The sequence below is a fragment of the Archocentrus centrarchus genome, chromosome 3 (genome assembly GCF_007364275.1).
Source record: "Archocentrus centrarchus isolate MPI-CPG fArcCen1 chromosome 3, fArcCen1, whole genome shotgun sequence".
NCBI classification, from domain to species: Eukaryota; Metazoa; Chordata; class Actinopteri; order Cichliformes; family Cichlidae; genus Archocentrus; species Archocentrus centrarchus.
In genome coordinates, this window is record NC_044348.1 from 16,116,580 (window position 1) to 16,188,668 (window position 72,089).

The 72,089-nt window shown below is 38.8% G+C and overlaps 2 protein-coding genes across 2 annotated transcripts; both read right to left on the minus strand.

The window, feature by feature from the left end:
• Positions 1-14,384: 14,384 nt before the first annotated feature.
• On the minus strand, positions 14,385-15,996 carry rassf10b (Ras association domain family member 10b). Its single transcript, XM_030726297.1, has one exon. It carries the CDS (start codon positions 15,879-15,881, stop codon positions 14,553-14,555), a length of 1,329 nt encoding a protein of 442 aa, XP_030582157.1. The 5' UTR covers positions 15,882-15,996; the 3' UTR covers positions 14,385-14,552.
• A 3,195-nt stretch (positions 15,997-19,191) lies between these two features.
• Positions 19,192-57,990, minus strand: tead1b (TEA domain family member 1b). The gene is given in 14 exon segments (XM_030721471.1): positions 19,192-21,430; positions 24,928-25,080; positions 25,186-25,326; positions 27,770-27,943; positions 29,275-29,399; positions 29,891-29,952; positions 30,040-30,086; positions 30,370-30,396; positions 30,399-30,502; positions 33,952-33,958; positions 34,386-34,454; positions 34,545-34,607; positions 37,856-37,920; positions 57,756-57,990. Coding segments are annotated over 14 exon segments (1,308 nt in total). The 5' UTR covers positions 57,913-57,990; the 3' UTR covers positions 19,192-21,316.
• Between the last annotated feature and the right edge of the window lie 14,099 nt (positions 57,991-72,089).

Below are 72,089 nucleotides of genomic sequence, written 5' to 3' on the forward strand. Positions count from 1 at the left end.
CGGATCAATCAGTGTTGCTTCCTGAGTGGACAGTTTGATTTCACAGAAGTTTGATTTACTTAGAGTTATATTGTGTTGTTTAAGTGTTCCCTTTATTTTTTTTAGCAGTGTATTGAAGGACTTGCATCTTTTCTTTATCACAAATGATAGTTTTTTTTGGAAACTGATTAAATTTGACAGGCTTTTGCAAATATTTTGCCATGTTACTGACAAACCGCTGACAAAAGAGTTGAGAAAATCCTCTGCAGATCCTCCCCCCGCTTGTTGCTCAAAGTGAAACCTGTCTAATAAAGTAATGTAGGCTAAAAGATCTCAAATAGCAGCTCATCATGCCACTAGCTAAAAAAACAGCTGAGAAACAAAGTCATTGACTTCTATCAGTCTGGAAAGGGTTATAAAACCATTTCTATGGTTTTGGGACTCCAGTGAGCCACATAGAGCTGATTTTTACAAAGTGAGAAAACAACAATGTTGAGCCTTCGCAGGAGCGGCCAGCCTACCAAAATGACTCCAAGCGTGCATCAACAACTCATCCAGGAGGTCACAAAAGAACCCAGAACAACATATAAAGAACTGCAGGTGTTTGTCATTTAAGTGACAAATGTTTCGCACAGAGTACGAAACTTTGCACTTTCTTTCAGATGATTTTCTATCCAAACCTGCTAAACTGTTCACACATTTTCTGAATTGCCTAAACTACTCTTTGTCTGTGCCTTGATGTTTAAATGAACATTAGTCACCCTCCACGTGGCTTTACTTTCAAAACACTCTTGATGAATTGTGAAATCTTTTGCACCATATACAAATTTGATATTTTGGTCCCATATAATAGACAGCATGGATACATGTCTGAAACATGAACCATACAGTCAGAAAGAAACTATAAAGGCAAAGTGAATCTAAAAGTTTTTGTTATTTAAGCTCTTTTTCTGCCTTTATAGACTAGCTTTCCCATGACTGGTCCTGGATTTCTGGTTTCCATGACAACACTCCCTTTTCGCCTCAAAATAGGCCCCACCTTTTATCGTATTAGGGAGGTTTGCACTTGAGTGTTGAGAGGGCTCTCCTGCCTGCACATATTGATCCAGCAGAAATTCCTCATTGGAGTGGATGTTTTATTTTTTTCTGAATGAGTAGTGGTCTCCAAGCATTTCTTTAGTTTTCATAGATGAAACTTCATTTCCAAGTCATATTAATCCCTAAAATATATATATATAAAAAATAGTTTCAGGAAAAGAGGAAAGCTAATAAAATTTGCTGCTCTTCTGTTCCCACAGCTGTGTTTAGACTGCTGACTGAGACCAGAGTGCTAGCAGAGTCATTATTTCAGAGTCTGGATATGTCTTCTTTGATGATGCTTCTTTGATCAGCACCATCTCTGCAGTTTTTTGCTGATTGACCAAAAGGAGAAAGCCAAGATGTAGCTCTGTACAGTAGCTGTGATAATGTCTGTGGATTTCACTTCTCTTCCGCTGGAGAATGTCCAACACCATAAAACTCACCAGAGAAAGACTTGTGTTTGGAGCAGAGATAGAGAAGATACTTTGAGGTTTCCTCCATGGCAAGGCTCCCTTTCTTTCCTTATCCACATGTACTTTAAGTCACTGTCTGAATTTTTTTGCTCTAACCTTTTGTCCCCCCCAAAAAACAACAGGTGGAAAAATTGATGATCTACAAATCAATGGGTGTCATATTCATCTTCTGCACGTAATCTGTGGAACAAGCAACACTTGAAAATGAAGTTGAAAAGCCACAATTACAATTTCAAAAATAATCAAATATGTTTGAATTTTTGGTACAAAATTCAAACATATTTGAATGAATCTCAGTGCTGAAAAGAAGAAAGAGCACTTGAATAGAAAACCATTTGCCATGATGGATGATCTAGAAGCTTGACTTTGAGGCCAGCTGAAGGGGAACAGGGAGAAAAAGTGAGACCAGAAGAGAGAGGGGTAATGATTTATAACACAGTTTTTGTGCAGCTGAATAAGTGGCTTTTCTGTTATTAATATCAATAGCAATCAGAGAAGTTTCCTTTGGTCAGTTTTTAAACTTTTGGGGATTAAAAACAAATCAATTTAGCTTGTATCTAGCTTTCACATGGCATCATGATTGTTGGAAACTATGAAAAGTTCTTTCCAGACTGCCCTAATACAAGCTGTAGTTCCCACTCAGTTCATCCAAGAGCAGCTGGGCTCCATGATTGTGAGGAGAGAATGTGTTGATTATATCTAGTAATAATGGACAAGAGGCTCCCAACCTCTCAGACATGAAACATACATGTCTGAGAGGTCGGGTTAATCCTCCCCTCTAGTGATGGGGTGAGTTCTGTTGTGGGCTGTTTCTAATGCTAATCAACATGCCAGTTATTCAAACCATGGGCCTAACCATCTGTGGCCATCTGAGCACAACCAATGGCAGCATGATTGCTGCCTCATCTGCCTGCTATTTTACTGAGGCAGTGTGCAAAACTTCAAAAGAAGCTCAAGAAAAATTTCCAATCAATAACCATGCATTTCAGGGGAATACGTACTCTATGTGTGTGTGTGTGTGTGTGTGTGTGTGTGTGTGTGTGTGTGTGTGTGTGTGTGTGTGTGTGTGTGTGTGTGTGTGTGTGTGTGTGCGAGTTGCTGATGTCATGAAATTCAGTCCATGAAAGTTTGTCATTTTTAGGGCCCGAGCACGAACTGTGCGAAGGCCCTATTGTAATTGCTTCGTTTATTATTATTTTTTTTTTTTTTTTTTTTTTTTTTTTTTTTTTTTTTTTTTTTATTATTATTATTCAGGCAAATGAATTGGCTTTTTGGGGGCTTTATCATATTCAAAAACTCATGAAACTTTGCACATGCGTCACACCTGCTGAAAATTTAAGTATTTTAATGGGCTCGGGCAAGGGCGCGCCCAAATGGCTCGCTAGCGCCCCCTAAACTGGAGCCCCACCGCTGTGTTTCACGTACATGAATGAAACTTCATACACATGTATATCATGTCCAGGCGCACAAAAAATCCTCTTGGAGCCATGCCCTAAACCCAACAGGAAGTCCGCCATTTTGAATTAATTATGCAAATTTGGCGATTTGCAGCCCTCACACTTTTTCTAATAACTCAGAGGTTTTAGACGTTATCATCTTCATATTTGGTTTGTCTAACCTACACCCCCAGGGGAATCTAAATCTCGAAAATGGTGAGTTTTTGCCAAGGGGGAGGGGTCCTTATGCCCCTTTGAACTTTGATCATTCGCCATGAAATTTTGATTGCCTCTCATTCATACCTACATGATCCAATGTGCATCAAACTTCTCCAGTAGGATGAGGGTGCCCCCCTGAACACATACATATGACAATATTTAATATCAGTCGCAGCGCCACCTAGTGGGAACAGGAAATGTCATATTTTACACTTGGAGGTCCAGCTCCAAGGTGGTTTAGCAGAACCATCTCAAATTTCACCTGGAAAGCCTTAAGAAGTTCGACTTACTGTGTTTTCAAAACTGTGACTTTTTGACAAAAGGGCGTGACCCTTATGGGACGGCAAAGTTCGATGATTCGCCATGAACACAAAAATGGCTGTAACTCCAAGCCAACTTGCCCAATCTGGCTCAAACTTCTGTGGTGTGATAAGCATGCTGCCCTGAACACACTCATATGCATAAAGTCCATAAACGGTAGAGCGCCGCCTAGTGGCAGCTCCGAATATCTTAAAATAGCATGTTTTTTGAGTAGCCCCGGAGCTACGTTTTATCTACATGTATGAAAATGTACAGGCTCATGTAACATCCTAAGACGTACAAAAAAGTCTCTTGGACCCATACCCCAAACCCTACAGGAAGTCGGCCATCTTCAATTGAAGGTGTCAATTTTTGCGATTTCCACGCCTGCTATTTGAACGAACTTGTCCTAGGGCATTTGACCCAGTGAGACCAAATTTGCTCCACATCATCTAGAGAAGGAGCCCATCAAATATTGTGGAAATCTTTACAAAATATTAAATGGCCTTATCACACCAGGCCATTGAAGTTGGCCTTCGTTTTTCTCCCTCACCACCAAAATTGTTTGTGCACTTGTTCGCACATGCTTTGTCTGATCAGGCTGAAAATTTAATCACTCATGTACACACCCAGGCTGAATCCATAACTACAGATTCAAGACTGTAGGCGCAATAGCGCCCCCTACAGAAGCAAATGAAAATTTGTATGACCGTCCACAGAATTAGTTTTGCTCTGAAATACATGAAATATCTTTCACCATTCCTTACAAAATCCTCATCTATTTGATAAGCCTCCTGCCCTGAACACATTGATATGCATAAAGTCCATAAACGTTAGAGCGCCCCCTACTGGCAGCTTTAAATATCATAATATACCATGTTTTTTAGCTAGCCCCTGAGTTACATTTTATCTACAGCTCTGAAATTTTGCACACTCATGTAACATCCTAAGACATACAAAAAAGTCTCTTGGAGCCATACTCCAAACCCTACAGGAAGTCCAGCATCTTCAATTGAAAGTGTCAATTTTTGCCATTTTCAGGCCTGCTATTTGAATGAACTCCTCCTAGGGCATTTCACCCAGTGAGACCAAATTGGCTCCACATCATCTAGACAAACAGCCCATCAAAAAAGTCAATCAGACCCATGCCCTATTTTGCATGCTGGAGCCGTGACCACACCCCCAAATATTCCATTGCGTCTATGCCGAGAGCAAAAGATACCTTTTCCTATAAAAGAATTCAACTTTCTAGAGACCCATCACGATCACAAAACCTCCGAGTGCGGCACGGGTCGAGGAGCGCCACAGGTCGACGCGCGCGGAGTGCGAGGGCCCGATATCACCGCTTGCGGTTTTAATTTACATTTGCTTTTCTTGTAAAACTTGTTTTCCACATGTGGTAACCTGAACAAGTTTGAAAAGTTACATAGATAATTGGCAATAAGACATTACGAAAACCTCTGGCCAAGATGAGCAGCAGTTCAATTATAATTTGTTACAAAGACTAATCTAGCCTTGTGATGGAGTAGCAGCACATCAAGGGTGTAACCCACCTCTCACACTATGGGCTTCACTCCGTTTCACTGCTAAAAGCATTTGCTCATCTGCCTTCACACGCGTATGAACTTGAGTGATATCCCATTCTTAATCTGTAGAGTTTAATATCATGTTGGCCCATCCTTTGCAGCTATATCAGCTTCAACTCTTCTGGGAAGGCTTTCCACACAGTTTAATTTAGTGTTTATGGGGATTTTTTGACCATTCTTCCTGCTTGGTCCCTAATGAAGTCCATCAGTTAATCCCAGCACTTGTCCCTTTCATATATTTCATCAAACTGGATCTTAGTTCCTGCATTGCATTTAACCTGTGCTTAATCTAGTGCAGGGGTAGGCCATTATTTTTCCCAAGGGGCCACAATTAGGGCCTAATTGTAACATATACTCTTACCAGAAGCTGTTTGTAAAGAGATAAAATTAACTTACCACCTTCTTGCTGTTTTGATCCTATTCCAGTCTCCACTGTACAGTGCAGGGCATGTGTGTTATACTGCAACACAATCCCATCTTTTTGTTAGCGAAACCAAACTTTCCCATTAGGTGATAAGGTGGAGGGATACTTCAGTAATTGTTCTGGAGAGAAGATCTTGTGATAATTAGCCTAGAGGCTAATCCATTCACTTATATAAAGAGGAAGAGGATTTATCTAGACGTCTTCAAGTTTTCCTGTAACCGATACACTGAGCACACCCATGAAATCCTGTGTTGTACTTGATAAAAGAAGAGGCAACTATGCTATCATTCCTTGCTGTAAAATACATAAAGCAAGTCTCTTTCTTCTGTATAGGTGTGGCACTGTTTGCTGCCAACAACTTGAAGCTCCTGGCAATCTGTAAGATGTCCTATTGTGTTTACTATGATTAAATGTGAATACAGTCCCCAACAAGAGAAGTTAGACAAAGATGCTCAAAGTGAGAATGTGGAACATTAAACATTATTTAAACTGGGACAGATCTACCTTACTATGTTTGGGTGGGCAGATAAAACTTCTGGGTGGGCAACTTGGGACAAAGACTGAAGGTTAGAGCCCTGCATCCATTTAGAAAAAATACACTTGAGAGAAAATCTCAGACAGATTTAACAGAAGTAAAGACAGTTTTCAAAGACAAAAGCACAACAGTAATGATCGTTACATTGCATTCATGATTACATTGAATCTGTTACCTAAACAGATGGGGAGAACGATCACAGCAGATCACATCACAAGGTGTCTAACCAGCAGAAAAGCATCTCTATCTTGCAGAGAATATTAGAAACTTAGAGAAGATTATTGGGTTTTTTGTATGTGCCTTATCCTTGTAGTTTTTACCGGTGGATGAGAAGGTTGTTTCACTGCGCCGTCAGGCCAGGGAGCAGGTCCTGACTGTTGATTGCATTTATGAGCCAAATGATGGGTCAGAGTACTCAGCTGTCTTGGAGTCGCTGGGTGGGGTGCTCGAGGGTGCTCCATCTGGTGACTCTGTTGTCCTGTTGGGAGACTTCAACGCTCACGAGGGCAATAACAGTGACACCTGGAGGGGTGTGATTGGGAGAAACGGCCTGACTGATATGAACCCGAATGGTGTTCTGTTATTGGACTTCTGTGCAAACCACAGGTTGCTCACAACATGTTAAAACATAAGGATGTCCATAAGTCCACGTGGTACCAGGACACCCTAGGTCGCAGGTCAATGATCAATTTTGTAATCGTATCATCAGATCTGTGGCTGTATGTTCTGGACACTCAGGTGATGAAAGAAACTGAGCTGTCAATTAATCACCACTTGGTGGTGAGTTGGATCAGGTGGTGGGTGAGGATGCTGGACAGACCTTGAGTACCTAAACATATAGTGAGGGTGCACTGAGAACCCCTGGCAGAGGCTCCAGTCTACGAGATCTTCAACCCTCCACTTCTGACAGATAGACATATAGTCGAGCAGTCAGAATGATACATCTTCTACACATCTTCTGTAGAGGAAACACAGTCTGGGTACAAGAGGGACAACTCGCCCATCACTGGGTCACTGAGGTAGTTAAACAACTCCTTGGAGGCAGACCAGGTGAGGTGGTTTGGACATCTGACTAGGATGCCTCCTGGGTATCTCGTACCAGGAGGAGGCCCCAGGCCCACAGATGGGAATGCATCTGTGTTCCCACAGATAAGCTGGAGATGGTGGATGGAGAGAGGAAGGTCTGGGTTTCTCTGCCTAGGCTGCTGCCCCCATGACCTGGCCCCATATAAATGGACTAGTTCTTATATAGCACTTTTCTACTCTGTTTGAGCACTCAAAGTGCTTATAGAACACGTTTACATTTACCCCATTCGCACCTATTCATACAAGCACTTTCATGATTAACTAAGCTAAGTGCTTTTATTATCTAACATTCACACACATTCACACTCCAATGCTTGCGTCGGAGAGTAACTTGGGATTAAGTATCTTGCCCAAGGATACATTGGCACGCAGCCTGGAGTAGCCAGGAATCGAACTGCCGACCTTCCAAACAGGAGGTGACCTGCTCTACCTCCTGAGCTACAGGCACCATTGATTGATTGATTGATTGATTGATTGATTGATTGATTGATTGATTGATTGATTGATTGATTGATGGATGGATGGATGGATGGATGGATGGATGGATGGATGGATGGGTTGGTGGGTCGGTCGGTCGGTCTGTCTCTGGGTCTCTGGGTCTCTGGACTGTCATACAGGATAGCAGTCATCCCTCCAATACCAGCAATATAAACCACATCACATGTAAATCTTGGATGTAATGACCAGTTAGCTCAGTAGGACTGAATGTGGTAGCAACAATTATGTGGTTACAGGGTGCATCTTCTTGAGTATCTTATTGTTCCCTCTTGCTAGAAATCATATCAGGTAAATAAGCCCAGAATTTCTAGAACAGAAACAGACAGGTTGATAGATGATAAATGTCGCATCTCTCATTCTAATTACTTAACCAAACAGCAGCCAGTTGATCATCACAATGTTAATTGGATCTTCACTTATTGCAGTTATAGGAAGCATTATAGGTTTGCAGGATACTTTAGAGATATAAGCTACCCTAGCTTAACCCTAACCTTATGCTGTGGAGAACATAAATAGGGCCTTTTTTGATGAGTGTAAGGTATGTTTATCCCCGCCCAGCCATACTCTTCCAATGAACCAAGCATAACACACAGACACACCTTTTCTGAAAGAGTTGCTATTATAATTAAAAATTTGTTCTTATTGAGTTCCATAGGTAAAGATTAAATAAATAAATACTTGTTTTTTTTTTCTATTATTCTCGACACTTTTTGCAACATTATCTGTTCTTATGGATTTGGAAGACAGTGGACTTCTTGGAAAAACAGACATCAGAGGTTTGAGTTAAATTCATGATTAGAAATCATACAAATGATGACTTTCCATAAACAAGTAACATATTATAAAGGTCATTGTAGACTAATATCCACTAGAACAAAATCTGAACATTTTGATACTATGTAGTATTACACTAAAATTTTCACTGACAGTGCAACTTCTGCTAGAGGATCCACTTTTCCAGGATAGCATCTCAACTAGAACTAAGCAAATACTGGCGCCAACCTTTATTTGAAGAGCATTAGAAGAGATCTTCTAACCAGGCAAAGTTCTGGCCTGCAGAGAGATGAAAAGATATCTGTGAATTACAAAATGTGAATTACAGTATACCAAAAATTGTTGATTCTTTTTAAATGACTTTTCAGTCTTCAGATGTAATTAGATCTTCATGATTCCAGTTATATATTTGAGTTTGGTAGGCAAAGAATATTATGAGATTGTCCTGCAGTACTTGTCCCTGCATTAGCTATGGTTTAGGTTATTGGAGGGTAATGAACCTGTTAGTGACAGATCTGGGCTACATCTGCTTCTACAGGAGGTGACAGGCTTTGAGTGGCTTGGAAAGAGACTGTACAGTTTCCCGCAGACAAGGTCCCAGGGTCACTGACCAGCCTTACAGGATTAACACACCTGCCAGCAGCACAATGAGGTCTAATGAGCACAAACCGACGGCCCCAGTCTGTTAGCAGCAGGCCAAGTGCCCCCTGAATGGCTCACATCTCATCACTAGTATTGAAGTCCTGGCTCTCAAGTCAATACCTTCATTAGTGACTTCATGGCAGTTCACTCTCTGAGGTCGTACAGGCTGCCAGGAACACAAAGGGACACATTCCAGGGATTAGGGAACACTGGCAGGTTTGTGCCATTAAGAGGAGTTCGTTTTTTCCTTGGATGCAAGGAATTTGGTTCTACGAAGGAGGAACTAATATATTTAAATGTAATTAATTTGACAAGGTGCTTCCTCTTCCACTCAGCAGCTTGGTGTAGTATTGTTGGCCTATCAAAGCATATATCCATAAAAAATTATGTTCTCAGACAGCAAACCTCAATAATGTTTCAAGGGAACTGTATGTTCGCCCATGTTACATTTGTAACTTTCACAAATAAATTTGTATCATTAATTTGGATGGATGGATGGATGGATGGATTTTGCATTAACATGAAAAAAGGTCACTGTTTACTAACATATCAATTATTTTAAAAGTCTCAGTTAACAGAACACATTATGAGTTTTTGGCATTTATTTGAACTCATAAAGATGACAGCATCCCATATGTTTTTATACTGTTCTAATATGACTTATTTAAGAATAAATAAATAGACATTTGCAATAAATGCCCAAATCTGGGTCTCAACTGGTATATCAGCACTTCTGTCAACACACCACATCCTCACGTGAGTGGGAAATTTGTCATTTCCTCATTTAGAGCGATCTGACACATGATGAGTGTCTCACGGCTTTTTATAGACTTAATTAAAGTGACATAATGGTTTAGTGGCTTTGCAGAGACCTCTGTTCCCTGCTGCCAACCCCAGGAAACTCTCTTCTCCAGCCATAAAGAGCCTGTGATTCCTGTTGTTTAAGGGGAAAGAGTCAAACTGCAGCCATGCCTCAGTGACTTCAACCTCTCATAATGTGACCTGTGAATCCTGTGATGACCCCAGAACAAAGACTGTGACATTTTTACTTTAATTAAGCCTGACAGGTTTGGTTAGAAGTCACAGAATTGGGAGTTACACAGTGTTTATTTATATGTCAAGAAACACACACGTGGAAAATGCATAACATGATACCATGGACTTTGCAGGACAAAAAGACTGCACAAAGCTCCATCTGCATACCAAAGAGGAAAATAGACAAACTTATGGGCAGCACTTCTGAGAGACCTCCTGGCTAGTTAATTGGGCCACCTCTGCAAAAATAGAAGAGGAGGACACTTAAGATTCCTGAATTTCCTTTCAAGCAGCTCCAGAGCTTTGGAGACACTCGGCATAATCAAAACTTCACATTCCGGCAACTCGATTCAGTCATGTGGGAAACATTCCAGACAGACTGGCATAAAAGACTAGGAATACCTCTGAGAATACCAGATATACTGTTACACCCTCACCTGTGAAAAAAGGTGCTTTTTGTTTTGTTTTTGTTTTTTTTCCCCCTGACAGGTTAATATATGTTGCTTAGTATAACAAAGTGGTGACAGAAAACAGCCACGCGAGTGATTCAAGCACACAAGAGGTGCTGCTGCGTGTTAAGAGGCAGGAAAGCATTCAGATAGCATGTAATACAGTACTTCAGTACTTGCCCTTGTTTAACAATGATGTTGGCCTAAATTTAAAGAACAAATACATTTAAGTATGTGTGTGTTTGTGTGTGTGTTATTTGTTTCTGCAAGGATCAATTTTGGATTAAAATATAGCCCATGACTAAGGGTGTAATTGCCTTAGAATTAAATGGAATTTCTATGTAAATGTGTATGTAAATAACAATGTAATTATATTTATCTACAAATATGTAGTAGTAGATACACTACAATAAGGGAGCAATAATTCATGTTTTTACAAGAAGAAATAATTATCCATCCATTTTCTTCCACTTATCCTTTTCAGGGTTGCGGGTGTATCCAACATATCTACTGCTGTGTATTTTACACTCTTAGTTGCAGACTGTATTATAAAATGTTTCCAATGTTTCAGATATATCTTGTAATATAATATTTGGCATATTAAGTATGTGAACACTAAAGGGGAGTTGTTATGCTTGTTTCCGACCGTGTATTTTTATTCTTGCACTCTACTAGAGTAGCTTTTCATGATTCACAGTTCAAAATTATTGCTATTTATCTTACATTTGGCTTTGGTGCAGCTCTTCACGTTATTTTTATTTGTAAAACACACCATTTTAGCAGCATTCCCTTTAAGCCATGTTTATTCTGACTGGCTGCTGCTTGCAAACAGAAAGTGTCAAGAGTAAACTATAAAACATGAGATTATTTGTTTGCTTTTGTAAAATAAAAAAAAAAATTAGAGACTTGAAACACATGTGGATTACACTGTAGGGATTAAAGGAACCTGTCAGTAATCTAAAATGACAAACTGAGTCTGTGCAGATAAGCAGAGGAAAATATCATTGTAATATTAGACTTATATCACTGTGTAACTCAGTGAAGTAGGAACAGAGGCCTGAGCCCATATTATCCTCTAGGATAGTGACATGTAAGAGTTTTTTGTAATGTTTTCTTTGTCACTGTATATGCTGAGAAAACACACTGTCCACCGTATGCTCTGCACCTATTAAATGGATATGCAAGTCTGGTGATGCAGGAAGTAATGTATACTTTGTGTCTTATGTATCACTGTGGATTTTGTTATACAGCAGCACATGGGTGGGTTTATCAAGAGTGAAACTCAATATTAGTGTTTTCTATTCTGTTGTGCTGGACAGAAACTTTTCTGAAGTAATTAAGTAATGAAGGAGGAGTTAGCGGCAGAAGGATTGTTGTCTGCAGAGGATAGTGTGATGCTGATGCTCAGCACTGCCCCCTCACATTGTATCACAAATTACAGGAGATCAGAGGTTGCTTAGGAGCTAATCTTTAGCTTTAGAGCCACTGTGACAGAATAAATATAACAGATGGTGAAACTGGTGATGTTATTTTAATGATTTTGAGTGGATCAATCTTAACTAATACTTGAGTCTCTACAGTCATCAAGTCTGGCACCTTAAAAAGACATCTTAAAAAACTAAAACACATTTAAAATTAATTTTTCCATACGCAATATTGTGTTTGTTTTCCAACTTGGCGCTGAAATGACCAGTTTTATGCCAATGATACCATGTTGCTGTCACTGTTCCAGGTCTACTGCAGCTTATACCTTTGATATTTTCATGCTTCAGCACTTGCAAGAGCCATGGCAAAGAACTGTTATATTTTCAGCTACTTCATTTGTCCCATCTTCATAAATATCACTTGAATCCTTCAATCAAATTTCTTCAAATTTGGCAAAAAGGTTCCAAGATAATTTCATTTGAATTTGTTGGAAAGACGAGGTCAACTGTGACCTCACAGAACACATTTTTAGCCCATAACTCAAGAATCCATATGTTAATTATTACAAGGTTTTTACAAATATCTAATAGGATAAAATATTGGGCTGATACTTACACTCACAGGCACACCTGTTCAACTGGATGTTAAGGCAAATATTTAAACAGCCAATCACATGGCAGCACCTCATGCATTTAGGCATGTAGACATGGTCAAGATAACCTGGTGAACTTCAAACCAAGCATCAGAATAGGGAAGAAAACTGCTCGTCTGAGTATTGCTGGGATTTTCCAACACAGCCATCTCTGAGGTTTACAGAGAATGATCTGAAGAAGAGAAAATATCAAGTTTTCTTGTTGAAAATGTCAAAGGCAGGAGGAGAATGGCCAGACTGCTTTGAGCTGACGGGAAGGCAGTAACTCAAATAACCACTTGTTTAAACCAAGGTATGCAGAAGAGCATCTCTGAACGCACAATGTGTCAAACACTGAAGCAGATGTTCTACAGCAGCAGAAGACCACACGGCTATCACTCCTGTCAACTAAGAACAGGAAACTGAAGCTACAATTTGCATGTGTTCAACAAAACTGGACAACAGATGTCTGGGAAAATATTTCCCAGCTTGTTGGATCTATGCCATGAAGAATCAAGGCAGGTCTGAAGGAAGAAGGGATTAATAAAACTAATGAATGATGGCCCATGACTGTATGTCCAAAAGGTCAAAGGTCTGGACAGAAATGAATGTTGGTGTGGCTTAAAAAGTGTTTCTTTCACACTGCAAGAGTAGAAGACCTGTTTGACATAGGCCAGCATTTTGAATATGAGCACAACTTGTGAAAAACTCATGTTGAATATGTTGTTACTTTTTTTTTTTTTTTTATTATTACACCAGAACAGAACTTGTGTCTCACTTTGTAAAGCAAAGAATCGCTACACAATCAAAGACCTCTCCTTAAAGCTGGAGTCTTTCTTACTAAAGAAACTGTGAACAATCTGTTCACAATTTCTCACAATCTTGCCCGATTATCAAATAAAGAGCAAATATAGTTTGACAGCTCCTTGGACGTCTGGAGAAAGATGGAGGGAAGAGTTATTGAGATAAAAGTGACAAGAGCTGCTCTCAACTTCCTGAAATGACATTCTGTAAATGGTATCACTGTGAAGCATCAAATGTAATGTACTCTCACAGTAAAAAGGTTGTGATCTGATTAAAACTGCTACATAACTACTGAATCTTTCAATCAGAGTTCCCACTTAAATGTTTTTACAAAAATAAAATGGCAAGCATCTTCAGGGATTCATAAAAGACATTATTTTAATTTAGGGAAATAAAACCTAGAACAACTTTTTTTAAGTAGCTGGAAGATAAACTGTGGGGGCAGTTGTGTGATGCTGTTCCATAACTTTGAGGTTCAGCTGTTATGATGTTCAGATGCAAAAGCAGCCACTGTAGATGTAAGACACATCTGGGAGACAAAACACTCACGCTGTTCATGTCTGTGTGTGAAATGTCACCGACGGTCTGAGAGGAAAAGGTCGGCTCTGCTCAGTGAGTTGTCAGGATGTAGATCAGACCTCCCGCTTGAACTTTGTGCCTCTGTTTTGACTACAGATATTATTACAACTGACTGATTCACTGAAAGGGCTTTTTCTTTCTCTTGGAGTCTGTGTCACACTGAAAGCCGAGATGATGTTTTTAATACATCTGCAGAAGAACTTTGTGTTTTCGGGGCTGCAGAAATCTGCTGCTACCACACACACTTTAATTCATCTCACATCACTGCTGTTTTAAGTGGCAGAAAATGGGCTTCCATAGACTTCAAACACTTAAGGGTTATAGTTTTTTATTTCTTTTTTTTTTTAACAGAAATGAAAAGATTTGCTGTTTGCTTGGTGATCTAAACACTTTTTATGACAACAAAAAATAACTTTAGCTCTTAAACAAGATTAAGAAAGTGTCCCAAAAAATAAGAATATGGATGTATGGAATGTGGAAAAAATCCAGCCAGCCATGTGGAAATGTCATACCTAATTGTTTATGACAGATTACTTATGATCCCTGAGACTGCAGGAATCAGGGACACACAGATAAGCCACATTCCCAAGTAAAATCTTAAACTAGAGATTCCCACACAGGGAGGCTGTCTGAATCCTGACTGTGCAAAGAACTTAAGCCAGTGTCTGAATCGTCGTCGTTCACAATCTGAGTTTTTGACAAACCCCTGGCTTGCACCACCCACCCACTTTCCCCCTCCAAAGTGCTCATCATCCCCGTCTTAACGTCTGCCCCATGGTTAGATCTCTTCTTATTGCCTGTCCCTTCCTCTATGTCCAAAGTGTTCACTTTCTCCAGCAAATCCCTTATCTCCCTCTCCCTCTCCCCGCAAATCTGCTCGGTCAGCTCTAAATCGCTCCTAATAGCTTCTAAATCCGTGTTGAGGCGCAGACCGATGTATAAACTGGCATTTAGCTGCGTTTTGATCCTCTCTTCTTCCAAAAGCTGCTCGTTTTCTGATGTTTCTACCTCGGTGTTGGGAAGGAATGGCGAGCCATCTCCGGGCTCTAAATCGCTGCGTTGCAGCTCGTCTTTCCTCCGCTCCATCCAGCGTTGGTTCAGCTCATCCTGGATCTCCGCTGTGATGATGTCTATAAGGGCTTCCTGCTCCCACAGCTCATCCTGTAGTCTAACCACCTCCTCACAGTACCGGACATACTTTTCAAGCTTGGCCGAAGTGTCAGTGGAAGACAGGCTTTCCATTTCATGGCTGGAAGCCGCAGTGGCATCCACCAAGTACGTGTTCTGCACGTAATTGGCCCCGTGCCTTTTAATTCTGTCAAAATGCACCTTTGCCTCGTACTTTTCGATCTCTGCGTCCAGCTCTGTAATCCTCTGAATCTGCTGCCGGATTGTATGATCCTGAGAAACCACAGAGTGAACCAAAGTTTCCATCTTCTCTGCACAGGACGCGTCCCTGTGCGTTGCCTTCGCTCTCTTCTTATTGATCTTCTCCAACTTTCTGAAAGCTTTCCTAACTATCCGACGTTGTTTCTCAGGTGAGACCCAGCGCACGGCAGACCGTGCGGTTCCCTTCATATTACAGGGACTCTGTTTGCTGAGCACCACGCGCGCCTCTGCGCTCCGGGCTCCGTGGTTCTCCAAAGACGCCTCGCTTCTCACCAGCACAAACTTAACGTTCCTCTGCTCCTCTCCCCAAGCAAGCCAAAGCCGTAAAATCCTAGTTTTGTTTGGCAAAATCCTCTCGCATCCTCTCCATTTCTCCACGATGCAATAGGACTGTGCTGCGCAAAGGCCTTGCTGGGAGTTTTGGTCTTCAAGAAGCACTTTGACAACATCTGCGCAAGTCGTGCGCTTTGACAAGCCGAGGACGAGCTTTTCCTCCCGGCAGACCCACACTGATATCTTACTCTCCTCCGACTCCATTTCACATTTCTGCTAAACTGTATCTCTTATAAACAAAAGTAGATTTAAGGATTTAAATCCGCTTGTCTGAAGGAAAGCTCTTCAGTGTCCATACTCACTTCCAGTGCGTGCGCGCTGCGTCTTAGTTGCACTGGGGACTGGAGGTGGCTCCGTGTCTCCTCTTGCAGACGTTCCTGGGGCCCAGTTAGGAAAACATTTCGCGCGCAGTTATCCCGAGTCCTGACTGCGACTGCTGTGATCACATGACCACCAGGAAGTCATCCAAAACAACTTCATGTGCGCTTTTTTTGTTGAGATGACCTCCACCTGGAGCCATGGTGATTTTAGTAATAACGACCAGCTTTTAATCCTTTGATTTCCTGTGGCAACTTGGAAGTTCATTGTGTTATAATGGTTATTGTATCCACACCGCATATTAACAATTCAAACTGTCAAATAGGACTATATATATAGGCAATATTAAAGAAGCGAGTAGCTTATATTGCCTCATTATTGCCAAGTTCGTAGAAGAAGATAGATTGTATATTTTTATTGTTAATTACTTGATATTTCAGCTCTGGTTCAATATTAAGGATATGTTGCTGTTAACCTTTTATGTAGTTCCAGTTAAACAGTTAAAATAAAAATGCAAAATATAGAGGAGCTGAAAAAAATAACGTTTTCTAACTGCCTTTAACAGATTGAGGGTTGTAAGAAGTAGGTCCAATCAAACTACGACCTTGTGCACAGTGCACCTGTGTTGTGTGGCATCTGACAGATCGATAGTTTACTTGCAGGTTTTCTGAAGTCTTTTTCAAGCATTAAATTTCATTCTTTAAATGGTGAATTCCCACTTCTTCTGTGCTCAGTATTTCCAGTATCTTACTTCTGATTATAGTCATTCTTCATCTGACACAGCTGCACATCATAATTCTGTGAACTGCAAAATATCGCAGGTCAAAGTAATGAATAACTGTTATACAAACTGAGACAAAAAGATAAAAGTCAGCTAAACAGACACACAAATGCCCCTTCCTGTATAGTTCAGAGATGAGTGGACTGTCATCTGCTTCTGATGGATCACACTTTGCATTCAGTGATCTGAATGTTCAGGGTCACTTTGCTCTTGTTGATATGATTGAGGGGGGCACAAATATTGGCGACTTGAGGTGCTTTGCTTGAATTCATAGTGTTGACCCTCTTGGCTTTTACTAGATTATGTTTATTCTTCTCATTCATTGCTTTCAAGTGTTAGCCTTGCTCAATCTTGAACTCAGGTACTTTGCAAAGCAAGAGAATAAATGAGTATTCAGCTACGCCGCCAGGAGATTTCTGACAGATGTATTTGCCTCGGTCTCTGCTGGGTTGTCAGTACTGAAGATTAAAGAAGCTTTACTGTCAATGTAGAAAAAAAAAAATATGACACTTCAATCAGCAGCAGTGCAATATAAACAGTAAAATATACAATAGCATGGAAAAATATATCAATTGTGTACCCTAACAGCATATGTCTGGTCTTGATGGATTAGGATTTTTGACTGGTAGTCAGTGAAGCTTCAACTCTCCACATTACACTGCAAAGTCATGTGCACATTTATCAGCATGCAGTTCCCCAAATTAGTTCCAGCCTACATACAGGGACAGACAAGCATTCAGATAACTGCAAAATACTAACATCCTAAATATTCTGGCTTTATTAGCACAGAAAGTGTAAAGCATCTACATGCTGCTAAGAATATTCATTTTCTTGACTCATGGGCACCAAGCAGAGTACTCACAACTTAACTCACTTTTAAAAAAAATATGTATTTTAGTAACATTATATAGGCCAGTTTACTCAAGCAGTGTCTTTCTAACTGTGAGGTCCCCACAATAGAGGTAGGCCCAGATGACCGGGGGGAAATATGGAGTGGAAATTGCATGAATAAAAAAATGAAACACACTTTACTGATGCTACTGTGCTGACCATTATTTCACTGACATCCAGCTTGGATCTTTTGTTAATTGTTATTGACTTAAAGAATTTGTGGGGAATGAGGCTAAACTGTTACTAGCTTCTGACACAGGCATGGAGGAAATAGCTTGAGAACCTCTGATTTAAAGGCTGAACTGAAAACACAAAAATTTCAATGAATTTCCTTTCATCAAACAGTGTCTCCCTCTGGTGGTGATGTCTGCTACTACAGTGATGCACATTAAATCATGTTCCATCACATGTGAAACAGGGACAGTTTAAAAGAGACAGCAAGTGACAGGCTCCATCTACTGCTGACGTGAGGCTTTTGCAGTCAAGCGGTTTAAAACAGAAGCTGCCGCAGGCTCATCCACACAGCACTGATCAAGCGACAAAGATAAAAGGAAGCAACATTTTTCAGATTTATTTAACTTCAATATTGTGTACATACAAAGTATCTAGAAAGCTACAAAATATCTATTGTCAAGAAGGCATCATAATGTTACGGAGCAAAGACAAGACCATATGCAGAACACAAACAGAGCAGAGCTTCTTTTCTCTCCTTTGCTCCAACACTTTACTGTGATGGATGTGAAGAGACCGCACATCTGTACCAAGAAAAGCTAAGATATAATTTTATACAAAGCACCTTTTTACAAAGGGAGGGGGAAAAAAAATCTGCACACAAAACTCAAATGCATGAATGACACAGTTCATAAATTTATATGATGAGCTATGATAAGAATCACTTTAAAGCCACCGTCTGAAACGGTCAAAACAGAAAAGGTACCAGTACCTACTCTTAGCGAAAGCTGATATGCTTGTAAGCCACGATTCCTTGACTTAGTTTCTGTATGCGTGTGTCCACTTCCTGTTCAAATGGTCCACCAGACATTCATGCCATCAAAAGGCGTCAGTCCTGCTGTTTTAGTGTTAAAATGTAAAAATGTACCAGCAGTGCAGCAGTAACATCATTACCATCTTACTGGGCTTGCAATATACAGAGTGCCATCACAAAACCAAGTACAACTGTATACAAGTACAATAAGAAAACAGGAACATCTAACTATGTAATCAATAAATGTGAACAGATACACAGGGTAAACATAAGAAAAACAAGTCCACAGTGTCCACAGGACTGTGGCAAAAATACTGAATGATTTAACTTTATCTGCATCCACAAGAGACATTGTCTGCAATTATTTAGAGCTTTCTTGATTAAACTACATTAGATGAATATAATTTCTGTAAGAAATAGTAAATGTTTGAGTAAGTATGGTCCTTACAATGAAAGTATACAGATTTAAACACATAAAACGATCTTAAGTTTCATCTTAGAGTTTGTACTGTAGAATTAATATTAAATAAACATTCACCTTTTTTTTTTTTTGTTCTAATGGATAAAAGCTCGTGTCGGTCCCTGCCTTGTAGACATCACAGCTGTGACATTGAGAAAGTCTTGTGTAGCCATGGGAAAGAAGAAACCATGATGATTCCAAAAAAAACCCCAAAACAAACGAAAACACTTGAACCTGCAAGTGTGCACGAAGCAGACAGCTTCAGTGTTTTTCAGTTGACATCCTGCATGCAGTCAGCGGCCGTTCAATCTCAGACAAAGTCTTTAACCTCAAGCGAAGAAACAGTTGGAGAAATCAATTTACAATGCAATAAAAATGAATATCATTTATTTTTTTCGTCTTAGTAACCATGTTCCCCTGCTGTCATTACAGTCCTTTGAAAGGCAATGCGGTGATTTGTTTCACTTATGTCTCATTTTGTTTTGTTTTTTTTGGTCTATCAACGTTAATTTTTTAATTTCTGTTTGATCGTTTTGTTGAAGCTGGAAAATCTGAACCAAAGGCACTTCCTTGCTACCATGCAGGGCACAACAATAATTGACTGTATCTCTGTATTTTTGGTCTTCTGCGACAGGAAAGGCAGTCAGTCTTTTTATAGTACACTCTTAGAAAAGAGAAAAAAAAAAGCTGATATTTTAGGAACATATACAGTTAGAGGAAAAATAAACTGTTTCTGAGCTTAGATTTGCAAATGTACTGCAACATGAGTGTACTGCCTCTTTAAAAACAACAAAAACTGTATTTCTAGGAGTGTACCAATTTTGTGTATGATTGCTCAGATGTAAAGATGCACCAAATAATAGATCTGTAAGTTATTTCTGCCCATTTCATCCACAAAACTAATTTTAGAGTTAGAAAACAGGGTAGATATAGGGTAATGTTAGAGTATACTCTAAGGCACTGTACACTTATGCTTTGGCAGGTTGAATTGTGATTTTTTTTTTCTTTTTTTAAACAATGCAAACACAATGTAGAGATCACAGTTTTAGTGGCATCTTTTGGAGTTCACATACAGCTTGTACGTACGTGTTTAAGGCTCGGCAATTAGTGTAGGCCACAGAAACATGTGAACATAGTGTGACCACAAAGGCAGCAACACTCTGGCTTAGAGTTATCACACGGCGATCCCAGAGGGGGAAGAAGTCTTTCAGGAGGGGAGTGGGGCAAGGCCACAGCATGCTGGATGAGGCGTGCTGTCTACAAGTGATTTGTAGTGTCAAGATAAGTTAAATTGTTGTTTTAAAACCACAGAATTAACAGAACAAAAGCAAACATCACTAAGGCAAGCACAGGAAAGGGGGAAAAAGTGCTTTTGGACCAGATAAGAGTCCGATTAGAGTAATTTTAGCAGTACTTTCACCTAAAAAAAAAAATTCTCCTGCCCATTGTCAGACAAAACGATTTGTTTGCAGCACTGAAATGCTTAGCACGCGGTAAGACTTCCTACATTTACAGAGCGGATGCAGGCAAAAATATTTGTAGTGTTTTCACAGTGCATTCATTGTGTAGTTGGTGTCTAAGACTTGGAGTGCTTCAACAGGGATAAATATTACTGAAAGCTCAGTTGTTGGTTTGCTTTTCTTTTTTTTTAAAGAAATAGTAATTTCGCATCATTCACAACCACTTGCTTTCAGCTACTGTACATATAGTGTTGTTCTGTTTCTTTGGAAAGTTTATTGGCTGTGTGTGCATGTCTGTATATCTACAGTATGTATGCTCACAGATTATGAAGTACAGACATACAAAACACCCTCAAACATATTACACAGACCACACCAGGCTGCTGATAGAAAAAAGGCCCGCGTCCTTTTTTTTTTTTTCCTTAGTCCACATAACAAAGCAGAAGAATACGACACACATTTTCATTTACCAAATGTATCCAGTAAATTTTTTTTTAAGGATGGCCACATTTATATCCGACAAAGACCAACATATTTAAAATTCCCATATTCAAACATTAAAACAACTGTACCGCAATTCACAGCTGCAGTCAAATAACAAACACTTATATTAAAACAGATTTATAACAACGGACTCCACCCGACCTTGACCAAAGAGCATTGTAGGTATGACTTTCATGTAGAGGCACTGCCACTTTGTTTTGAGGTTGGTAAGTCTATGAAAAGGAGGCGCTCTAAGCCGTTTCATTCCTTTACCAGTCTGTAGATATGATGCTGCGCGCCATGTTCACTGTTTGAAACTTCAAACACGCACGCCATACATAGCAGCGTCTCCTGGGTGTCCCTATTTGTCACCACCTGCAAGAGAAAACAGTTACTTTAGAGGACAGAAGCACTGCACTCTGGAAATTAAAGGGAGAAATGAATGCTGCAAAGGAGGTTTGCTAAGTTGGAAGATGTGGAAGACAGATAAATGTATTTTTCTTGTCAGTATTAAAGTTGTGTGTCCACGTAGTTAAATCTTCAGTTTTGGTTTAAAATGAGCTGCGAGTGCCACATTTTCACTAATTATTTTATTTACAGCATGCTTTAAGTGCAATATAGATTCTCGGCTGGGGGAAATATGTTTATCTGTGTAGCTTGTTTAGCTGTACCTTACTAACATCAGGACTGAAGCCCAGCTGTAAAGTTACAGCGGTACTGTGCACCACACTGTCAGTGGAATGTGCATGTATTCATTTGACAATGCAGAAAAATGTATAAATGTTTTTATACTTGACTGTAATCCGCTGACAAGTCTCTTTCAGACTGCTGTAATTGCAGCTACTTGAACAGAGAACACACAACAAGAATTCATTTCACTTTGATCTGCCAGCAAACTAAAGCGATTTCCACATCTCCTCTATTAGCCTATGGGATAACATTTAATGTTTAAATGTATCCAGTTTAAAGTTTCAGAGACAGAAACAGCAGCACTGAGAGCGTACTCAGCATTAAAATAATTAACTCAAAGTAACGCTCTCTGCGCCAAATCCCAAGTTTAAAGCTTTTCTGCAGCATTAATTTTCTGTTTTATTTGCAACAGTGATGTAATTGACTGTATTATGTTATTTATAGATTTTTAAACAACCACATCAAAAGACATATCCAGCAGCCATGCAAGAGATGTTACCCCGTATCATGAGAGCCAAATTATCGCCCTGCATCAAGCAAAGAGCAACTAATGAGACGGCTGAAACTTCTCAAACTGAGTCTAAAGCATTATTAAAACCTGGAAGGATGGTGATGAAGAATCATCCCTGAGGAAGAAATGTGGCCAGAAAAAAAAAAAATAAAATCCTGTATGATTGTAATCAGAGATCACTTAAGATGTTTGGTGAAATATTAAAAAATAAAATAAACAAACACCAGAACTCACAGCTACAGCCCCCTCCATAATAACTGCAACAAAGACAGAATTTTTGTACTTTTGCCTCCAAACTCCACCATAGTTCTGCATGAACTGCTTAAGAATTACAGCCATTTTCATACACAGTCCCCCATTTTCACAGGTTCAAAAATAATGGGACCATTGAATGACAAGCAGTTTCGTGGCCAGGTGAGGCCTGCTCCCTTATTACTTTGTGGCAAATGAAGCAGACATAACATCTGAAGTTGACTCAAAGTTTTGAATTTGTATTTTATAACTGTTCACTGTAATTTTAATGTAATTTTAAACATGAGACCAAAGAGAGAGAGCAAAAACTTTAGAAGTGGCCAAATCAACAATCTGGTGCATTGTTAAAAAAAAAAAAAAAAGTAAATGTACTGGCCAGCTCAGCGACACCAAAGCACCTGACAGTTGGCAACTAGCATGATCACAGAATTATTTCTCTGTTAAAAAAAAAAACAACTTCACAACATCTAACTAAAACAGGAACACTGGAGGAGGCAGGAGTACCACTATCAATGTCTAAAAGATCTAAAAGTGCCTGCACAGTTCAGGAAAAACTCTTTGGAGAGATGAAACCAGGGTTGAGAAAAGTATGGAGGAGAGAAACAGCTCATTATCTGAAGCATACCACATCATTCGTCTAACATGGTGGGGGCAGTGTTATGGCATGGGCATGAATGGCTGCCAGTGGAACTGGGTCACCGGTGGTTACTGATGATGTGACCGCTAATAGAAGCAGCAGGATGAACTGTGATGTGTACGGGGCTATTCTCTGCTCAGATTCAGACAGATGCTGCAAAACTGGTTGGACAGAGTGTCACAGTGTGGGTGGATAACAACCCAAAGCAAGCTGCAACAGCAGCCCAAGAGTTTCTTAAAGGAAAGAAATGGGATATTCTTCAATGGTCAAGTCAGTTGCCTGATCTCAGCCCAGCAGAGCTGCTTTTCAGTTACTGAAGACAAATCTGAGACCCACAACCAAGCAGCAACTAAAGGCGGGCTCAAATTGTGAAGAGTGGTTCCGTGAATGACATTTTTACACATGGATTGGATCACCACAGAGTCCAGATCTTAACCCCATAGAGAGTCTTTCTGCATATGCTGGAGAAGACTACACAGCGTCCCGACTCTCCCATCATCAAAACAAGATCTGGGCTAAGAATAAGCTTTGCACAAGGCGGTGAATGTGTGCCATCCAATATTTGAGTGTGTGACTTTCTTTTTGACCAGGAAGTGTACGTTAGAGCATCGTTATCATTATCACACAAAAACTATCAAATGACAAATAATCAGTCATAAAGTGTTTTTGGTAACACTAAAGCAGAGTCTGTGCTTCAAAATAGAAAATTTGTAAAAGTCTGTAAAACTGGCTAACAAACAATGTTTTATTTCCATCTTATTATATAGAAAACTGTGTATAACTGGTGTTGAAACGTATGGACCTTTGGACACCTCGGCGCATAAATACCAGCTTCTGAAAGAGAATTAATTTATGTCTCTACTACTTTATCTACTCTTGGACCTTGATTCCAGATATCAACTCTTCTTAGAAGATAAACACGTTATTTAAAAGGGAATGTGCACAGTAGAATTTCTTAATGTCTAATAGCATAAATGGAAATACCAATGAGAATCAACAAAAAAAAAAAAAAAAACTGAGCACAACATCCACCCATGCATTGATCTGCACAAGTCAAAATGGAACAAGAAAGCAACAAACCCTGTGTTTTAGGAAGAAATTGTCAAAATCTAGTGCAACTACCATCTTCACTATATTAGTAGATTTACTTTGCATTCACACTTGGCACGGAATTTGCACAATGGAAAAATATGAAAAATGAAAACAATATCAGGAAAGGCAGATTTCTATTCAGCAAGAAGCAGGAGAGGACAATGTGCTTAGAAAATTACACACTGAATATTTGAATCCTCTCATGCTTCATATACTTCTTAATTATTTCTAAGTGCGCAGCAGTTAATATGATATAAATTTAAGACGACACATGAACTTATTTAAAGATTAACACAACATTAAGATGTTGTGGGGGGGGGGGGCTGGCTGTCATTGTGCTTCCACACACCCCCGGCTGGGGGTAAGGATCTGTGTCAGTCTTTTTATTTATTTTTGCTTTCTCTGTAGTGGTGAATGACACTTTAAGACCCCATGTGATGGCCAATAACAGGGTTTCCTGCCCTCTCTTATCCTCCCTTTCCCCCTGCAGATAATGAGGGTCCTCACACTGTGTTTCATCCTCTGTGGAATGAGAGGAATGTGAATCCAGTCAGAGGAACACATCTCAAGGCCCGGCAACACCCCCGAGGTTTTTTAAAGCCAGCTGGAGAAACCAGTACATCCTGACAGCAAAGAAATAAAACACTCCCAGAGAAACCATGGCCCAACTCAGGTCAGTGAGACACTTACCAATAAGATAGTGAAGTTCTCCAGCACACTGTTCATCATATACTTCTCTGGCAGATGTTTTAGCTTATGGATAAAGTTGATCATGTATTCACACATGGGAGATCGACTTATCCGGTAGACAAAACGTCCATTTTCAAAGCGTGCATATTCAGTCTGAAGGGAAGGAAGAAAAAGCAGTGTACATGAGAAATGTTATAGAAAAGTACAGTAAATGTCCTGATTGTAATTCACATTTTAGCCTTTTCTCTGAGTTCATACCTCAACTTTCTCCACAACCTGCTTGCCAAAGGAGCAAACTTTTGTTGAACATGTGATGGTCATGTTCTCTGGACTCTCGTACTGACTGGTGACGCCATAGAAAGATCCGGTATCATCTTGAATGTTGCAGTTTAAGTCAGCCTGAGGCAGAGAAAAGAAATACAAACACTGGGCATCAATGAACTTTTTCATTTTGTTACGTGCCCATTTACAGAAATGATTTGAAACGAGAGCGATAAATAGTGTTTAATGTTTGTTTGCTAATGAAATTAAATGCTTATAATAATAACTGTAGCGGCAGCAAGTATTAAAGGTTGCTGCTTTTTCATAAAATAAAACAAATCCTTGCATGCATGAATACAGAAAGACACTTAATAAGTGAGAAAAAAAATAAGGCAGAGAAGCTGCATTTTGTGTTTATTTGGGTGTTTTACATAACAAGTTTCAAACTTGGCTACCATATTTATATTCCAGTCAATTATTGAGAAAAAGAGCAAATAAAAACATTTAATGTATCCAAAATCTTAAAAAAAAAAAAAATAGTGCCATTTAATTACATTTTAATGCTGAAAACTGAAAATTTGGGGGTTTAAAAAATATATACTATCAAAAATAAAATAAAACACACCCATATAACATGAATAAAGATGGTGGGCATGAAGTTGTAAAACGTCCCTTTAAAGGAAAAACTATGCATTAGTGACAAATGTTTCTAAATTATTTCAAAGCAAGTTTTGGCATTTCTGCAAAAGTACTAACTTTAACTATAATAGAGATGTGGCTCAAGGTCCTTTTGAGTGTCCCCAATGCATACCAATTCTAAATAGGTTGCTAATACTAAACATAATAAAGTACGCATTTTCACTGATTCAGTGCCAAAATAAAAAGCACTGTTCTCCACAATGGCACGCACATAAGAAATGGAAGCATTATTATGAGGTGGATAAAATAACTACTTATAACACTGGAAACAAAAATAGAACAACACATTTTAAATATGTTGAGTCTGGATTAAGAGCACAGTTGCTCTTCTAACTCTTCAGCAGTTGAAAGTGGCTTACAATTCAACAATTACACATTCTTTTTATATACCACTTTCAGCAGTTACAGAGAAACAGAAAGCTCTTGGTATTTTTCGCCATTGTGGAATCTCAACATGCACATTTGATTGACTGAAACCATAATGTCTTATCTCTCCTTCTTACCTCTGATACACTAGAAAATAAGCAGTGGGGACAAACATCTGTGCTTTAGCTCCATTTTTGCTCTCAACCACAATTGAGAGAAATATTTGGGTCCTTTGTTGTCAGATGATCCAATGTGTTCACCAGCTGCTTACTTGGTTTATCATCACAAACAAATCCTTTATATTGTACATCCATCATTTTCCTTCTGCTTTTTAAATTCAAGGTCATAGTTTGCAGCCAATTTGGATTCATCACTTAACATAACATGCTTGCCTTTGGACTGTTGGAAGAAGTGAGAGAACCCAAAGAGAACCCACGCAAGCATGGGGAGAACATGCAAACTCCACACAGAAAGACCCCCCAGCCTGCCGGTGAATTCAAACCCAGGACCTTCTTGCTGTGACGCAACAATGCTAGCCACTGCACCACATGCTGCCTTTTGTATTTGACACTTAAATAAAAATGACAATTCTTTAAGTTTTACTGGCAGTAACATTACCATGCAAAGATATTAATCTTCTTTAGATTATAAAATAATCTAATTATGCACCATAACTGCATACTATAGATGTATGCAGTGAGTATGTCATGTTTTGTAAAACAGTACACATGTGTCTGATCAGAGTTGCTGAGGCTATCCATGCACATCCCATATCAAATTAGAAGATCTCAGCCACATCTAAATAAGCATGTTAATGTGCCCATATTGGAAGAGAGATTCTAAAGAGGATTAAATGAAGTTACGTTAAAAGACTGATTTACAAGGTTGAACGGGTCTGCTCCTGGAGGGCAGCCTCTCTGTGCCCTGCACATCCTGTTCATTATGGACACAAAAAAGGGGAGACATCCTCCTACAACATTCTCCTCCTTCATTAAGCAAAGCAGTTATACATTCATTATTGTGCAGATTCTGCCTTTCATTTGAAATTTAAATTTGTCGGTCACTTCAAAAGGAATTTGAGGGGACTTGGTCCAAGTGCATACGGTCCTACTTTGTTTGCTGCCGCTAGTTAGCATTTTGCATCAGGGAGGAAATGCATGCAATGTTTAAACAGCCATTAGGAGTGCAACCAGGTCACTCCATTGTTTGGAGATATTACACTGAATTAGTGGGTGCTTTGATCAAAAGCTCTCCTGCTATGCAAGTCCAAATATATCAGAGTGCATTCTGCAAACATTGAGAGCAATCTTCTCTGTGTAGACTGATTACATCCAATCACTAAGCACGAACCGGAACACACTGTTACTAAACAGGATTGTTTGATCAAACATTTCACAATGCGCAAAAGGTTACTACAAAATTAATACTTATGTATGAAGAGGCTAATCAAGCTGCAACAAAGCAATTTTATCAGACACTCATCTACTCATCAACATGGCTTATAAATTACACTCACCCAGAATTTTATGAGGAAGAAGGAATTCTGGGGGCCTTTTCCATACAGCTCCTTCAGTCCTCCTTTCTTTTCTGGGAATTTATCGTAAATCTGACGAATGTCCACCGACTCCAGCAGGGCGTCACTGTAGGAATGATTTGTCTGCCCGATATGTACAAACAGGTGCTTGTTGTACTGAAGGAGTAAAATCAAAAAAAAAATATTAGAGGCGTATACTTGAATTAAAAAAAAAAAAAGTGAAGCTATTTAAAGTCACATTTTTCTTTGCAGTTTGAATTTAAAAGAAGCTTACATAAAATTCCATCAAACTTATGTGTAATAGAACTGTATATCAATATTCAGACAGTCATCAGCACATAGGGGTTTACTGAGGCAAAATAAGCCAGATCTGATGTGACAGTCCTGAAGTAATCACTGTAATAAGCAAATGGTAGCCAGGATTAGACTCATAGCACATTATGATGAAAAATAACCCTCTGCAACATCGCTTTTTATTTGTCAGTCTGAATAGTTTCAAGCAACTTTCCTGTTTTATTATATACAAATTAGGTAATAACATTTTTGTTTCACTAACACCCAAAAAGATCAGATCCCCTCATTTGTATTAAACAAAGTCGGGAACGGCAGACTGCTTCAGCCAAAGTCTGGAAACTCAAATTCTGATGGCAAAAGTGAGCAAAACTCATTTATTTTCTCAAAAGCTTTTTAGTAGACAAGCTTACCATCTTTGCTTACATGAAAATCTCTAAATATTTCTGCATCATAGATAACTACAATCAAATTAAAATGATAATATAAAACAAAAGGCGAGTGCTTTGTCAGTTTTTTTTGTAGGGGGTGGGGAGGTTGATCTGTTCTATTTCTTAAATTTTTTTAATTTGGTTTTGCGATGTGGATAAAAATCGGGGTCGGTTAAACCTCAAGCCCATGATAGAAAGCCCAAAGCAGTTAAAAGAGAAGCAGCAAATCACAGAAAAACATTTTATTTTCAAAGGTTTGTTGCCCTCTTTGTGACCGTCTGAAACTGTCACGTGGTGCTGCACTTCAATGTAAAAGCTCACAGAACAACCTCTCCAGCACACTCTTAGTGCAAATGCAATGTTTTCAAGCCTAGGGCTGCATCTGCATTTAAGATGGAAGGAAGGAAGGAAGGATGCTATGTAATCATCAATACAAAAATTTCACACTAAAATGAAAAACATTGACCTGCTAAAGCTATCAAAAATTATGAGTCTTCTCTTGTTGAATTTCAGAGCATACATACAGATTTCTTTAAAGGAACTGATTGATATGCAGTCATTCATTATTTCTGTAGGTCTCCATGCCGTGTATCACTACAGGCCAGCTTTCGCCCCTCTCAGCTTGTTTTGGCCTCCTCTCAGCTGACTCTCTGCCTGGGAAAATGTCCCAGTGTATTCATAGAGGAAAGGACTAGACGATAAGAGGTGGGAATGAACACCATGAGATAGTAACATTTCATGCTTTGGTATAATGCTTTCACTCACAGAGTCTGGGTCTCTCTGCTGCTCTAGGAAAGCAGAGAACTCCACCAGTCTGAGTTTAGATGTACCGATGGAGCGGCCCTGCCATGCTGGCGCCGTGGGTGCTGGAGCTGCTGTGGGCTCAAAACCTGCAGAAACACCAGAACAACAAAATATTCATCCTTTCTGTGTTATGTGTTAAGCAAAAAATTTAAAGTGGGGGAAAAAAAAAAAAAAAAAAAAAAAGAGTTCCTGAACAGTGTTTTATTCTTAAACCAGACTCTCAAACTTTACTGCCTTTGTACTGAAACAACACTGTCAATGTGCTCGATTCAGAAGTAAATGCAAGCTCTAAGTATAAAAACCTGCATGTATTTCATTATCTTCAAGCTGACCTCGCTCAGTGATCATATTTATTTTACAACAAGAAAATCTGCAGTGAAAGAACTGAAGCAACAACTAAGGAGGTTCTGAAATATTTTAAAACAATCAGAACTAATGAACTACAGTCATTACATTGTTGACGTTAATGGATTAAAAAATTAAGGTAGAGATGTGAAAAAACAAGTTATACAATGCATTTCGGTAGGACATTCCATTTTTTAAGCACTGCATGTTTTATAATCGGGTAAAGTCTCACTTGAAATGGCTGTTGTGACTGCTGGCTGGATGGGATAGGGTTGCTGCGTGAAAGGCTTAATACTGGAAGAGAAAAGACAGTCAATGGGGGAAAAGATGAGACGTTCTTTTTCATTTATAATATCTTTGCTGACAAAGTTTAAAACTTACTCTTGTGATGATCCTGGCTGACCAGTCGAAATCATACCCTGCCATAACTACAGAATTAAATATATAAATAGACAACAAAGAACAAAGAACATCCAATTGTGAGCAGCGTTAGTGACAAGATCAGAATGGCTCTTAGCTCCATGTTCAGTGCATGTAGTTATTCTGGACTACCACTCCCTTTGATCATGTGCTTATCTGATAGGGGCAGTGTGCAAAGCTTGGTGTGTTTGTAATGTGATTTGGCCTGGGTTTTGGTGTTGGTGGCCCTACTTGCTGCCCTGGGTGAAGCTGGACAGGATGGATCAATAGCGGGTTGCGGCAAGGCTTTACCCCTGCTCCAGGGAAGGCTGGGCGAGGGAGATGCCTGGCAGGCCGAGCTTGTTGTGAATAAGCCGTGGCCGAGACGATCTGAGCGAGGACATGGAGGCCATGCTCTGGAGGGCTTTTTGTCCTTCACGCTGGTCTTAACAGCAGTCACAAAAGGCTTAGCACTCACCAAGAAGGGAGAGGAGGGGCATGTTGCAGAGGTTAGCACAAATGAGACTCTAAACAACACACTGAGAAAGCACCACTGACCTTTCTCACAACCGTAAACAGCAAGAAGGTTAAAAGAAGCAGCACTGGTATTGCCATGCTGTGTAGGCTTTTTTTTTTTTTTTTTTTTTTTATTTAAAAAAAAAAAAAAAAAAAGGTATGTGGCGACTGCGAATTCCAATATACCGTAGCCAAGCACTGGTATGCACTTAAATCAAAGTTTGCCTTCTGACTAATCTAGTTTTTAAAAAAACTCATTCAGAAGTGCTTCCATCAAGGCTGCATTTGTCTGCATGTCCAAACACATCACATCTAAACACAAAAGAATTTCTAAACTAAAACTCAAGGACACTAATCCTACTTGGTTAATTGTTTGTTCCCCCTCTCTCACAACCTCCAGTTAGTTCCTTTTGGTTAATCTTGGAAAGAGGTTTTTTAAATTATTAGGATTTAATTTGAAGTACAGTGAAGCCTAAGGAAGTGCACAACACACTATGCTGCTTTGGCCGCAGTGTTTTTTTCAACAATGCTAGAAGTCTAATACTGCCGCAGACTGCACCTGTACGCACTGGCAAAACCTCATGCAGACGCACTGGTGGCAGAAGCTACAGGTAAGCATGCTGGCAAGTACACGCTGATGTAGCAGAGTCAAGGTATAGTATGCACATAGCATGATGAAACAGGGACACCAAAAACAAAACAAAACAAAAAAAAAGAACACTGGGCAGCTGGTATTGTGTTACTGTGGTGGGAGCACAAATGCAAAACTAGAAGCTGAAGGACAAGGCAGGTCCTAATTGAAGCAGGCACGGCGTCACAAGCAGAAAACAAATACTCACCATATTTGTAACCTGAATGCAAACAAAAAGTTTATGTAAATTTTGCAATTCAACACTGTACCTAATTCAAGTCTGAGCTATGTATTTAAAGCAAAACCATCAGCAAAAGAAAAGTGAGTGTCTGGTCCTCTTTTACACAGTACATGCACAGATGTGTAATAAACACTTAATCACAAAGAATTATGACCTTTGTATTTACAAATTGTGTGGAGAAAGTCTTGCACTCTATAATTTTCACAATGTGATCAGTAGTCATCACTCAAGACAAAACATGGGAACACTAACATAATGACTGTAATTACACTAAAATGCCATAGACAGGACCAGAAACAGCAGGTTTTGATGCCCGCCAAAATGAAGGGCACACTTGTATTTCTCTTCGCCAATGAACTCTAATTTGCTTTAAATGAGAAAAGACAGGGATTCATACAAAAGCTGTCTGTTTTTCTTCAGACAGCCGCCTGTGCCCCTGAAAGAACAGGCATTCATGTGGCTAGCTGCCTGTCTGACTGTCTCTTGGTGCGCGCACACAGACACACAGACACACACACACACACACACACACAGATTAATGAGGGGTCATTAATTCGTGTTGAATACTGGGAGTGGAGCAAAGTGCAAAAGTCAAAACGTATAGTCAGCTCCCCAAGAAAAGAAGAAAATGGCACATGGGTGGAGTGTCCTTTGATATACAAGCATTACTTCATAAAATACCTTAAATTACAGGTCAGTATTATTCAAGATTACTTCTTTCACAATGCTCTTCTCCCATTTTAATGTGCCATTCTGAAAAGCTTTCTTCAGCGATTTTAACAGATTTCACTATTTCTGAAATAACTGACAAGAACGCTCTGAAATGACGACATCTGAACTGGGAGGAAGGAAAGCGACTGACAGCCATGGCATTGTGAGAGCCTGGAGTTATCAACAGATTGAAGGGAGAACAAGAAAGCAGAGGGGGTATTTCAGAAACAGCCAGCTTCACTGCCATTCTCTGCTCTGAATGTGCACCACTGAGCCTTTGACGGTGAGGAAAAGTTGGGTTACATTGTCAAAGGAAGTAGAGGTGTAATCTCCTCTTCATTTTTTAAACACAGACCCCTGCCCCCTTGCCATGCTCCCCCCTTTTTAAAAAAATAAATAAAAAAAAATAAAATCTGCTTAGTAAGAGCACTTGGTAAGCAGACCGATTTCCCTGGACCTTCAGCTTCCAGCCACTCACCAACAGCCAATGCCAGCATGCTTCCCAACATGCATACACTTTGATTTTGGTTTGAAGAATCACTACAGATATGTATAGAATGAAAACTGAGCCTGACCAGCAAAAAAACAGAACAAAACAAAACAAACAAGCAAAGAAAACTTGGCTGGCCATTGTTGTTAGGATGTATATTTGTGCATTAAGTCCAGTATAATGCATTTTTGCATTATTAGAGAATTAATTATTATATAAAGAGCTCTGATATTTGTTTTCAGCCATGCTAACACCTTGGCTCTTTGAATAAAAATATTAATCTATCTACAACTTTGAAACAGTTTGCTATAAAATGCAGTAATTCGTAGTAATTCTGATTTTGCTCTACTGATGAATCTTTCTCATTTCATTAAATTTTCATTTAGGTCCAAAAATCACTCAAATTTAATAAAATTTGGTACACACATTCATGTTCCCCAACTATTCCTTACATGCGACTATTTTAGTTTTAAATTCTAGTTTGTTTAGTTTTATGACACAGTGTTCAGCCAAAAGCTAAACTGAGATGGTGAACATTATGATTTTCACTGTGAGCATGCTATCATTTAGCTCAAAGCTCAGCTCTGCTTAGGCCCCAGTCTCACAGGCCCACAGACGAGTCAGTGATGCCCTGGAAACCACGGGTTCCTAGGGAAAAAGTGTCCTTTGTGTGACCAGTCAGCAAGTGTTTGATGGAGGTTTCTGTCAGCTGATAGCATGAAACTGGTCACAAAGAGCTATATGTTGCAACACCAAAAACCTGCTTGCGATTGCTTTGCTTGCTAGCAGGCTGCCACGGGTGCCTTTAGTTTGTATGGAAGATGCAGACTCATCTGCAAACACTCGCCAACTACTCGCCAAGTAGAAAGTGAAAATGGGAAACGAAAGATTTACCATGAAAGAAAAAAGTTGCATCTTACTTCTGCAACAAACAGATTTGCTGAGACTAGTTTGTGAGTGTTTGCAGACAAGTTGGTGTCTTCCATGCAAACTACAAGCGACTGCGACAACCTGTTAACACTCAAAGCAAATCTCAAGGCGCTTTTTGATGCAGCACCCTCTTTGCAACAGATTTCACCTTCTGACAATAACCTCCAGCAAACACTCATCACCAAGGTGGGGAATACACATTTTTCACTAGCATATAGAGGTTGCCAGGAGGATTAACGACTGATGTCTAAGCCTGTGTGACCGAGGTAGTAGTTTCATAGAGACACTAGCTTGACTGAGAGCACTTTGTTTTACTAGGTACATCCTGCATCTGGTCACAAAATTGTTTCCAGAAAATTTTAAGGAGTTGCTTACCAAGATTCTTTTTGTGTATTTTACATTTTGTACCTACTGGCTAAGAGACAATGTAGTTTAAATTTTATTTTTTTCCCAATTTCAGTGTTGATCTTAAAAAAAAAAAAAAAAAAATCAGTTTTGGTCAGGCTCATGACTAATACAAGGTAAAACATATAATATTAACATATTTGATCATTTTTGTTCATTATTTTGTGCAACAAAGGCCCCGTGATAAAAAGAATAAACGTCAATGAAACCAAGCAGACAGGACAGCGACAGTGTGTTTTGGTTAGTATGAGTGAGATGACCCAGAAAGTGAAGAAGTGAGGTCAGAAAGGCTAAACAGAAAGCAGGGGATTTGGGTTATGAGGAATCAGAAAGCATTCACTTTGTCACTACAGGAAACAGGAAGTTAAGACGCACAGCAACCAACAAGCCCAAAAGCAGAAAGCGCATACCTTTAGCTTGGATTGAAACTCACGAGATTTCCTTCTGGCAAGAACCTGAATGTGACTAGACACCTGCGGAGTAGGGGAGGGGAGGAAAACAAAGGAAGAGCCTGTAACCATGGCAATGAAAAGCCCCCTGCAACTGGGCAAAGCCAGACGTACCTTAATGGCAGCTTGGATTTCTCGAACTTTCTTTCTTGCTAAGACCTGTATGTGACTAGACACCTCCATTAAAAAAAAAAAAAAAAAAAGAGAAAAAGGAAAATAAAAAACAGGAAAACCCCAAAAAAGTACAAAGTGGATCACACATTTCTTTGTTTAAAAACACTTCAGGGAGATAAGGTGCATAACAGAAGCATCTCCAAACCACACACCAACTAACAGCCAATAAAGTGTTATGCTGTGTGTCGTCGTCACTTAAGTGAACTGATTAAGGAGGATGCAGGCCCCTTTAGCACACATTAAGAGCACACAGATGTGATCTGCTGTGTGCTGAATGAAAATCGGGTAGTCTAGTATCCTTGTGGGAGCTGCATAAGGCATTTCACCAGCCAAGTTTTATCTACGACGCCTATACAGTTTAAAATTATTTTATACTCACAAATGAAACCTTCAACAGGAGCAGTCTGAAAGAGAAGTAATGTGTCCTGATGACAGCTTTGAGAGTTAGATTTAAATTCTCCTCTGGCACTATTCATGCAAATAACACCCAAGGTGAGCACTCCAACAATGTAGAGATTTAACAGAAAAGTATTATCAAGTGCTTCGTCAGCTGATAAATCTTTACATTATTCACAATCTTTAATCTGAGTTGGTGCTTAAACTTGAGCTGTACCAATCAGTCAATCAACTGTTCACAATCATCTCTCTCAATTTTATAATTTCTGGAGCAAAAGAGCTAAATATTCAGTGGTTTTAGTTTCTTTAATGAAAGGATTAAATTCATAGCAATTAGCTGAAAATTGTTGTAGCTCTGTTTATGTTTTTTGTCCATTGATATTCAATTTAATCACAAAAATAGAAGCTGAAAGTGATGATCAACATTACTATTGGTACTATCTCAATTGACTAAATCAATTAATTACATACTGTACATGATATTTGAAGTAACATCAGATGGTTTTATTGGTGTTGCTCTGCGTAAACAACCTTCACTCTGTCCAATTCTGTGCCAAGGAAAAGAGACACAGAGAGACAAACCACACAGCCTTTCTGGTCCAGACTGATCAATTCACACACAGTGATCGAATGTCACTGTAAACACTGGCTTGTTTATCACTGTCATTCAAGTCGGTGGTCATGCAGGGAAGTTCCTGTTTAAAGGGAAGGTCAGGGGGGCTTCACAATGTTACTAAAGCACCATTAGAGCGATTCAGTACCAAGTAGACAATGACAGAAATAACATAAGTTACTTTCAGCTGCTCCCTTGCCACAAGGGGTCACCACAGCAGGTAGCTCCACATGTTTGATTTGGCAGAGTTTTTACACAGGATGCCCTTCCTGATGCAACCCCAAAGGGGATTTTGTATTTCTGGCTGCGACTGAACAGCAACCTTTCGCTTGCTAAGTGAATGTCTTAACCATAACACCATTTAAGGCACAATAATAATAATAATAATAATAATAATAATAATAATAATATGCAGTGGCAGCAGCTGTGTGGTGCAGCAGTTAGCTGAAAATCACAGGAAAAAAGGTTCAGCTTGGGCCTTTTTCTGTGGAGTTTGCATGTTATCCCTGTGCCTGTGTGGGTTTCCTCTGATTACTCTGCCTTCCTCCCACAGTTCAAGACTATGCATGTTAAGTTAATTGGTGATTTAGAATTAACTACAAGTATGGACCTAAATGTGTGTGGTTGTCTGCCTCTCTGTGTTGGCCCTGTGATAAACTGGTAACCCCTCCAGGGTGTAATCTGCCTCTCCTCCTGTGGCAGCTCATATAGTCTCTGCCTCCACAGCCCTGAGTTTGAAAATTGATGGATAATAGCAACATTAATAATGACCATAAACAACAGCAATCTTTGATTTCTTTCAATGCCTCAATTCATAAGTAAAATACAGACTAAGAATGCTGAATTCTGGATTATTTACCTCATGTTTACATGTTGATTTAGAAATCTAAGCAGAACTCTACATAAAATGTAAATAAAATAGAATCATTTTCAAATATTGTAAATGCTGTATTTATTTGAAACCTGTACAAAAAAAAACATGGAGGAAAAAAAAAAAACAAAAAAACTTGCAAAATTTTGCATTTCAAGTCAGCAACATGTTTCAAATAAGTCTGGACAGCATGAAGTAAAGATTGAACAAACTGTGTGCTAAAAAAAAAAAATCCACACACAACCCATAATTCACAATCACAGTGAATTATGTTTATTAGTAAAATGACTAAAAAGTAAAGAAGTTGAGATGGGAAAGGTTTAAAAGAATTTGGGGATTTAATTTCTACGGTGCATTAAAAGACTCATAGAATCTGGAGAAATCTCTGTACATAAGGGACAAGCTGAATACCACTGAACTGAAGGCAGCACTGTATTAAACACAAACATGTTTCTCTACCAACCAAAATAAATAAATAAACATGTAAACAGGATTTAAGTCATAGCTGAATGAGGTGGAAAACTGTCCTGTAGTTTGGAGCCACAGAATCTGAAGTGAATTGAAGATGTCATGTCTCCTGGACTAAAGCAGCCCACAGATTAACACACTGATTTTCAGGGAAGTCCCCGTGTATTTCAGCAAAATAACAGCAAATCACATTCTGCCTGCATTACAACAGTGTTGCTCAGTAGAAAATGAGTATGGGTGCTAAACTGGCCAACCTGCAGCCATCAAACTGTCAACTTCTAGCTGAAATCACATATAAGCCATCAAAGATTACAGAGGTAAAAGAGGAGGTCGCGGAAAACGTGGTCAACACAAACATTTAAGCTCCTTATTGTATCATAGTAGATGTTGATTTACTCACTTTTTAAAATTTTCTCTATTTAATTGACTACTCTAACACAGTACTTTTCATACTTTGGGTAACTCTTAAAGAAGTCTTCTACTCAAGTCGACAATGCTCCATGACATTCATAAGGAAGAAATTTTTCTCTCTTAAGCTACTGTGGCAAATCTAATCAAATGACAGTTTGCGCTTAAATTTATAGTGTGCAGCTTCCTTATTGCAGAACATTAAATGCTGAATTTAAAATAAAAGGATGATGTGTAAAAGGTTTAAAATTTCAGTAATTTGCTTCTTTTCCTCTAAAAACCTTCAAATATAGCTGTCTACGTGTAAGAGCCAAGTGTGGAAGTGTTCTAATCTAGGGTCATCTCTTATTGCAGCACAGCAGTTACAGGGGACATAGTCTTATTCTCTGTCTTGCTTTGTTGCTCTACTGTAGAAACAAAGACAAAAGTCTGCACACATTCAGATTTGACAGCCCTCTGACACTCATGTAACAGAGACGTCTCCTCTCATCTTACCTGCTTTCGGGTCCTCGTCTTGCCAGTCCGGAGCTTGATATATCTCGCTATCAGCTCATTTCGACCTGGAGAAACAAGAAAATTGAGACGTATGTACCTAAAAACAAAACCAACCAATCTCTCTAGAATATGGTTGCTTCCTTTTTTTTAGCTTTTCAACAATTAAACACAAGCATGTTCATTAAGAAATGCGTCTGAATATAGGTTTTGACAAAACCCAAAACACTTTAGAATCAATTACAAGCCAAAAAAAAAAAAAAAGGTAGTTTATAATTAAAACTCTTTAAGAAGCACACACTGTTATGGTGGGGTGGATTGGAGATGGAATACTTCACACAGTTGTTCAAATCTATTCTGTGAAAAATATTATTAAGGTCCCATTTAAGGATACTGTATAATAAAGAAAAACATAGCTAATAGAGTTAAAAACCATGCTAGTCAATAAATACTGTACTTTGGAATGATGAAAATTTCATCTGATGGATGCGCAGCTTTGTTCACAGCTGACAATAAATTAACTCAGGGTTATAACTCTATAATATGAGGACATATCTGCACCTCCTAAACCTGATTCAGTTTTCCTATGACAACACCATGTGACATTAGCATGAATAAAAAATAGAAAAAAAAAACCCTCACAGCAGCAGCACAGCCTTTAAAATTAATCTAATTCAATCTCATTCTCTTCAAAGCCCCATGCTTTGAAAGGAAACAGGCCTGGGTGTTCATACTATTACAGAAAATAATGGCAACTGAATACATTGGGCTTAAAACAGTGCTGCTCTGACTAAATTATAATTGAAGCATAGCTTTGTAGAGATTTCCAATTAACAACAGCCCCAAACATTCTTCTGCCCTCAGCTCTGCTCTAATTGCTGTAGCAATGCACATGACCCCTGCTTAGCCCTTTCATATGGTAATAACATGCCGCCAACCAAAACTATTACACAAATTATAGGTAAGGAGGCACTCTAATTATGTGTCCAGCTGTAGCTAACCAATGCCATGGATCTGCTTGAGTTCTCTATGAAATTCACCAAACCCTCAATATAATGAAACATTTTTCTACCTTTCCTCCATTATCAATTAAAGGCCTTACTTTTGTTACGACACAATAGACCACAACATCCTGCAGATGTACTAATCAGCCATATCTTAGGGAGTCAGAAAGGAATGCCTATTTATTAATAGCAAAGCATAAGGGATTGCAAAATATGAAGGAGCACAGGTTTAAATGCATATAATATAGTAGAAGCTTTAGACAGACCCACATTGTGAAAATTAGTGACATTTTTCTACCTGCCTGTAATAACAAAGTTGAAGCCTTATTTTGCAAGACACGAACAAACAAGTTTGCTAAATGTTTAAAAAAAAAGTTTGTCTATGTAGTTTGAACTAGCATATCAATGCAGTAAGGCTATACCCAATAACTAATTAATAATTTTACAAATTCTTTTTGTAATGATTTAATTTTGTATTTAAGGTTTTCTATCACAAAGAGAATTCTGCATATACTTTGATAATCTGGGAAGTGATTTTTTTTTTTTTTTTGCCAGTTTGCCTAAAAAAGACACCAACTTCAATTATTCAACAACTGTCACTGCTATAACTTAATATACAATAATAAATTAATGACTGTTTTAGCTCTACCATTCAGGTATCAGTTATTATCAATCATACTTTTCTAAACTAAAGGTCAATGAACATTTAAAAAAAAAAAAAAAGTGTACAAATAAATTAATTTCCAAAAATATTCCCATTACAAAATGACTCAAATTGGATTAACATATGCCATCTTATAGCCTTTGGAATATTACAGTAAAAGGTCACTCCCAGCTTTGTAAGTTTAAATAAAAAACATACTGTTCAGCCACAAGAGGTCTTTAATACTTGAAGCACCTGTCTGTGTGCCACACCGTCACAATTTGCTGTTCAGCAAAGTGGAGCTTTGTGATGTCAATCTGCAGTTTGTTGATTGACCCTCATACTGAACATTTATGCAGCTGAGGCCCAAGTAACCCTTGCTGTGTGACCTCACTCTGCACATTAACAACATCTAGGGATTTACACATCCATCATGTCTATCCAGTGCGCACGCCGTGTAAACTTTACCAGATAAAGCAGGGACCTGCACTATTTTCAATAATTCACGCACTGTGGCAGCACAACATGACAATACAGGCATTCATGCAAACTCCTGATTCCCAGATCAAAGCACACAAATGACCAGCTGAAAGCTTGCTTACTGTTGAATTATTCATTCTTTTCACCAGGCTGGAAAAAAAGCTCAGTGGGTCCTGGCTAGCCCCCGTTCTTTTTTTCTTGCTTGTGTTTGTGCTGCAAAACAATTGCAAAAAAAAAAAAAAAAAAAGGGGAACAAAAAATGTGGCCCATCCATATTTAGGATTAAAAAATTTTTAGATGCAGCACTACATTTACACCTGAAATTCACCAGGTACAATATTTTCCACAAAAAAAAAAAAAATGCTCTCCACAAAAATATATTAATATATATAAATGAACAGTTGGCCTTTCTTAGGATGAGGACATGCTGATTCAATAATTTACAGCACTAGCATTGATTTGTTAAATCCACTTTACAAAGCTAATAAACTGTTTAAGTGAAGTCCTCTTATGTTAATTTAATTTGCAGTAAGTTCATATGCATTAAGGGAAGTGAAGCCAATAAAGATTCCTTCCTGATTCTTCTGTTTTAGAGAACCCATCTGCATTGAGAATTGATCATTTGCATACATAGGTTAGAAGATTTTATACTTGAAACATCTGTTTCATGTCAGATAAACAATTCATTTTATTTAGAACATGAAGACTGAAGTCATGGAAGGCCATAGATGGTAAAACTATTAATGTGTTTAATTACTGACATGACATTTTCATCTTCTTTTTAGGTAAATCTCAACTAAAACTGACATTTAAAGCCATATCTTTTATCAGCTCAATGATTATTACTGATAATAGTACTGATAGAACCAGCCAGAGATGAACATCATCTTTTATCTGTATGGCTTCTTGTATTTTGTTCTTAGTATTATTAGTTTTGAATGGCAGCCTCTAAGGGTTAAGTAAAGGCCTTGTAGCAAAGCTGGGAGAGGGCTGTGGAAATTAACTCTTTATGGGGTATTCCTGTCAATCAAAGCAATGGAAAAAGGATTAAATATTTATAGTGTTACCCCTGAGCAGATCTGTTCTGTTCAACAGCTGGAGCCCTAAAACTGGTCAGAGTGAACCTTCTCTCCGTATCTGAATGACTCTGGAGGATCTGCCGCATATGAATGGCACTCCAGCAGAAGACCCACAAAGAGATGGCCGCTCAACTTTCTCTGGATCGTCCCCAAGTAGCTGATCCCTTATTCCATCAGAAATCCAGTTTGGCCCTCAGCAACCTTTCTCCAAGAACCTTTGGGACAGACTCCCTCTTTTGAGAAAAACAATAGGGTGTATTGTCACAGTGCACTATGAGCCAACCTCAGAGAAAGAAATAAAAGCCCCACTTTCTAAATCAACATTTAAAGACTTAAACACTACAACCATAATAACAGCAATTGTGGTTAAAATGAATGAATTCCTCTTCAACTTGGAGAACCAAGAAACATCTCAAAAGGTTATATGAAGTAGAACTGAAACTAAAAGTTAAAGTCCTGTTCAGTTAGGCTGGTGTGTGTGTGTGTGTGTGTGTGTGTGTGTGTGTGTGTGTGTGTGTGTGTGTGTGTGTGTGTGTGTGTGTGTGTGTGTGTGTGTGTGTATAAAGTGGAATAAATAGTGTAATCAAAATTGTCATGGAAGTTCAAGATTTTTTAACTATAAATTAACAAATTAGTTAATTTTTTAAGCTTTATTTAATTTCTGTTGTATGCAGTTATAAAATCCACTGCATGATAAACAGTGAAAGAAACTCTTCTTAGAGTTGATCACATTTCAGAAAGCACTATCTGTCCTCTGTTTCTCACTAGTGATCAGATACACATGTAGAAAGAGCTGTGACATATTGATACACAGTGGGGGAAATAATTATTTGATCCCCTGCTGAATTTCTGTGGTAGTTTCATATTAAATGAGAGAAACAGAATATCATCAGAAAAAATTGATTTGTATGTCATTGACTGAAATAAGTATTTGATCCTAGCCAGAATTCTGGCCCATCTTAAGTTTGCCAGTGAACATCTAAATGATTCAGAGAAGGCTTTTGAAAAAGTGTTGTGGTCAGATGAAACCAAAATGGAGCTTTTTGACATCAACTTGACCTGTCTTGTTTGGAGAAATACTGAATATGACCCAAAGAACACCCTCCCCACAGTCAAGCACAGACTAACATTATGTTTTGGGGCTGTTTATCTGCTAAGGATACAGGATGACTTCATCGCACTGAGGGGCCAATGGATGGGGCTACATGTATGTACCATAAAATCTTGAACAAGGACCCCCCCCCTTCCCTCAGCCAAAACACTGAAGATGTGTCATGGATGGGTCTTCAACATGACAATGACCCAAAACATACCACCAAGGCAACAAAGGAGAGGCTAAAGAGCACATTAAGGTCATGGAGTGGCCTAGCCAGTCTTCAGACCTCAATCCTAAAGAAAATCTGTGGCAGGAGCTGAAGCTTTGAGTTGTGGAGCAGCAGCCAGGAAACCAGAAGGATTTCGAAAGTTTCTAAAAAGAGGAGTGGGCCAAAATCCCTCCTGAGATGTGTGCAAACCTGGTGACCAACAACAAGAAATGTCTTACTGCTGTGCTTCTCCACCAAGGACTAAGTCGTGTTTTGCTTGGGGATCAAATACTTATTTCACTCAGTGACACGCAAATCAACTTATAACTTTTATGTCATGTGTTTTTTTCTGGATTGTTGGTTGATATTCTCTCGCTATTAAAATGAAACTACCATAAAAATTAAAGATGGTTCATTTCTCTGGAAGTGAGTAAACTTAAAAAATTCAGCAGGGGATTAAATGATTATTTCCTCCATATATAAGTCACATAGGGTAAATTAAATCATTTCACCAGCTGTAGAAGTTTTAATGGATGTGTGTCATATCTCAAAAGTCATAATCTAAGGCTGATAGCTGTGGGGATAATGAAACCAACTTCTGGACATTTAAGGAACAATGGTCCACACTGACCCATCAAAGACACAAAAATTAAGGTCCATGATGTCTTTATCTTCACTACTAATTCCAGCCAAAACCAGGCAGAAGAAAAGCAATTATCTTCTCTACTAATGAAGTTGTAGTTATGTGTAAAATGCACACATACCATCAAATTCTGGAATTAGTGTGTTTAAGTATTAGTCAGATCAAATGTACTACATGGCCTCTTGTTACATCATTTTGTTTTTTAAAAATCAATTTCCTCCTTCAGCCTTTTGATACTAAGTGCCTCACAGAAAAACAGAAACACAGAAAAATCTTAAATAAAGAAAAGGTAAGAATTACTTTACTTTACTTTACTTTGTATATTCACATTTTAGGGTTTATTCCACTGAACAAAGCATTATATGCTGACATTGCTAGAATGGATTTCAAGTGCTGTGATTGATGAACATCACATTAAAAATCAGAGTATAGAGAGAAGCTTCATTTCTAAGGGAACAGACAATAAAAACTTCTCACTGCTTCAAAGTGGACAGACCTTTTTTTTTTTTAAAAAAGGAAGAAAAAAAAAGGTTATGTTATATACTGGTGGATCACCAACAGTTAAGCGACATTTGAGTCAAATACTTTGTTAAACTCTTAAAATAATTATACACCAAAAGCAGCTAAAGATTGTTTGATTTGCCATTTTAAGCCAGGTTTCCTGGGATTTTAACACGTAGTACCACTCAAACTCACCCTCTCCCAAAATAAATACACTATTTCTATATTTTACAGAAAATGATGCAGAACCTCACATTATCATCATCAAGTTAGCTTCATATAAGACAAAGAAACACAATAAATTCACAAAAATGAAAAGCTAGAACTAGCAAACATTTGACTAGATTTCTTTTATGTTGTCACAGCAGATCATCTCATGCCATCTCATTCTATCCCTAATATCCTCTTCTGTCACACCAATCTTCTGCATGTATTCCTTCACTACATCCATGTATCTTCTCTGTAGTGTTCCTCTTTTCCTCCTGCTTGGGAGATACATATTCAGCATCCTTTGCCTAATTAACCACTACCCCTCCTCTGCACGTGTCCAAACTATTTCAGTCTTGCCTCTCTTACTTTGTCTCCAAACCGTTCAATCTGAGCTGTCCTTCTGACTATAATCCATAATTAATTCAACAACAGTTGTAAATTTTCTGTCAACTGAACAAAGTGGTAAATTGACCAATTATTTGAAGTATATTTGAAAAGCTTTTCTCAAATCACAAGGTTTGAGGAATTATGATTACTGGTATACATAATAATACAGAATCAGATCAGCTTAATTTAAGGACTAAGAATGAACCTCGATAGAAAAAAATAATTTTGGTCCAACATTCTTCTTGAACTTACCACACCTGCTTAATTTAAAAACTAGTTATAGCACAATTAAAAAAAATAGAGCAAAAAAATTTCGTAAAAGAATTCCACATGACTTTATCATCTTTCGTGTAAATTTTCATGATAAATGTTCAGTGGTAATAAGTCAAGCAGTGCTGAATCTTTACTGCATGTGAACACGAAGGCTTGCCATTGAATTCATTACCATAATCCTTATTAACCTGCGTAACATAAATACCAGAACTAATTTAAGTAATGGCATATTAAACATTTTAACTGGTTTGATTACAAGCAGCAAGTACAATAGTTTACAGCTCTCTTCAGTTTTTTCCCCTTTCCTTTCCTCTCTTTAAAAGCTTTCATTTCCTGTAACAGCACTTTTTCCTCCTCTAATGCAGGCACAACCACAGTCACATCTGGCCCAGCACTTTGCCATGAGACAGCGCCTGGCTTGGCAGGGAAGCAGTCGGCAGACTGCCCACATGTGTGTGACTTCTACCACTCGACTGACTGTGTTTAGCTAGGCCCTGACCGGGCAGACTCACAGAACAGAAGGCAACACTACAATACCGACCAGCACATTAGGAAGATACATTATTAACCATAAATTAAGGCTATAGATTATCAAAGGACACCACATTAATAACATAACAATCATCTCTCAGTGCAATGGCATCTTCACACACTTTCTTTTTAGAAAATGATTTAAGGTGCTTCACAGCTTTTGGAAGGGAAACTTATCCATGTGCTTTCTTTGAACATTTTGACACATTAAAGCTACAATGATTCATTGGTAGATCAGCAGTAAATGAAACTAATCAAAATTACTAACCAAAATGACTAATCAATAGCATCTATTTTTATAATTGCTTAGCATTAATTATTCTCATTCAAAATCACAGCTTCTCAAATTCTCGTAACTACTGCAAATTAAATATTTGGCGGATTAAGATTGGTGTTTGGCAAAAATAAGACAATTGATGGCATCATCCTGGGCCTTTTGAAAAAGCGTTGGGTATATTTGACCAAAAGATTAATGGATTATAAAATAATTAGCTGCACTTAATGCAGCATTCAATGTATCTGATTACTGACAAGCTACAAACCTTTGCATTAGCTTTTTAGGTTAGTTATTTAGACTTCCACCCAGTTGTGTTTGTTTCCATGTATGCCTGTGTCGTGAGCCAACACAAAGGCCCCAGCCTTCCTGTCATCCGTGATAGATGACTCAAGGGTCTCAGGCAGGCATTAGCATCATAATAGACTAAACCAACAATATGAAGGCATTTGTCCCAGGTTTTGGGAATAGTAGGCAAGGGCAGGAAGCCTTTTACTTGAAATATCAATAGGAAACCACAGCTTGCCAAGTGAAGGAGAACCTGCGACTTCAAAGAATAATTGACAGTGCCCTTTCTGGAGGGAAAACAGCATGCTATCAGTTTAGCATTATGTTAGCCCTTGCTGAGAGGTCAAAGACTATATGCACAACCTCTGTGATGAATAATCTCAAAATGAACAAAAATCACACACAACAGATATGGCAAGAATTCAATATGTCAGTTATGTAAGCTTAAACAATTACAACTAAATATAAAACGCCTGCAGCTCACCGGACCTAGCAGGTGTTTCCTGAGGAAGGTGCAGCAGCAACATTTACAAGTTTTTTCCTGTCCATTTGGTAACAATCCAGGTCAGAGCTCTGGTGTATTCAAACCTTTTCAGCTATGAAATCTCTTGTGGAAGACAGAAGATAATATCAGCTCATCATAACATCTGACTCCAGTCTACCAGCTGCTTGTACAAGTGCTTTCACTTCCTACATTGTTAGGCCCTCACACTGGCAATGAGAGTCCATAAGAAAGACTTCAAGGCCAGACACTGCATGCGTGACGCCAGGAAGATCACAAACACTACTGCCATTCTCTGTGAAACAATAGAAATCTCTCCTCCTCCTCCTACACACTCACACTGTTTCACATATACAAACCATCCCAATGCCTGCGGGCGAAAATGAAAAGCTTTAAGCTTCATCTTCTCATAAACTGGCACTGCATGTATGTGTTTTATTTAGCCACTAATTATGTAACAGGAAGTACACTGCACACACATAAAAGGTTTTATTGTTGTAGTATGTGCGATGTATTTTTACTACACTTTGGATTTTAACTTGTTAGAAATTAACGCTTTCTTGATTCAGTGGAAGGTGATTATTATGGCAATCTCTTAACATACTATAATTTACACATAGCACTCTTTAAATTCTCTCATAAAACTCTCACGGTCTTTTTTTGGTTCTGGCCTCATAAGAACATGGGTGTTCCACCCATATCTGCAGGAAACAACTCAATTCAGTCTGCATTTAGACAAAAAAAAAAAAAGCAGTCACATAAAAATAAAAGCCTACAATTAAGAGCACTTCATTTACTTCAAAGCCTGACAATTTATGAACACAGCGAGATGCAAAACACAGAGTAGGTCTTCTATTTTTTGTGAATTTATTTATTTAGTCTGATAATAACATTTGTTACATACCGAGGCACCGCTGAGAGTCTTGGGGTCTTAATTGTGTGTGCTTTAATTCACACAGAAGGTCAACATCTACTTGACTGGTTAAGAAAGTAGAAGCACTTTTTGGAGTAAATAGAAGGCTTTTTTTTTTTTTTTAAACTGTATTGTCTTATATTTGGCAAGAACAATAAACAAACAAAAAAAAACAAAAAACAAACATAGTTTAACAGAGAGCAAATCTGATCAGCTGTCATAACAGTAAATTCCATTACCAAATCTTTGTACTTCACTGACTAAAATTTAATCCTAAAGCAGTGCAAATTTTAAATGATTTTCCATCAAGTTATAAAGATAAAATTGAATTCAAGTGTAATTTCTATTCACTCCTGTTGAATATTAGGAGTACTAACCTAAACTATTGGTTTAAAGCTGATGAAGTTCTGCCTGCATGTGAGGAAAGTTGAGCAGGTCATACCTTCACTGAACTGATTATGCTGGATATGCATTTGTCTTTACCCTGCATCTCTTAAGATATCTCAGCTGATGAATGACATGTGGCAGGATCACTAAATGAAAGGCCAATGGCAGTCCTCTAGCTGTATATACTCTGCATGTTTGTTTGGCTTTTCAGTCAACAACTCAGCAAATCTTGTTGAAAATTTACCTCTGCATTGCCATCACTCAGACCTAATGGGAAATGACCTTTCCTACAGATTCCTGACCTCAACTGGAATATATTATCTTCATCTTTACACCATCCACAATGTCTTTAATGTTTAAAATCCATTCAAAGTCTGCTGGGAAATTTTAAAATGATAATTAAGGAAATCTGTGATGAGTTTTCTTTTTTTCTCTTTTAGCTTGAAACTTTGCCATTTGTGCGCCATTTTAATGCTATTCTAAAATGCCCTTCTTCAGTTGGGCCACACACACTGCAGAAAGGACAGATAGATTTCTATTTTAACAAAAAAATAAATAAATAATTCTACTCTCAGCCTGCATAAAAACAATGCATGTTCAACTTCTGCCATATGTGTGTTTACTCACTTAGCAAGCTAACTCGTCAATCACAGACAGCTGTCAACTCCTCCAGTTTGAAACTGGCAGTGATTATTGACAGCATTGTCTCATGTTAATAAGGTATGCTGGGTAACAACTAGCCAGCACCTTTGCCCAGCAAAACAAAACTGATTTGTTGTGTATTGTTTGTTTAGGCAGTTTCAAGTTTTATTTAGAGTACAAGAAACTGCTGACATTTTAACTTTTATTGTATCTTGACTACACTTAGTGGAATCAATTGAGAATCAGTCTGATTGACTTGCTGAGCACCAGATGTACAGACAGGTGACAGGAAAAATCAGAACCCTTGACCCCTACAGTGGCTTGGTTATGTTTAGTTTATGCTCAGTGCTGTTGCCTTTGTTCAAGGGTGTCGCTCAGAAAGAGTTGTTATTCCTGCAGGTGCAGTATCCTTCTCATGCACCTCTCAATTTTTATAACCTACTGTGTACCACATGTGCAAATTAGATAAACTGTAAGTGCAAACCGGTGGGCAGGTCTGTCTTTTCTGACACCTTTACAATGCATCAGTGAGGGAGGGTAAGACTCCTAGATGTCACGGGACATGTAGAGGGAGACAGGAGATGACGAGACTTTCTCACTGTAGAAAAGGCCGCCATTGTGTTTGAAAGATGTAATCCCTGTCATTTCAGGGGTGTATCACTCTTGCAGGTGCAAGAGGGGTTGCTGAATGGTTTGATGACTATGAAAATGACGTGTCATCATTTTACTATTGTCTTTTAGTTATCAGAACTGACAGCAACTGAAGAGCTATGGGAGATTTTGGATTAACATATTAGCTGTTTCAACCACCATCATCAAAACACCAAGTGAGGGAGTATCTTTTTGAAGAATGGCGCTCAGTCGCTTGAGTGGACCACCAAAGACTTGTAGAATCAATGCTCTGATGGTCTGTTTACTTCGTTTTCCCTTTAATCTGTCACCTTTCCATATATCAAAATTAATTTTCCGAGTCTGTTTCCGCTGCACCTTATTTTCATCAGAAATTTCCCCCCACATCAACCAAGCGTAAAATCTTTATTTGAAATTTCAGGTAATCTGGATTCAGGTTATTTCATGTACAAACTGACCCACCCAGGGTTTAAAAATCCAGTCACGAAAATTAAGTTCTCCATATAATGCAGTGTTCAACTGTAATTAACAGCTCTTTAAAAATCCATTTTTCTCTGGACACCAAAAGAAATCAATACTTAACTTCAAATGACCTTATTGAGCTAGATAAAAGGCTTTATTGCAGGGGCTGGGTCAGGAGCAGTTGAGCTAATGTGTTAGCTGAACAGTGGGGGATTAAAGGTGAGGTGTTCTCTCAAAATCTTACAAGACATCACAAAGCAGCAGGTCACTAACCTGAGCCTTCCTGGAGACACTGAGGGGATTACAGCAGCCAACCTCTGCTGAACTGTGCCTGTATTCAGAGGAAAAGACAGCCTCTTTATCACTCAGCAGGTCCAGCCCATTCTATTTCCTCTCTCCTTGCTCTACGCCTTTCAAACAAGGCCAAAGCTGAAACCTGCTAGTCCCAACTCTGTGCAATATACTCACAGGGGACCAATTTGCACAGCTAGCTCTTGTCTGAATCACTCTATCAATTAGGATCCACTGTGTTTATCATCACATACATTATTGTAGAGGCTGGCCTGGTCATTGTGTTGAGGTCTGCCTCTCGGGAGAGGAAAAGGGATGAAATAAATGACCAGGGAGTAAAGCCACAGTTGGATAGGCTGCTGGACTAATCTGAGAGGACGGCTGTAATTATGAGTCTCCCGAGGAACTGGCTGTGTGGCAAGTCCAATGTGTGAACATGGTGCTAACAGTCAGGAAGGTACACTGCCCCCCTTCTCCACAACAAAGTAAGACGCTGAGTCAAATCAATATTTTCAATCTCTCAGGATCAATTCAGCATCTGAGCACAAAGGAAGACATGTTGGCTGTGGCCAATATGTATAAATGAAAAGTCAAACTTTGTGGTCATGATGGGCTCTTATATCTCACGTTCTTTGTAATCATGAGGACACGCTGGGAGAGTTTTCACTGAAAGTTATAATTTATCCAAGGTTTAGAAAGAAATGGGCAAGGTACCAAACAGGTAATGAAATAACCCAGATAGGCACAGCCTGATAAATACGCACTTACTGTGACATTACAAGGTTTATCCATATATGATATTAGGGGCAGGTCGTAACACAACATCATTAAGCGTGATAATTTCATGGCTATAGCTGTTGTCTTCCTTTGTTTCCAGGGATGCTGCTCAGTGTTGAGAGACCTTTCTCCATTTCACTAAACAGCAAAGAAAGAGATGACAGTCTGCGTTAGCACTGGAGTGTAGTCCCTGTGCGCTGGATGAGAGCGTAACAGTGGCATTCAGATTCCATTCATATGTTGATTACACAAAATGGTCCTATCAGTATGAGATGATCTCATCAGAATAAAAGTGTTTCATCAGTGGGATAAGATGTAGTCAGCACGAAACAGATTATTTTTTCTTTAGGAGAGCACAAGAAAGTGACACTGCATCTTTAAGAAGCCCACAGTCTCACTGTGTTTTAGTCAAACAAAAGCAGCCAATTGGGAACATGCAACCTGAAACCAGAAGCCTGGCTCAGAGGGCCTCACACAGACCTCAGAGCAGGGACACACCCCATGTATTCCTGATTCAGGCAGGAACAGAGCCACAGCCTAATCTAACCGTTCAGTGTAAACACTTCCAAACATACAGAAGATTAAAAAAACAGTCTCATGACTCATGTTGATTTAGTCTCTTTCTGATACACATCTGAACATATATGCTGTACAAATCTAAAATGTACTCTATATAAGCTTTGTTTTTTTGTTTTTTTAAAGGTGATACAATACACTTTGATTTGAAACTACAGGAGTGAGGTATCTGAACATGCCATTTAAAGAGATTCTTTTTCCACATGTTGCCCTGCATTTGTTTATTTCATAAATATGAATACATCAGATCCAAGAGGCAAAAAATAACTAAAATAAATACAGAATCTACCTCAGAAAGCCAGCTCTTCTACACAAAACCTTTTGCAGTAACATCTCCTCAGTTTGCTCAGCATCAGTGCTGCTTATACCTACATTTTCTTAATCACCTCAGTGTGGGGTAAGGAGCCCTGTGAGGCATGAACCCCCGACAACAGGAGGCTGTGAGCAAGAGACCGTAATCTCACGCAAGTCACAACATGTTATGCTTGGTCACCACAACATGGACATGACTGTGAAATGATATCTACCTTCAGAACAAACTTTCAAGAAATAAAATCCACTTCAAAAATCAATTTTGCTGCTCAGCAACAGGGGAGCTCTAGATATAGGTCCATTTTTAGCCAGATTCTCATTAATTGCATTCTCAGAGTCACAGCAACACACATGCATGCGATAAAGACATGCAGGAAAATCAAACATTTTCAGTGAAATGAAACAGAATCATCTGTTATCTGGATGTTCCTGCTGGCTCTTGTCTATGCACTAGGATGACTAGTCTACTGATCACAATAGACCCATCCTGTTCAGAGTGCAAAACAACATGTGTGATCACCAAAGGGCTTACTGAAGGAGACAACAGAAAAATGTCTTAAATTACAAAAGACAACTGCTGTGTGTAAAAGACAACTGCTGTGTGTGTCATTAAGGAAAGAATAATGAATGTGTCCAAACTACAGAGGCAGAGGATGTGACAGACCTTTCATAGCCCAAATATGACACTTTCTGTACAAGACAAGCCAACAACCCATTCATATAAAACTCCTTTTACTGGCTAATCTCTTCATGAAGGTTTGCTACACTGTGCCCATAGACATCACAGCTAAATGACAGAATTTCGGGGGTTTGCACTACTCAAATTGACCTGAGTTTCTCTCACATGCTCTCCCTTTGTCTAGTTCCACTTTCACCCGTCAGCTGTTTTCGCACATGACCTCCAGAAAATGTCCCAAGTTGTCCCCTATCACTTGGAGCACTCATCAAAAGACAGTTCGTGTCAGCTCCACTCTCAAGAGGTCTGCATATGTATAGTATGGAGGAGACAGCACACAAGGCACTAGCTGTGAATGCACCAAACTACTACCTTAATTTTTCTCACATCAGCTCAAATCAGCACAGTCAGACATTATCTGGATTATATACAAAGGAGCTGGCAGGTTAAACATTTAGTGCCTGATCTGACTTCTATCATACATTTGCCTTCTCATATACACCTGCAGCGCAAGTCTCTTGGACTGTTATCCACTCGCATCTCCTTTTAAATTGGCTGAATGCTGAATTATCAATAGAAATGGTTTTCTGACTGTAAAAAAAAAAAAAAAAGCTGCTGAGTAGTGTCCAACACATTTTTCTTTCTTTGACAAACCAGGCAGCTTCATATGTTCATGTTTTTTTTCCCGTTACTGTGTCAGTCTGAAGTATATGACTCCATAGTCAGCGACGATGAACAAATAACCAGTTCGTAAAAATCCAACTTAAAAAAACTTAAATCTTCTTGAAACTCAAAATGACTTCTTCCTTCCATCACCAGACCTGCATCAATACTATTTACACTTTCAATAGTTCCTCCTTTTGAGAAAGACATAAAAAAAATTGGACTTTTTTCACTGCCATGTGTGTGAAAACACAGTAGTCTTGCACTGACAATGGCAGGGGAACAAATGAGGGATTATTCTGGAGGTGTGTGATGCCTCTCCTGCAATGAAGTTCCTCACACTCCATTCTGAGTGAATGCAGGTGACTCAGGGAGCCTGAGCTGATCCCAGAATTCCTCATTATCCCCCCAGCAGGGAGGATCAGGTCTGCTCGCTCTGTCTCGGAGCATGCTCGGCCCGATGAGACGAGCCCCAGAGGAGCACAGCGCTGGGCCATCGAGGGCAAGCCAGGTCTGCTCATTATATCTAACTCATCCTTGGCATCCCTGCAAACCAAGTGCCACTTAGTTCCCACAGGAGGGGTCTAGGCTGGATCACTGACGAGATGGCAGAGCAAACAGCAGAATGGTAATAGGAAAAGCTTTACATCAAATAACACATGCAGATGGAGGCACCGTGTCGAGCAGTCCACCTACAGTGAGAACATTACAACGTATGGATTTTGATCATTTACAAACTGTGTTTATTATTTTTTGAAAGAACAATGGTATCATTGCTGCTACAGTTTATCAAAACCAGCAAGATGCAATAATACAAGTATAAAGGCTAGCCCAAATCGCCAAGGTAAGAGATTATGTCGCCATCAAAAAGTCTTTCAAGCTTAAACAGCATATAAAACAAGCAAAATTTTAAAAATCGATTTAGGTGTTGTACAGCTTAGAGGTAGAGCATGTATTTGCATATTTATTTGTCAGCAGCTGGAATAAAATTCAGGTTTTCAGTTTTTTTTGTTTTTTTTTTCCTTTTCAAACAGTAACTGAGAAAAATTCACCATTGTCATTTAGCTTGCTGGGTAGTGCAAATACATAACTCAATGAATAAACATACAATTTGAGTGAAGCGTGTTGTTTCATTTATCAACTCTATTTCTGGGGTAAATGAATGCAGCCTAGCACAGCAGGTGAATTATACAAGTATAGAGTCGTAGGTCTTTGGCTAGGGGCCAGTGCCCTCCATTTCCCTTTGTTTTTAAAAATATTCTCCCTAAGCAAAGTCTGAAGCCACAGCGAGTACCGGAGATGCAGCCTATGCAGATGTAGCATCTCCCATTGCAGCCACAATTAGCCTCTGAGAATGGGCACAGTGCCAGCCAACACTAGTCTCAGCACATCCGAAACACTTCAGGTAAACACCACAATAAGCTAGGAAGCAGAAATTAGAAATTGTTTTGTACCGCAACACAGTTGCTATAGAGACTGTTGCTAATTAACTGCACTCTACCCCAAGATAACAAAGGGCTTAAGGGCACTCGGGGCAGCTCCTCTTGTGATGAGCTCTGTGCATGGAACACTATGCCATCCCCAGGGATTCTCAACTACAAAATACCTGTCTCCTTGTAGCCAGCTTTCATCTAAGATGCCATGAGAGCGTTTGTGTAGTGTTTGTCTGTTTCTCTTTTGGACTTCGACAGCACCATATTAGCCTCACCATGGTTAGCTGAACCCCTCCCCTCTTAAAAGACTGGATGTTTAAGACGAATCAATCCCTAGTAGCAGCACAGAGGACCACTTCATTGGTCACTTGTCTTTGATGACATTCCAAAGAGGTTCACTGTTAGCGAATAAAATCTGAGGGATTCTACACAGAATAACATCCAAACTCAACAGTCTGGATTTTATACCCTTCTCCCAGTTGATTTCTCTAAATAGAAAAAAATGCATTTGACACTTGTTTGCTTTTTCTTTGTAACAACAATACATTTCATAGTCCTCCACCCCACAGTGAGCAGGATAGGTATTCAGTGTGTACTGGTTAACCCACAGATTAAGGTATGAATAGCAGGGACTTGACAAGGTGCTAGAGAATCATCCCTATCAATATTTTACAAGTCTCAAAAGATGATATCGTTTAAATCAGAAGTGTTAGCAATCTAGACAGAGCTGCCAGATTTGATAGTTTTATGGTGCTTCTATTAAACCATGACATGTTTAAAAAAAAAAAAAAAATCAGGGCATGAGTGACACCTGACCTCTTGATTTGGAAACCAGCTGCACTACACACGGTTGGCTAGCTGTACAGACAGTACTAGGATTAATTGTTCAATTATATCTGAAAGAGATTAAACACTGCTAACATCAGTCCATTCATATTTTATGCCTAAAGTGTGTTTGTTTGTTCAGATAACTGAAGCTGTGCTGCCTCTGGAGGAGGAATGAAAATCAGGTGAGGTTTGAAGATGGTTTACGTGGCACTGGTATGACTGAATAATCTGAATCTGAATCACACACACAAAAAAAAAAAAAAAAAAAAAAAAAAAAGTCCAGCGATCCACATCTTGATCCAGACCAAATTTTGGGTTCTTCCATTGTCCACATGCTACCTCACCACCAAATTTCATGAAAATTATTCTGATAGTTTTTGCATAATTGTGCTAACAGCCACACATCAGCAAAAACCTTAACTCCTAGACCCTTGATGGGCTCTTCTTTTTCATTCAACTTTCACATACAACTGTGGAGTGCAACCAAGTGTGCTCAGACTTATTCCTCAAAACTTTCAGAACGTAATTATATAGTATATAATTACATTACAAATAACACATTACAAATCACTTCACCTGGTCCACTGTTACTGTCTCCTTTGTTTTCTGTGCATGTATGAGGGAGTTCGGGCCTTTCTGTGTAGTTTTTTTTTTACATGTCCTCCCTTTGTGTTTTTTTTTCTTACAGGTACTCCAACTTCCTCCCACAGTCCAAAGACATACACGTTAGGTTAACCAGTGACACTAAACTCTGACCATAGGTATAAATGTTAGGGTGAATGGCTGTCTGTTTCCCCTGCAGTAGACTGATGACCTTTTCAGAGCGTACCTCACCTCTCACCCTGCGACAGCTGGAATAGGCTCCAACTGGATAAGCAGTCAAGAAAATGGACGACCAGATAAATAATGACAGTTATTGTGACAGGCGTAACAATGTAACCTTCACTGATCTCTGACTGATTTTAAATACAGTCAACAACAGCATTTCCCAACATCAATTTTACTTGGGTGCCCTACCATGAGTCCATATTTGCCAACTCTTTTTAGCATGTTTCATTTTCCTTTTTTTAAATCCATCTGTGAAAACAACTTCATCCATGATCAATATAACAGTGGACAATCCTCTCATTCTCATCTCAAAACTCCAATCTCCGCTAACCTGCTAGCCTCATGTTTCATGCTTTAAATACCAGCTGGCTCGCGCACACACTTACACATGCATGCACCCATGCTGCAAATAGAATTGAAGTCTGAGGGAAACACTAAAGACTGTTATTAAAATAACAAACTCCTGCAACCTATTCAAATTAAAACAATATTTCTTTTTGCCTTTAAGGAAAACCCATAGCATCTTACTGGTTTTAGCAAAGTGTCATACTGGTGTTAAAAAGCACCAACAGACAAAGAGTCAAACAACAAGCAATGCCATTAGAAAATGCACCAATGCAAAAGACCAGCAGGTCAGGTCCTCTATCTATATTCTGATTTAAAAACAAACAAACAAACACAAAAAACAAAGGAACCAAATATTTTTCCCTACAGGTGAACAGAGCCATTCAGCTCTGTTTTCTGCCATAATTCTGCAACATTGTATTATGCAGTAGCTGTCCCTGCCGAACCTTTCCAGCATCTACACATAAAAACCTTTTTATTTCTGTAACAAACAGTTCTGATTCAGTTAGACTAGGGCACAACCCAAACTCTCAGCTACTGACAAGCCATCTGTAACCAGATACGGAGCACATCTGGCAGGCCGAACCTCGATTCAACCCTGCAGTTGCCTCAGCAGATTTTAAGGTGGGTTCAACACCACAGTAACGAAACACTTGTTTGGGTTTGTTACTGATGTTTTGTAATCTATCTTAAGCAACAGCCTTGTTGGAAATTTGAAAAAGAAAACATTTCAGTTTTTGACTGAGAGCCTTTGCTATGAAGCTAGTTTGTTATTAGATAAATTTCATTGGGTGGTGTTTTGTGACAGTTTTTGGTAAATAATGCCAGTCAGAATAATTCTGTTAATCTGCATGACTTACATTTAAGATCATGTAATTTAGTATTCAACATAGTAAACATATAAACATATAACATAATAAAGTGAAATAACAATTAGGACTCAGGTAAATTTGCTTTATAACTTGTTAAAAAGAATACATTACATCTGAATCTGAAAGCAGTTCAGGAAGAGGAACATTTTTATAATATTGAGAATGTCCCCTGAACAGGAAAGAGGCTTACACTTAGTATTGCTCATTTATAACTCTAGAAAAACAATTTTTCATGCTTTAATCCACAGCAGAGGAGCAGCTTCTCTGGCAGCCTCGCTCTGTATAGGGATAAGGGATTTGGAGGGAGAGACAGTGGGGAGGGTCCTGTTGTTTGAGCCCACATCTTTGTAGTGGCAACTGAGGGGATTCGCTGCAACTCCTAGAATTTACATTTTGTTTGGCCAGAGGGGTCACATGACAGCTGCAAGCGAATGCTCAGAGGAGCTTTCTGCTTTCACTTGACACTGACAGGCTGTGAGACGGTCCAACACCACAGAGAGAAAATATTCCCTCTTTCCATGACATCACCCAGGCCAGCCAGGAACAGGGGGGAAGTGGAGGGAGGAGAGGGGCACAGCTGGTGGCAGCCATAGTACCATCTGCTACTGACTAATAGTTCATGCTGCTTTACTTATAAACTTGCACTTCTGTGAACCAGAATGACGGCTCTATGGTCACAGTTGCCATCAGAGTCTTACATTGCTTGGCGCAGCCGTAACTGAAGCATGTTTTTCCTTTTTTTAAAAGGCCAGCACGTTAGAAAATACTCTAACTGATAACTGATCCATACAAACACTCAACAGGCTGTGGTCTTAATAAGGTTTGCATGTAAAGCTGTTTCTTGATCAGCTGAATGACTTCAACCCCCACAAAATGCCTGTAAAAACACAACTTGTCACCTTAACACTTAATTCCTTTGTAAGGAGTGATTAAATGTAATATATATTTAATTAGACTAAATTCCAGGTAGGTATTTCCCCATGATAAGCTGGTATTAGCGTCATATTTAAACATGAGAAGTGTTGACATGTGAAGAATAGTCCTCAAAATCTCCAACTGTCCCTTTAAGCGCCTTATTTCTTAAAATAAATGCAGCACAGATAATGAATGTGAAAGCTCGTACTTATTCATGCAAAGACTTTTACTCACCATACATCTTTCCTTCATCGGAGAGGATGATTTTCCTGCGCCCACAAGGAGGATAGATGGCCAGGGCCTCCTGGAAGCTCTGTTCAATGTCAGGGCTCCACACCCCCTCTGCATCATTGTCTACAGGCTTGTCTGCCGAGTCGCTCATCCTCTCCATGTCCTCGGCAGGGCTCTCGCTGCCGCTCCAGCTGCTGGGATCAATTGTGGCGGTTGGGCTCTCCAAGCTGAAGCTTGGAGCAGACTAGGGAGAGACCTGGAATTCCCAAAAAAAAAAAAAAAAAATCATCACTACAGTACCAGAAAAGCAGAGAGCTACTTCCAACAACACAATGCACACTGTTAGTAAAGACTGCAATATGGAGTGGAAGCAGCCAAACAAGCTTGGACATCGCCAAGAATGTTGTTGAATTGATTTGCAATGGATGTTATGAGTTGAACATCTTCTCTCATGGTCTTCCTGCAAATTAAATAGCAATGCACAGACTAAAGTTATTTTTTCTGCCTTTATCCAAGACCTATGTAATTGCTTTCAGCTTTATATATTCTTATAAGCTGTAACAGGTACAAAGTCAGTCTTTTCAGCAAAGTTGCTAGTTTAATTCCTCTAGGGAAAAAGCATCACCATGTCTCATTACCACTGCTGCTGAGCTAAAGCACCCTGTCTCAAAGTCTTTAGTGGACAACAGGAAGATTGTGGTTGTAGTTGGCAGCTTGAATGTGTAAATGTGTACACCACTGGCTGAAAGGAAACATTTCTATGAAAACAATCATAAATGGGGAAAAAAAAAAAAAAAAAAAAAAAGCATTGTGACCTCTAATCCGTAGCGCTTACATCTCTAGTCAGCCACAGCCACTACGGTGGCATAAGAGAATCAGACATTTGAGCAACACAGAGGAGCTGGAGCCAAGCTGCTCACACAGCTGGAGAAAGTCTCATCTCACCAGTGGCTACTGACAAGACCAACAAGCTCCTGGTGAACATAATAAAGTGAAGACTGTCATTATACAGAGAGTGTAATATCAAGTAATATAACACTGTAACCTATATAGTATATACACATAACATTATGGATGTTGTGACTAATCATGGTATCAGCAAAGTGAAATGAGATTCTGTGCTGTGGTCAGTTTGCACCATTTTGTCTTCATGACATAAAAACATTCTGAACAGTGACATTAGCAGTAAGCGTCTGGTCAAGGATGTTTATTAAGGTGGTTAAATAGCATAAAGAAATATCAAATACACATAGGTGCTGTGGTGAGCGTGGGCAGTGAGACTACATGTCCCTCATAGATCCCTCATGTAAAGGATGATTTTATACTTCATATGTGTAAGAAATTATATGGTTTAACAAGCAAATAAAATTAAAAAAAAAAAACACAACTGTAAATGCAGACTTTTAAAAAAGGAACAAGACAGACCTCCACCTTAACCCTAACCATAGGCAACTGCATACATTTCTGTTCTTATTAAACTGTTCTCCAAGATTTGGCAATCAGGGAATGAAGAAAAGAAAAAAAGAGACACACTAAATACTTCCATTTCTTTCAAAAAATAGTCCATTTTGCCTTGCTCCAAAATATAGGGCTAGGGTAGGATTATTATCTATAATGACTTACACATCAGAGGATTAAAAAAAAAATTAGAAGTCCTCTTAAAATTGACCAATTCCATGTGTGCTACAGTAAGTCACTAAAAGTATCACAGATAAAAAGTCAAACACAGGTCATGCAAACAGGTTAGTTAGCACACATGGATGAATAAAAGCTTCTGAAAGGCAAGTTCTACAGTATAACCAGTTCCTAGAGAGGAACCGCTGATGAGTTTGTATAGGTCTCACATGACGAATTGGCAAAGAGGTATTACCCTGACAGGTTGCATAAACCAGACTTATTTAAGCCTTTTTATCCAGATCAATGCAGCCTTCCACACTGTGTGCTTCTGCTTTAGCCAGACTGTGCAAAGTGCTTGTTTTAGACTTCACTAAAACATACTAATTAGATAGCTGTACATTTAGGCTATGAGTTCAATGAAGCAATACTATTGTGCAGGAGAGCACTGAGAATCATGAATCCAATGTTCCTACTGTATATGGTATCATCACCACACATCTGTTGCAAAAGTAAGTAAAGCCAGTACTGAGTAACAGTTCTACTTCACGTCTCTTAAAGTAACTTGTTTTTTAACTTGCTCAAGCAAATCTCAGACTGTATGCTTAATTCACAATCAAGGTTGTGGGATTATAACCAGAGGTTTCTCTCTGGTCCTAATCCCTCCACACTTTCCAGACAACTGCTTCCTCCCTGATCAAGATCCCATTCAAGCAGCACAAGCTGTCAGGAAGTGGGAATAGTAGCATATGTTTCTTCCAGCATGTCAGTTCATGAGGGGGAAAGGGGGGATGGGAGCAAGCTGTTGGGGAAAAAAAAAAAAAAAAACTCCCAGAGAGCAGAGAGAGCTTTTACTGAATTCCGTTTTTGTGTGCTGACTGCTGACGCTGCAGAACTAACTCACAAACTGATGAGGGAGGGGAAATGTTCCCATTTCAACCACTAAAGGGCTGGACCTCTTTCTGGATGTGCTCCTCTTAACCCAACCAAGTGATTATCTGCGCTCATAATCGAATCCAGCTTACATTTTTATGGCAAAATATCATTCTGAAGAAAATGCTCGCCTCGGTCCTCGTGAAGTTCAAGCACTGAATCTGGGATATTTCTGAAAGAAAAAAGAACTTTGGGTATTTTTCAGCAAAACCTTGTATTTAATCTAATTCAACATTCTTTACAGCCTTTTGTTGCAATTGCGCTTTTAAATCCTCAAGCTAAACTAAGTAAAAACAAATATACCTTGGCTTTAAAGTCTAATGCTCTTTCATCAATAAGCTGTCAAGTATGTTTTCAATCTCTCTTTACATTTTGGTTACGTCTTGTAGGAACACTGGTTCTCTGTTGTGGTATGTCACGGCTGGTAAAGTGATACTTTAATCAGTCTTTAGAGACACTGTGGCCGTCTCCATCATGCTTCCCATCCTCTGCATGCGCTTTCTTCCAAACACCACAAAGGAAAATCTTTTGAAGGACTATAACAACATCATATCAGCTATGCCTGATGGAAAATATTGGGCTTAAAAATGTGTAAATGTAAGATTCACGAAAGCCTATAATGCATTTACAATGGCAGTGTAAGGGCTCATCATCACACTCATCATTGTCAACTTGCCCATCAAAAAACAAAAAACAAAGTGCATTTGGATAAGAATCTACTGAAATATACCAAAAGTACTAAACACCCGAGGAGCCATCTGGAATGGAAAACATTAAAGATGCTCTTGTGTTTAGTAGTAGGAAAGTGAGTACTGACAAGATGTAAATATGGCTGATTTATTTCCAGAGTCAAACTCTGGGTCAACCAAAGCAAATGTCAATATGACTTCTGTTACTACAGTTTTGTACTGAATAATATTACTAAGCATTTCCAAGTGTATAAATTTGATTTTGGTATTTCTACTATCTGCTGCTCTCTACTTTTACCACTCCACCTCACTTCTTGGTGCTTTCTAGTACAGCATTTCAAACTCAGCTTATACATTAATGCATGAATAATTGAATTAAAACAGCTTGCTGCTTTTTTCACTGAGTAGCTTTAATTTCTTTACTTTCACTCTAACTACTTTTTTCACCCAAAGCACCATCTGAATATATTTAACAACAAATGGGTAGGAAATCAGGGCAGCTGATTATTATTTCAGCATTTTTCCTGTGATGCTCATCATATCAGCGAACTGAGAAAGACAAAAACAAACTCATTAAAACTGAACATGAGCTGCCTTATTAAAAGCATCAACATAGAGCTCAAATTTGTGGAAGAAAAGCCTGTTTGTGATACTAAATCTAAATAGCACCTTGGAACAAAAGTTCTAGTAAAATGAAAATTTCCATTACGCTTTTGATTATTAGAAATTCAAGACTTAGGTATCATTAACAGAAAAACAAAATAACAGCTGGATTCATTTGCCCCACCCACATTTAGAGACACATTTGAAAGCCTTTAGAGTAGAAACCCAATTTTTTTATTTATTTTTTTTTAAATATCTTGAAGTTGTTGAAATTGCTGAGCATGTCTCACTCTGCAGACAAGCATTAATGCGTCTTTTCTGCAGAAATTACTCCACTAACAGTGTTTCTCCACAGGGCTTTTTCATAATACGAGAGCAAATGTGTCTTCTGGATGCTGATGATTATCTGAGGGAAAACAAAGCAAGTCAAGCAGCACAAACAACACATTGAACCTGGCAACAAAGAATAAAATGACTTTCAACTTCAATTCCGCTCTCAAAAGACAGGTAAAAGTATCTAAAGGGCACAAAGAGCTTCTAAAACGATCACTTTTAGCCAGGAACTATGAAGATGAGTGTTGATAATCTGTCTCTTCCTTAAGGTCATCCAAAACTACTGGCACACAATGCCATCTAGATGGATTTTCAACAACTTTAAAAGGTTCTGAAAAACAACAAACCCAAACTGGCTTTTACCTTCTTGTCACTTGCCCCCCCCCCAGCACGGACAATTTTATTTTATTCCAAATGTCTCCAACAGATTAAGCTGGTCCTTGTTTCAAACTAAAATCCACTATCACTGTGCACAAATTTGTATCCCAATCCTTTTAATATTTTATATAACAGATGCTCTAAACATAAACTAAGCAAAAGTGTGGCTGGTTGTAACACAGTGGGAGAAATGGTCTGGGAAGGCATACCATACGCATAATTGATCATATGATCACACACTTTCAAACTATGCAGGCAGAGCTGCAGTTCATAAATAAAGAAAATATATGCTTCTATCCCAGTGAAGTCATTCCATACACTTTTGGTCAAATCACCAAACCTTACTTCAAAAAGAAAAAAATATCTGCCAACATGTATGAACCCATAAGATTTCAAGCAGTTCACGTGACGCTAGAAGATGTTTGAATTAATGTTATGCCTTTTAAAGAGCTGACAAAACACAAATAAAGCTAATGTCCTTATCACCAGCATACCGCCCAGCTAAAAAATTAATGCCTTTATTTTCATTAAAATAATGATGGCTTTTGTGCAATCTGGCATGTTAGCAAAAATGTTTCAAAACAGTCAGTTCTGAACAAATAAATTGATGTGCTGCAGCTCAAATTACTTGGTTCAACTGCATGCAAAGAACTAGATAGTTTTGCTGTGTGAAAAATGTGAATAACCTGGCAGTTGTCAATGAAGACGGTTTCTTAGCGCCTTAGAATCTGAAGACTAATTATGTCTGTCAAAAGAGGGTATGAATGTCAGCCACAGAAACACTTTTGGCTTAGAGATAATTGCATACTTCTGTCTTTGCACGGTGTACACCATAGAAATGGTCTTATTTGTGAGATGCAGTGTAAAGATGGCCTGCAATGCAATAAGTGAATGTGGTAGCTAAGCAGAGTAGTAGGTGTGACATGGAATTATGGGAAATTACACTTACTGCGAGATTACATAAACCACTCACCAAGCTGGAATTCAGCTCCTTAAATTAAGAGAACCCATTTCACCCATCAGACAGAGCAAGGTAATGAAATAGCAGATGAGAGGTCTCAAATGTAATTTTCCATGTGGAGTTCTTTTGTGCCGTTATCTCAGAGGGTGCAATAATAATTCTCTGAATGACTTTTGTGCACCCCATAATGGCCCACAGTAGCTAAGGCCACAGTGTGTAAAACTATAATTACCATGTGATTTCAAAACATTTTTAGCATGCTGTGAAGACATATTCTGGCCCCTGCATAATTATTACAGCAATGGTAAAAATATTCCAAGCTACGCGTAACTAACTATGACCATTTACAAAGACAGACGTTATTGAAATTCCACGTTCTGTCATTAAAAACAAATTAATTACCTTGAAGAAGGCATGTTTGTGGAATGAAGTCTTTCACGGCAAGCCCTTGAGGACCTTGAGATACAAAACACACTATAATAAAACTAACCAACTCAGAGTGAAGTGGATGCATGCAGTCACTGTTAAAACTTCTTTCAAATCAACAAAATAGTTGCCACAATTAGCACAAGTCCAAACTTTATACTGAAAAAAATGGAGGAATTAAAATATTTATCTCACTAAATAATAAAAAAAGATTCAGTCTGATTTTCATTCAGGTTTAACTGATAAACCTGCAAGTTTTGAACAAAAATAAAAAGAATAAATAAGCCTCGTAATAGCAGTTTCCAAAGCTTTCTTATGCTCCCTCTGTTATTGGCAAAAACCTAGTGTTTATTTCATGCCTCTTTGAACTTCCAGGCTTAAGTGCCGTGAATCTGTCTGCTATCATCTCTCTCAAATCTGAGGTCTTCATCCCACTACCCAGCAACCATCAGGCCACTGTGGGATCAATCTTTGTTTGAGATTGATTTACAGGTTCTGTCAGAGCAGGCCTCTCTACCTGCCTCAGACTGTGAAACAGGTAAAAACAACAACATGATCTGGACAACATCAGATATGTTGACAGCCAAGAAAAGAGGCAAAGCTAAAGGTCTTCCACTTGCACAACAGAGGGAAAATTGACTGTAAATCTCAGAGACAAAATCTCTCCTTCTGAGGATACATCCCTGCTCTGCCAGTATTATAATATAATATATATAAAAACAAAAAAAAAAAAAAAAGCCACAATTTACCATTCAGACATGAAACGTAATGAAAGCTCAGGGGACATTTGCCTATCAAAAATTGCAGTGCATACCAGACAGCATACACCCATGTCAGAGTGGTGTGGAGTGTGAGAGGAACACATAAAGCTCAGGAAATTAAAGCTGTAAATAAAGGTCCGTCAGATAAAGGATCTCCTGACAGTTATGAGAGCAGAGCAGGCAGAGGGCTGGCTGCTGGCTCATCCAGGACGCGTGCGGACGGGCATGAAAAAACAAATCACAGTGATGAGCATGAAGGCCACCATTTGCATTTGGCACTGCCAATTCACACTGACTTTCATCTCTTTTCTTCTGCATCTCCAGACTTCATTTAACCCCTTATATACTTCTCTCATTTCTCTGCTTTCATCTGGGCCTCTCCTTTCGTTTTCTTTTGGCAACTCTTGGCATACCACACTGGACTCCCCTGTCAAGGAAAATGTCCAAAAAGGCCTAAAACATCTTGAGAAGCTAAGTGAAATTAACTCACATGTTTTCTAAATGTCTTTTTACTACTTACTAACCCTTTTTTGCCCTGTGAGTGCTCGGACAGACTCCACCTCCCCCCATCCCCACAACAGTGAACTGGATAAGAAAATGACAAGAAAATAGATGGATACTCTAACCCCAACCATACAGAAATTATATTCAACAGGTGAAGGTTTTTCAGACTGGGCAAAATTTTTTTACCTTGAAAGGCACATAATTTAGACAGTCGGTAGAGTTGAGGTTACAAGTACATAATCAGATTCAAATCATAATTCCTAAAGAGTCCTAAAGAGACTACTTCAACTTTTAACAATGTAAAGGTAAACGTTGTCGCAAATTTCTAACTTGATACCAAGATGCAGGAAAACACTCATTACCATTTTTGATACCGTGGGAAAAGAAAAATTACAAAAAAATAAGAGGCATTTTTTTTTATATAAAGATGTGAGCAATACAATCAACAACAGCAATAATATGACAACACTATTTTTAAGTTGTCTGCCACAGTGCAAAAAATACAGCAATAACTAAGATGTGTAGATGTATGTGACAAATGTATACATAACGTTTTTTTAGACACAAATAATTGTGTTATTCTGTTAAATTAACACGGTCTATTAATATTACTGCTTAATACTTCAATGTTACCAAAATAGGAGCCTTACTAACCTCTTAAAATTCCTTATAAAGTCGACTACTTCGGCTACTAAAGAGCAGAGGGGCTGGCTATTGGACAATGTCTTACTAGTGCTAATAGCCACACCCGCTTGTTAACTGTGGTAATAGTGAACAGTTCTGATAGCTAACCAGTCAAATTCTCAGCCCAGCACAGCACTGGGTGATCAGCCACTCGCTAGAACAATGTATTAGCACAACTTGTATTATTCACTGGTCAGGAGCACACTATTTAAAAGTATAAATAATGTATTTTTGATGCATGCCCTCCACGTCAGAGGAAAATAGAAAGATGAGGATGCAACATTCTAACAGTAAGAAATGTAAGATTTTTCCACTATTTTCATTATTTTTTCTTGTTCCTTTAAAAAAAAAAAATCTAACAGAGATTAACACTACAATAAGATGCTAAGAGCAGTCTTCTATATTTGTACAGCCAAAAACTAGCTATTATGAAGTAATTCAACTGACTTTTCACAACACACTCTGATACACAGTTTGTCCACTGTTTTAACAGTTGTTACAACAATCAAACTACATGGAGCAACAACTGCGAGAGTTTTTAGAGCCAGGCTCGCAGCAGGATTCATCAAGCTTGCAGTCAAGAGCCATAAGAGAAACTGCAATAGGGCATTCACACCAAACTTGTAACATGTAACAAAATCTTTAAGTCAAACTGACACAAATTCACACAGCCAATGCAAATACAGACAAATCAGCATTTTGCGAGACCAAATATTTCAAGTCCAGCAAAAATTAGCAGTATAACGTGTTGCAAAACTCCATCAACTGGAATTCAGACGCCAACAATAATCAGAAGTGGAGAACAAGTCTACTGATGGTGTTTAAGGCCAAATGAAGCTGTTTGGTTCAGCTTCATTTTCAAATAGGGACAAGGGACAACAACAAAAAAAAAAAAAAAAAAAAAAGGAGTGAGCTTGAAGAAAAGTGAACCAATCAGAGGACTTTATGGTAAGCTGTGAAAATATCTCACTGTAACTTGATTCCAGCTATTGGCTGCACTCCTCAGAGATGTGAGTTTCTAACACAGCTGTATTTATGCGAGTAAGGCAAGGCAAAAATTTGCTTGGTGTTTAGTGTGAAGACACGGACTAACATGGACTGGACTCGTTCTTAAATAGGTTGGTTTTACTCTTTTCACTATTTAAGCTTAAAATCATCAAATTCTGTCACTACATACACTATTGTGGAATACTGAAAGAAATACTGTTCATTAACAAACCTGCTTCCCTGTGTTGATGATGTAAATACACCACCAACACCTTGCTGAAAATCTTCACTATTTGGGCCTATTCAAAGGACTAAACCACACACACAAAAAAGTTTGGACCACACTGTTCTCCACTGCAGTGTCCTGGCTCTGATTCCAAACTAATTTACTGGGTACAGCCCGCATATTAATGTTGGGAGGTTGCCCTCCGATCTACGTGTGCCTTCACTGAATCCAGGGCACCTTGGGGGCAGAAAGAGCCTGGCTGATCTCTGTTAGTCACGACAACGCTACAACGGCCATTGACGAAAAGTCTTGTGAGAATTTATTACAAGCAGTGACTGCGGAGTACGACGCCAGGGAGACTAAATAACCCACATTTGAATAAACGCCACAAATTATACACACTTTCAGTAAACGAAGTGACAGAGCGCCTTTGTTCCATAGATTTCCTTCAACTTGTGGAGAAGCTGAACCCCACTGCCACTACTATGGTCGGCACTGAGAAAGGAAGTTGTTGAAGCTGGGACTTCCTGCTTTCATTGCGGTTAAGAGCAAAAAATGTTTATAGTGGTTTCAAAAACTGACTCATCAAATGATTCAGAGTATATATTGCTTTTTGTCTGTGTTTTACCATGAGGCAGAGCTCCTTTGTCTCTTTTTTTTTTTTCCCCCTGCTTTCAAATAAGAACACCAGACAAAGTCCACATCCAAGTGTCTAAGAAACACATCAATAATGAGCGGTTATGACACTATGAATTCTAAATGCCTTTTTCCAGAACTAATCATTAAGATTGCCATATGGTAAGCATTATAAGACTGCAATATTAAAGTGGTACGACTTCAAAGGGTGAGAGGAGCGCAATCATTTAGTGCTTTATTTAAAACTACAAAGCCTCAAACTTGCCTTGTTCCTTTTCAATGAACAGACATCTGCTACTACTCGAGCAAAATTTAAGTAAACTTAAACATAGCCTTCCATAAGTAAGGAAGGGGGAAAAAAAACCAGTGTTGCACTAACTAAGGTGGTTGACAGGGCCAAAGTGCGTTCGGTAGCTGGCAGTCATTTTATGGCTGCAGTACTGAAGCAGATTTACTTAGATGACGTCAGTGGCTTTGAGCCAGCTTTTCCTTTTTGGTGGCACTCTCCGCTGGCCTCAGCGGGCCCTGCTCAAACTGCTGAGCAGCAGCGCATACTCTAAAATTCCCTTTCTAGACCAGGGTTTACCTCAGGGCACACACAGTCTGGAAGCCTGCAGGAGTGGCCTTTTTTTTTTTTTTTAAAGGGGGCTTTGACCATCGAAAAACACTGATATTTTGATGTGATTCAACTCCTGCTACACATCATATCTAATTACACAATTAATATCTCCGTGTCTAGATTCAATCACAGATCTTTTTCTAGCCTAGAATTTTTGGAACAAAAAATAATAATAATAGTGTGTATTATCATTTCAATTAAAAATACAGGGCACAAAATGTGATCACATTCCCATGAGCATTTACACACCAACAAACAGAAAACAGGCATCGTTGAACCGCTGTTTCCACATTTATCTCCTTTTTATACATGTTTGGTATGAATTAGTGTCCAAAAAGAACAAGCATGAACTACCAAAGCCTAAAAAAAGATCATGATAAAGACAAAAAACTAAGCATCAACAAAAAAAAACAAGTCAGCAACATAACTAAGCATAATCTTTTTTTGGATTAGCAAAACCTGACCCTTTATCTCTGGATGCACGAGCACACGTGCGCGTGCGCGCACACACACACACACACACACACACACACACACACACACACACACACACACACACGTAAACAAATGCTAAAAGCTATAGTCCCTTTTTAGTGCAAAAAAAAGGCATTATTATTACACTAAGTCAATCCCACTGAGGTACCAAATAGCTATCACCTTAAATTAAGTTTGCAACTATATTTGGGAGTGGTAAAACCGTTCTGGTTAGGAACCGGTTCCAAACTGTCCGGTCCCTCAGAATCACGCAGCCTTCGAGCTTATCAATTCTTTTTCTTTTTCAAAATAAGACGTTGCAGAATGTTGACATCAAACCCGTGACCATGGAGGTTTGAGTTGCATGCAATCTCTTTTTCTACACTGCATCAATACAATCTTCCACCTCTATTCATGATCATTTGTAACCTAATGTATGATTATAGTTCTGTTTGCATTAGGACTCTAATAAAAGCTATTTATAAATCAGATGGCATCCTGAGAAGCTAAAAACATTGATGCTCTGTGGCACAGAGTACACAGGAACTTCTCTCCAGCAGTCAATTAGCAGTGACTGTATCGCTTAATGTGTTATTAATCCAAACAGTCAGGAAGCATTTGAGAATATTCTGAAACTGAATTTATTATTATAATATTAGCGAGTAAAGGCAGACGCTGTGCTTCCTCTTTGCCAAAGAGAACCTCTCTCTTCGGCATCACTCAGGTTCGGTAATCACAGGTAACTGCAGTAATAGCAAAAGTATATTCTCAAGTGTCATAAGTAATTAGTCATATTCTGTCATTATTAAGGCTTCAAAGGAGACTGAGTAACTAGACTCCTCATCATCGACAGGAGAATATATATATATTTTTTTTTTTGATACATACATATAGCATAGTTTCTTGTAAAGCGCAACATGAGAGAAAGACTGATGATGTGACAAATGCTCAGCCAAAATCCAGCTTTCTGAAGATCAACAGAAGAATCTCACTTCGCTCCGGAAGTAACTCTGTCCACTGTGCTTCACAAAAGCCCATTATTCTAAGCTCACTTCACAACAAGTAGACTACACTCTCTCCAGTCCTACCCTCTGACCTCAACAAGGCAGCGGAGAGGAACACAGACTATATATCCAAACAACTCGCATTAGGATAATTATCTGCTTAAATTTCACTTTCATATAACCAAATATGAGCTACAACATCTACACATGTTTTCTGGGCTAATTCCAAATATTTAAAAGTACAGACTAATCTTTATGTACGGAAAAACAGAGCTGTGTGCTGCAGTCGAGCGATCTACAGGTAATCCTTTATCAGACTTGTCATGGTTCAAAGCTAAAGGGAGTTTAAAAACCTGCTAGTTTCAAATATAAAGCTTCACTGGGTCAAACAAAGACAACATCCTATTCTTGCACAAATGTTATGCAGGCTTCCGTCCAACAGGTCCACTGGTTGCATAAGCTGAAAACAAAGCATCTTTTTCAATCCCAGATTTTTTTTTTTTTTTCTTCTTCTAAGCAAGCAGATTTACACTGTGACATGTCTGGGGGTTACGCCTCACTGCATTTAAACTGTTTCCAGGAAATTATAGCAACCCTTTGAGCTGAATGCAGTAAATAACGCTTTCTCTTTTCCGTGTGTTTTTGTCCCTTTATTTTGAAAAAGTTACGCCGAGTTTACTGTGAGAAAATGCTTGTTTTACATTATGAAAGCAGAGTGCATGTGCACTTGTTATAACCAGCTGCTTTCACATTAAATAGCAGAAAAGGTGGAAAGAGGTGGGAGGCTGTAAGTGCTTCAGCCAAAAACTTGTAGTAGTAGTAGCAGTGATGGAAAGTGGATTTTGTTCAAGAACCTATTTTTAAAGCTTTGAGAGTTTTGTTTTTTTTTTGTTTTTTTCTTCACCTATTTTCTCAGTTGGGTCATTTCTCCTGCAAAGCTTACTATAATACAAAACAGCAACTTTCAGAAAATTAGCTTTTTCAGGAGGCAATTGCTTAGTCATTTTCCTCACGCTGGTAATAAAATACCACTGAAGCCAAGTGATGTAAAGATAAGTGAGATACAAAAAGGACTGGAGATCTTACAAAAGAATAAGTGACAGATCCTGCATAATTTCAGCTAAACTGTTCTAGTAAAAACACCTTGACTGAATCATGTCAGCATTATCAACTTGTTTTGTCAACTGTGGTCTGACGACCTGCTTGTGCAAAGCAAACCTGACCAATTAAAAGGAGCAAATACTCAGTAGACAACAAAGTGGAAACAAATCAAAGTCTTTTAGTTCAACTTTACCTAAGATAACGGTAGCTTTGGTCTCATTCTCATCACTCGCTTTACATAATGGCCATGTTTCCATCCAGGGAAGTCCAGAAAAAGTTAAGTGGATGAAATCATTGTAAGGAGTGAACTCCTCCAGCTGGCCTGTAGTTTTAGCTGAGCAGGCATTTCCCAAATTAGAGGAAGGAAAGGAACAACAATGAAGGAAACCCCACAAATCTACACAAACTCCTCCAAGGAGCTATTAATTTAAGCTATTTTTAAAGCTAATTTTCTTCATCAGTAGTGACCTTTAAATGCTATTTTTAAACCACAGAAAAGAGCTCAAGTAACCAAAAAAAAACTACATTTTTATATATATTTGTCAAACTGGTAGTTTTGGGGGGGGCATAAGTTGCCTCTGGGGAGCTCTGATGAAGCCCTCAAAATGAAACAATAAAAGGAGTTTGGCTAATCTTTCCCTCCGGTTCAGCAGGCGGTTTCCTCGGATAAAGTGACAACATGGAGAGCAGCACACAAACAAACCTTTTAAAAAAATACTCACACAAAACTTCGATGGCGATTTTTAAAAGCACCGTCAAACGCGTTGAAGCAACAAGTCTCGCCACAGTGTTTTCCTCTTCTTCTTCTTCGAGGTGGTCCAAAAATGCTCCGGCGAAATCTCCCAACAACTCCCGGCTGAGCCAACTACGGAGAGGAAAACAGCAACGTTTTCAACCGTCATCTTGTCCAAAAACTGTTATTCGTGCAGTGTATTTTTAGTTCATCCTGAATCCCACTGCGAGTTTCTGACAATCTGACACGGGGGCAAACGGGTTCTGAGGCTTTTATAGGGGCGTATGACCAGGCTTCTTTTCAAAAAATGTGAAAAATGTCAAAGATTTTCGCTGCTGTGTCAAAGCCATAGGCTACAACAGTGAGTGTTCAAAGTGAGCACCCTGTTGCAACAGCGGCCATCTATCTCCGCGAAGGAAACAAACGACCTAACGTTACTTCACGCTATGGGATAAATATTTAACAACTACATAAAGCCAACATTTTAATACACTGTGCAGTATTTCCAAAAAATACGTAAACTAACCCACCCCCCAATGAACAGAAGTCTACAACCCACTTTGAATGCCTGTAACTACCATTGAAACTTACCTCGTAATTGATATCTCATATAAAAATGTCCCTTTCTTTTGGTAATGTGATGTTACTGGGTATTTTGAATACTATGTCAA

Coding starts and splice junctions, on each gene's coding strand:
- rassf10b (XM_030726297.1), bottom strand. CDS start 15,881: ATGGAGTCGGAGGAGAGTAAGATATCAGTGTGGGTCTGCCGGGAGGAA.